Source organism: Rattus norvegicus, chromosome 19, assembly GCF_036323735.1.
Source record: "Rattus norvegicus strain BN/NHsdMcwi chromosome 19, GRCr8, whole genome shotgun sequence".
NCBI classification, from domain to species: domain Eukaryota; kingdom Metazoa; phylum Chordata; class Mammalia; order Rodentia; family Muridae; genus Rattus; species Rattus norvegicus.
In genome coordinates, this window is record NC_086037.1 from 27,896,574 (window position 1) to 27,968,662 (window position 72,089).

The following is a 72,089-nucleotide window of genomic DNA, read 5'->3' on the forward strand; positions in this document are numbered from 1 at the left end:
CATGCTTGGAAGCCAGTGTCACTGCAAGGAGTTTGGTCTATGTGTAAGAGGCATCCTAAGTGGATCACAGTTCCCCCACTACTATATAGAGACCAAGAGATGTAAGCAGCCAGGTGTTCCCCATGCCTGTCCACACAGGCTTACAAGTACCAGAGAGATGCCTTCTCCAGGATTATTATCAGGTAAGCAGGCTACAACCTGGTTTCAGGACCCTCACCCCTCTGGTTTCAGAAGTCAGATCATCAATTCAGCATCCACAATGACTTGATTGATCAGGGATACTCAGATATCCTACACTGTTACTCTAGTCCAATAACTTTGCATTAAAAAGTCATGTAGGGGGGAGGACATGGTCAACAGACTTATTAATTCCCCCTACTGAAATGACAAATGCCCCAGAAGTGCCAATAGGTTACAGGCTCTTTCTCTACCTGCTCCATATAGTTTGGCTACTGTAGAAAAATATCTGCCACACAGAACCTCTATTATATGAAGGTAAGATTGGCCCCGTCACCCGGAGGTATTCAGAGGAGTTCTAAGAATATAAGGTCATGCCAGGAGCACAGTTCTCTCCCTCTTACGACTGTCAGATATTCACTGAATTTAAAGAAGCAATGAAAGTGAAGTACATTGATGCCCTGTTTAATTCAGAAAAGTTATACCCTCCATGCCTCCTGATGGTGTTATTATATCAATTTAACATACCAAATGCACTGTAAAAGTAAAGACTAGAAGTTCCCCCAATAATAGCATAGGCATTGCCATATCCTCCATGTGGTTATGGAGAAACTAATGATGTGAAAACCTTGACTTTCAGGAATTGTGATAATCATGGAATTCAATATCTGTGGAGATGTTCCAGTGGTTGTGGCCCATTACTAAGAAGGCCAGCAGAAGACCCCCACACACACCCCTGACAGGAAGCTCAACATACACTGCCCAGAACTTACTCCACATTCCCCATGTCCTGTGTCCATCATTACCTTTAGGTTTCGTTTGCTTCACTCTAGACTCTTCTCTATCAACATCAACTCTCCCAAAGTGCCTACAAAGACGGGCAAACATGTCTGTGGATATATCCTTTGGACACTAAGAGAAAAAGTAGGGAATTGGTTGTCACAACAATACTGGTGACATCACAGGGATTCCAAGAAGTCTCTAGGAGACAATAGAATGTCCACGAAGGGACGGCTGATGTCATGGATAACAGACTTTGCCTTCTTGCTAATGTTCTCCCTGTACTGAGCAAAAGCTGATGTGCCCTTTTCAGGGGACTTCCCTGTGGCATAGCCACTGAGCACCACATGATTCCAAAGCCAAATTTGGCTCTAGGCTTGATTGGAAAAACCTAAGTCATTGCTATGTATCTAAATGAGTGCTTCCTCCCCAATCCCTGCACAGAAATGTTTCATCCTACCTCAAATTCTCCTCAGTCAGCAATATTACCCATTAATGATTACTGAGAAATCACACCAGTTCCTATAAGTAGTCAAAGAGGTCTCCTGTCTCATCATGTGCAGGTGCATGAAATCAAACCCAGAAATAGCCTGTAGGGTAGGTTGTAATGTGGGTGTGTGTTATAGGTACAACCTGAAGCCTTGTGCTTAACATTTGACAGTTGCCACCAGATTCTTTAGGAGAAAGAATTGCATTCATTATGGTCCTGGCAACAATGTGGTGATCTGTTAGGAGAGGAAACTGAAATATTGGATCCACCAGTGAATGCACCCTCAGGCTGAGTGTGGGGCTCTCCTCTTTGCACTTAAGTTACCAAAGTAGGATTGCTTACAGGCCTCTCTAAGCTATAACGTGTGATTTCATCTGAAAAATAAAATAGTCAGCAGATGTGTGGGGGGGGGATGCAGCCAAAGGAGTAGGACAAGCCTAGAGACATAACTCAGTGGACAGAGTAAGAAACAAGCATCTTCACTCCTGTTTCATGGATCACCCCACAAAACACAAAAGCATCTATCGTACTAAAAAAAAAAACCAGTTATTTTATTGAATGCATACACTAATACTGTTTACAGTATTAGTAGCAAAGCTCAGATTTTGGGGGCAGATCCATGACTTGAACTATCTTCCGGAAAACATATAAAGCAATAAATAAATAAATAAATAAATAAGAAAAAAACAGAAAAATAAAAAAACACAAAAAGCACAAGCCTCTCATGTGAAGTTACAGAAGAGTGATCCAGTGGTCGCTTCTGACCAGGCCATTTTAGCTATGACAGTGCATAGTGACCCTTAATTTGATGGGTCTTATATAAAGCTTTGTGCAATATTGTCATTTTAACAAACCTCATCCAGAGCATACATAACGACACAGGATATGATTGCCATGTCCTTGCTGTGTATCAAGTTATTTTTCTGTGTCCTTGATTGTCAGGCATATTACAGCAACAATCTGAGATGGCTGGTAGACTTGGAAGAAAGTGGATATGAAAGATCCCCGTTTGATATCAGTACAGCCATTTCTTAAGAATGAGAATCCTTTAAGCTGGCCCTCACTTAGCCCCGTGACATTAGACAATAGACCAGAAAGTACAGAAAGCACATTCCCACCCACTCTCTAGGAAGCTGCCCGACCATAAGAACAGAGGGTATAGAACATATTTACTGCAGGGCAATTACAAGACAGGAAACATCTCTGGGAAGCTGACTGACCACTATAGAAGTAAGATGTCCTTGGTACTGAATGCAGCTGTGCTATAGGCTGACATCGCTATAACCTTGTCCTGGGAACTCCAGAAGTGAAACACCTGCCAAGACAGATATCCTTGATCCTTGTCCTGGGAACCCCAGGATAAGAAAACATATATCAAGTCAGACGTCCTTCCTACAGAAATAGCTACATTGATGTGGTTAAGGCCTTATCCCAGGAATTCCAGTATGAGAAACATCTGCCTAGTTATCCTTGGCACCGAAATAGCTGAGCTAATGAAACTGTGTGATCGTAAATGACTGTTTAAGCTGTACATTTCTGTTGTTCGAGGCTCCTCACATCCCTCCTGCGTGTGGACCGTGTCGAGCCCCAGTGCATTGGTATCCCAAAGTAAACCTCTTGTTTTTACATCAAGACTGAGTCCTGTGTGTTCATGGGGTGGTGATTGTCCTCAGGACTGGAGCGAGAGTCTCCTCTGTCTGAGGGTCTTTCAGATAAAGCTATAGTTGTGGGTTACACACCTCAATTCTCATTGGCTAATGCTGTCCTCACAGTCCTTGGAGGCCCCTTTGTAAGACGACCTGTTGGAAAGTGGAAGCAGCTTTATTTGAGCTCAAAGTGAACCTGAAGAGCAACGTAGAGAACAAGATGGGGTAATTGAGAACCTGTCTAAAACCAGCACAGAAACCCACCCTTCATTCAAAGCATCATCTACCAATTCTTGAATTTTTACCATTCTCTGCCAACCAGTCTTTCATTCAGGAAAGGTAGAAAAGAACTGGAAATGATCTTTGTATTCTAAGGACCTTGATCTGTCTTTCCTTAGGTCCACGTTAAGAACAAATGAAATGGGTATCACCATCTGAATAACTTAGTATCACCTACTCAGCATTTCTAGCCTAATACTGTGCCTATGGCAATCTCAAGCTTCCCTGAGTGTTGCTGCCCCAGCAAGAAGAATGAAGAACTGAGGTCAAACCCCAGTGACCCTTTCAAGGGGTTAGAAGAAAGCCATCAGAGATACTGCACTTCTTTGTCCTTAGATTAAATCAAGATGATACAACGTGAATCTATTGGGCTATTCAATCATACATCTTCCTCACAACCCCACCTATCTGAGTTCATTGCTTGGCAGAATTCATGCCCCACCATCCTAGATATTTCTTGATTCATTGCTGCCAAGGGCCAGGTTTCCTGAGTTTTGTTTTTTATAGAATTGGGTGTAGACAATCATAGTTGCCCTCTGTAAGAAATGACAAATATCTATAATAACTGACCACACTGGACTTGTGTATACAAGTACAGTAGTGGAAAATTCAGCATAACTGAGGAGTGGGAAATCACCACTGTGTCCTGGCCTTTCTCTGCCCATATCACAGCTCACAGGCAGCTGGGGCAAACCTTGAGTTCCTCTGTAGAAACAGAGTGATGTTGAATGGACACTGAGCAGGCAGAGCAACACAGCTGAGGCAACTCAATTCCAGCAACAAATGCATTATGTGTTTCCCATCTTAACAGCTCCCTTTGAGGACTTGTCCCCACACCTAGCTTAAACACAGCAATTTTCATACATGTCCGCCTGCTATTTCATATTGTTGCTGTAATACGCCTCCACATCATAGATTCCAAAAAAGAAAGAAAATAAACCTGACACTGAGAAGGGTGATGCGTGTCAACATCTAGTGTGTTGGGGGCCCAGGTACGGTCACAAATAACCAGGACACAGGGGATGCAGAGCAAAGGCAGATGCAACTGCATGCAGCTGCAAGCTTATTAACCCTTATATAGGCATGAATATGCATTACCTCACTTTCCCTTTTGGCAAGATATAATAAGATCGTTATTCCCATGATACCAGGAACGACTGAGGCAAGACTAGGCAAAGAAGTGAGACTAAGCAAAGGCTTCTCCTTAAAATATCTGTATAGCAAATCACCCCTCTTCCTAGTATCACAATATACTTGTCATAACCCAGAGAGCATGAGAGCCGCTTCCACAAAAAACGGACACAGTACAGCATAGAGTAAGGTAAAGTGAGAAAAACATTTCCTTCTCAAGGGCAGCATTGCAGCCCCTGCTTGCATCTCTCAGCCGTCTTTCCTTGATCCTGTCTGGGAAGTGTCTCTCAGTGACTCCTCAATTTCACTCTTTGTCCTTTTGTTTTAAAAGTAACACTTTCTATAACATAGCTAAATGTCCTTGAAGGGGTTTAATCATGCAAAAAGAAAGCAATATAATATATAATGTATGCAACCTTTAATGAGTGTATCTATTTTCTTAGGGGTATTTTTCAGATACCTTCCCAGATCTGGATTTAAATTTGGTAATTGTTATCTGGAATATATATTGGTTATATATTCCAGTTTTCTGGCGTAAAGTCCTCGGGAGTAAGAACTAATGATTTTGGAATTTGCTCGGTGTCTATTGTTATGGCCCTCATTTCATTTCTGATTTTTAAGTCATGTATTGTCTCTCTTGTGCATTGTTAGTTTGAGGAAGGGGTTGTCTCTCTTGTGGATCTTCTCAAAAAAAAAAGAGGAAGAAAAGAAAAAGACAGCTCTTGCTTTCCTTGACTTTGTATTTTTCTCTTTGTTTCTAAAGGCTTGATTTCAACCCTGAGTTTATTGCCCTTCATCAGATCCTACCAGACTGTCTATGGGATGAGGCTTTGTCTCACTTGGTAACAGCAGCATGGAATAAATGAAGCTTCTGCTGATCTCTGTTGTGGTGTTGCACATCACAATCTCACCGAAAACCATGCATAGCCTGGTTTTAGGCTCTATTAAAGCAGCCAACTAATTCAGTGTTCCCTGCAAGGTGCCATGGAACAGTAGTAACATAATTCTGCATGCACATCGACAGGTTTCTCCACGGTCTTCTGGGTCATCTGATAATAATTTATAGTGAGTTCATGGATGAACACACACACAAACATACACACACACTTTAATGACATGGTGCATATTCTTTGCACACCAAAAATAAAGTGAGCGTTACTGAAAATGCACCAATAATGGAATCGATGGAGGGAGCTGTGGGGAAGCTGGGGCTTAGAGTTACTTAAAAGACCAGATGCAGATTCGCAGATTCTCCTTCTATTGGAGGAGAAACTTGATAGACAATGTGGTTCTTTATTTTCTTTCTCTAGAGCACACAGGACTAGGGTGGCAGCTAGGGCTTTGAGCATGTTTGGCAAGTACTGTAGCACTGAATTAAATCCTAGGGCTGGAACCCTATTAATCATCTACAACAATTACAGGGCAGGCTGGATGACGACACTCAGCTGACAATGTGGACATCTCAAGACAGTCACTGGACAATGGCTGACACACTTGTCTGAAGACTGGAAATGTTTCTCGATCTTGGAGAGGAAAGAAGGACCCTCCAACTACACTGTCCTCTAAGAAAGTTTATTCAGGTGAGGGATGACAGGGACTGTTTTGTCTCACGTCACACATGTCAGTAGAAAATATCCTAGGTATTGGATGCCGCTGTTAGCATTTACAGAACAAAGCCCATAGTGTTGGGAAGATTAATAAATTATGAGTAGGATTAGAAAACCCCAAGCCTCTTCCAGGTTCTAGGAGAGCAAAAAAAATAAAAAAAAATACCAGGAAATACAGCATTAATGAGACAGTTTGATTAAATCTAGTTACTAGTTTCTATTGGGATACCTATTGTCAGTGTCTGCGCCGACAGTGCCGACAGTGTGTGAATATCGGGTGTAGGTTTGTGCGGTTGAAAGAAAACAGGTACACGGGTCACCCCTTTTTAGCGAGTGCCACCAAGGCTTTACTGAGATCTCCTTATATACCAGAGGCAAAGCCCTGGAAAAACAACAAGGCAGGTGAAAATCCCCAACCAGGAAAATAGGACAAGTCTGTGTGGTGAAAGTTCCAGCCCAATCAGGGGCATAAACAGCTTCTTAAAAACAAGAAGCAGGAAAGCTCAGTGGGGAGGAAGGGTGCCATGGAAAATACCCAAATCAGGGGCTAAGAGCAGCTGTCAAAGGTGTAAACAATTTCGTGCTATAACAGGCTGAAAGGCTCAGCAAGGGGGGAGGGAAACACCAAGGTAGGGCCCAACAGGAGCCTTCACTGGTGGCTCTAATGTTTCACTTTCCTCTGCCAACTGGCCTCCACACTGTTTCTAGCACCATAATGATTTCAAGTCTTCCTCCTAAGGAATTTTGTGGCAACCTTTGAATGCTAAGCACAAGGCTTCATGAGTGTTCCCCTAACACACACCCACATTGCAACCTTCCATGCAGGCTATTTCGTGATGTGATTTCAAGCACCTGTACATAATAAGGCAGGAGAACATTTTGACTGCATATTCAAACTGGTATTATTTCTCAGGAATTTTTAATGGCTAATATTGGTGAAGGAGGATAATTTGAGTTAGGATGAGACATTTTTGGGCAGGATTTGGAAGGAAACATTCATTTAGATGCATAGGAATTATTAAGGTTTTTATAATCAAGCCTTGAGGAAAATTTGGCTTTGGAAGCAGGAGGTGCTCAGTGGCACTGCCCCGGGAAAGTCTCCTGGAAAGGACACCTCAGCTTATGCTCAGTACAGGGAGAACATTAGCAGGGAGTTAAAGTCTGCTCCCCGTGACATCAGCTGTCCCTTCTTGGACATTCTATTGTCTCCTAGAGAGTCCTCTGCTATGTCACCAATGTTGTAGTGACAACCAGTGCCCTAGTTTGTCTCAGTCCGAGTCTGGCAGATACATCCTAAGACATGTTTTCCAGTCTTAGAAGTGTTTTGGGAGGGGGGATGTCGATTGTGGAGAGACTAGGGTGAAGGAGTCTGACCTTTCGTCTCAAAGAAATGATGGACCAAGATAGTGGTTCTGGGGAATGTGGAGTAAGTTCTGGGCAGTGTCTTTTGAGCTTTCTGTGGAGGTGGGGTGGGGGGAGGGATGGTGGGGGTCCTGCAAGCTTAAGCTGACCTTTCTAGCAATTGGCCACAACAACTGGAGCATCTGCAAAGGAATTGAATTTCCATGAATATCACAATTCCTGAAGGTCAATGATTTCAGAACATTAATTTTCCCATCCCCAAAGAAAGGATATGGTAAGGCCAATGCTACTATTCTGTGAACTTCTGGCCTTTACTTTTAAAGTTGATTTGTGGCTTGTTTTTTGTTTGTTTATTTATTTATTTAGTGGGTAATATTATTTATTGCCAAATTCAAACATCTGGGTTACATCCTGGGACCCACATGACAGAAGGAGAGAAATGGCTCCTGAAAGTTGTTTGGTCATGTGGTGCAACAGACACACACACACACACACACACACACACACACACACACTCATACTCATACTCACAGTCATACACACACAAACTTTAAAGCAAAAGTAATTTTTCTTAGAGTCTGATATAATTGGTTCTAATAAAAAGAGAGCCTTGGGTGTAGTTACTATATAATTAAATAGTACTCATGCTCTCAGGCAAAGAGTTTAAAGTTTATAGGTACCTAATAAACTAGCATTGGGACATATAAAGAACATTTAAATGTTCAGCAGAAATACAAAGAATAGCTCATTTAATTTGTTAAAAGTGAAAGCATACATAATTCTGAAGGTTTTTATACTAGTTTTATTATACATGTAACTATGAAACGGAAAGCATACATATTTGATCAATTAAATGAGGAAGAGTGATTTAATGAACAGAAAAATGGATGGTACTTCAAAACTTCCATGATTACATATTATCTATTTAATTCCCTCCACAATAGCAAGAAACGGACATTATTATTTATGCGACATTACAGATACTTAAACCGAGAAAATAATTGTTTGGCCTGATTTTCTGAGCTTCCTTAAAGATATAGTTAATTGACAGAGCTGTGCTTTAAAATTAGGGTCCATATTGTTCTGTTTTAAATGTGTGCCTTTTCTTTCTATTTTTTTCTCCATCTTTACTAAATGGGTATTTCTTATTTACATTTCAATTGTTATTACCTTTCTGGGTTTCCAGGCAAACATCCCCCTAACCACCCCTCTCCTTTTATATGGGTGTTCCCCTCCCCATCCTCCTCCCATTGCCACCCTCCCCCCCAACAATCCCTTTCACTGGGGGTTCACTCTTGGCAGGACCAAGGGCTTCCCTTTTATTTCTAGTGGGTGCTGCTCTCCCTGCTCCGTGGGAAGTGGATGGGGGGAACGCCGGGGCCTGAGGTGAGTTGGAACTGGGGTAGAAAGGCATAGGGCCTCCTAGGTGAGAATGCCAAACCACCACTGCTGCTGCAGCCACCATGGAGAAGCCCTTGTTCCTGCTGCAGGGAGGAGAGTCTGGTGCCCACAAGATGGCTGAAGGGAAGCTGAGAGTGGACAGCTTCATCACCCGCCTGCTGGAGGTATGAGGATATCGTCCGGGAAAAATTGTGCAGATGACTGAAGCAGAAGTCCGAGGGCTGTGTATCACGTCTCGTGAAATCTTTCTTAGCCAGCCAACAGCTGTGAACACAGGTTTCTTTTGGAGAGCAGGCCTGTGCAGGCCCAGAACCTAGGTGGGACAGTTCAAGCTACCCTTTTCCCATGGCCAATCTCAGATCATATTCAGAAAGTATTTCTTGGGCTACAGAGATGGCTTAGTGGTTAAGAGCACTGACAGCTCTCCCAGAGGTCCTGAGTTCAAATCCCAGCAACCACATGGTGGCTCACAACCATCTGTAATGAGATATGATGCCCTCTTCTGGTGTGTCTGAAGACAGTCATGGTGTACTTGTATATAATAAATAAATAAATAAATCTTTAAAAAAAAAGAGTATTTCTTCCAGGTGATGGATTTCCAATTTATGGAATTGAACTAACTTACTGATGGTGGAAGTGACACAGAGAGTTAAAGTACAGAAGGAATAATCCAGAATGTCCACCAACAGTTGCTGTCACACCAGGGCTTTTAAAAGCTCAGCTGCTAGAGAAGCAATGTAGTCTTTGGTTATTCTCAAGCTTAGGTCTTCTAGTCAGTACAAGCTGACCATGACACAAAAAGAGTCATCTATATCAAAATAGAGAATAGTAACTAGATTCACAACACACTATCACATTGCTACTGTATTTGAGGTTCTCAGTTAATATCTAAGAACCTGGAAGAGGCCTGGGTCTTGCTACACATACTTATAATTTATGTCCCCATTGTCAGCTGAGATTCTTCATGCAGCCTGGGATCAAGGAGGTCATCCCACAAAGCACAAAACACCCATCTCAGATAAACATGTATGGTTTATTGAATCCAAAACATCCATGAATTTCAGGACACAATTAAATGTTGAAACCTAAGGATAATAGATAGAGAAGAGAATTAAGATTTCTAGTTCATAGATCCAGTAAACACCTTCAACAAATCATAGCAGCAAACTTCCATAAGGTAAAGAAAGAAAAGGCCATAAAGGTACAACAAGCCTACAGAACATCAAACTAATTGTACCAGAAAAATTCCTCCATTCACATAATAATTAAAAAGCTAAATGCACAGATCAAGAAAGAACATTAAAAGGGGTAAGGTATAAATATCTAGTAACAAATAAATTCAGACGTATCTGAATTGCACCAGACTTCTCAACAGAGATTCTAAAAGTCAGAAAATCTTGGGCAGATGTAATGCACACACAGGCTCCTATATCCAGCATAATCCTCAATCACCATAAAAGGAGGAACCAGGATATTTCATGACAAAACCAAATTTAAACAATTCTTTTCTCTAAGAAAGCACAACAGAGGCTAATAGGAGGAAAACTCCAAGACAATGAACTAAACTATACCCAAGAAAAACCAAGAAATTAATCTTCTCTCAATAATTTAAAAAAAGAGAAGCACACAATGATAATTTCACCTATAACCAGAAAAAGAAGAGAATGCAGCAATCATTGTCTTTAATATCTGGACAGATCTTCTTTCCCTAATCCCCAATCTCCCAGGGGCCAAACTGCCAGCCAAAGTGTATGCAAGGATGCTCTATGGTTCAAGGTGAGGCCTGTTGCCCACCAAAGGGAGATCCTAGAGGTGTGAGGTGGGAATGGATATGTTTGGGTGGGGGAGCACTGTCACATAGGCAAAGCTGAGCAGAAAAGGGATGTAAGGTTTGATGAGGGGAGTGTGGAAAGCAGGACAACAGTTGAAATGTAAATAAATAAAATAACCGATTAATAAAAAATAGCCAAAAATAAAATAACAAGTAAAAAGGTAAATGAAAATTAAACCAAACCAAACAAACAAACAAACAAAACCCCTGTAGTGTATTGGCCTAATGCTGCTTGTATTTTAATGCTAATTGTAGAACTCAAGACTGGTTAACCCCAAATAACTGACCCTGCTCCCAGTTAACTGTGATTATAAAGAAGCCAACAGCCAACAGCTGCACAGCAGAGAGATGGGGGAGGGGAGCTTTGAGGGCTTTGCTAGAGAGGATCATGAGGAGGGAAGAAGGAAGAAGAAGCTGCCATAGAATAAAGGAAGAACATGTGTGATGGAGAGGAGAGAGGAAGAGGACAGCAGCCATGGGTTAAGGGAGAGGAGCGCCTGGTCCTGAGGGCTGTCCAAGGGGAACAAAGAGCAGCCAAGATGCTACACAGCCTGCAAGAGTTAGCGTTATTGTTTGGAAAGTAGATCTGTTACCATGGAGGGCAGGCAGCTGCTCAGCTACTGTGCTGACTAATGCACACTAAAAATAAATTTAACACAATATGAGTAACCAGTAAGACAGCTCTGTAGAGGATCCTAAAAGGAATACTTTAGTTTGAAGGGAAGGACAAAATACCAGAGAACACAGGGGATAAATTAATAAAACTAGGAAAGTTAATCAAAGAAGACTGTGAAAACCACAAAAATTAACAAAATGACAAAATTTAATACATAGGTTTAAATAATAATTACATATCACTAAACTCAATATCTAGGGTGGTGGGGCATGAATTCTGCCATGGTCTGAACTCAGAAAGGTGGGGTTGGGAGAAACATGTCTGGTTAAATAGTCCACCCACATTGTGTCAATGTGATTTAATCTAAGGACAAAGAAGTGGAGCATCTCTCACGGCTTTCTTCTAACCCCTTGAAAGGATCACTGGGGTGTGGCCTCAGTACTTCATACTTCTTGCTGGGTCAGCGAAACTCAGGGAAGCTTGAGATTGTCATAGCACAGTGTTAGGCTAGATATACTGAGTAGATGATACTAAGTTGTTCAGATGGTGATATCCATTTGCATGTGTTCTTAATGTGGACCTAAGGAAAGAGAGATCAAGGTCCTTAGAATAGAAGGAACATTCCCAGTCCTTTTCTACCATTCCAGACTGAAAGGCTGGTGGGGAGAAAGTGGTAAATAATAGAGAATTAATAGATGATGCTTTGAATGAAGGGTTGGTTTTTGTGCTGGTTTAGACAGGGTCTCACGTATCCATGTTGCCCTCTCCCTGGCTGGCCCGGTTCACTTTGAAGTCAGTGCTTCCATTTCCAATAGACAGTCTTACAAGAGGGGCCTCCGAGGTCTCTAGGACAGCATTAGCCTTTGACAGTTGAGGTGTGTAACCCACAACTACAGTTTTAGCCACTTTGTTCCATGTCTACCAGCTATTTCAGATTGTTGCTGTCTATGGCTGACAATCACGGACACAGAAAAATAACCTGATAGAGAGCAAGGACATGGTGATCACATCCTTGCCTCTGCTGTATGTTCTGGATGAGGCTTGTTAAAATTCCAATATTGCAAAAAGCTTTATATAGGGCCCATCACATTAAGGGTCACTATGCACTGTTTCATCTAAAATGGTCTAATCAGAACTGACCGCCAGACAACACTTCCTGCGAAGTTCCTATGAGAAGCTTAAGTTTTTTGTGTTTTTTCTTCTTCCTTCCTTCCTTCCTTCCTTTTTTCCTTCCTTTCTTTCTTTCTTCCTTTCTTTCCTTCCTTCTTTCTTTCTTTCTTTCTTTGCTTTATAGGTTTAGAGGAATGTATTTTGGGCCACGGATCTGCCCCTAGTATCTTAGCTATGGATGTGATCAATCAGTGTTAGTGTATGCATTCAATAAAATGTCCATTTTTGACTAAGGTAGATGCTTCTGTGTTTTGTGGGGTGACCCATTGTCAATGTGTAGTGAGTTGGGGCCCTGGGTATGGTCGCATACCCCCAGGACACAGGTGGTGCAGAGCAAAGGCATAAGAAACTGCACACAGTTGCAAGCTTTATTAATCCTTATTAAGCTAAGAATATGCATTACTACAATTTTCATTGTGTCAAGATACCATAAGATTATTATTCCCAGGATACCAGGAACAATGAGGGAAGATTAAACAAAGAAAGACGAATAAACAAAAGCTTCTTCTAAAAATATTCATATAACAAATCACCTCTCATATTATAATCAAAATATACTCACCATTACCAAGAGAGCGTTAGAACCACTTCCACAGAAACGGGACACAGCAGAACATAATTTAAGGCCAAGTGAGAAAAACATTTTCTTCTCCAGGGCGGCATTCCAGCCCCTACTTGAATCTGTCACCAGGCCTTTCTTGACCCTGCCTGGGAGCTGCATCTCTATGTCTTAACAATTCCTTCTTTTTTCTTTTGTTTTAAAATAACACTTTACATAACATAGCTAAAGGTCCTTGTAGGGGTTTAGTCATGTAAAAATAAAGCAACATAATACATAATGTACATAAGATTATGGCAAAACTAGCTCCTCCCATGCTATGGAAAATCCTTTGAAGCCAAGCCTTGGGATCTAATCCTGTCAATTGATCAGCCAATAATTTCGCTATTTCCATAGGGGTAGTATCATCTGGCTGTTTACCAAAAGACATACGAACATCATATTTCAAGGCATTAATTACTTTTGAAGCACTTTCATTACCCTCTAAATAGGCTTGAATTAACTTCCAATCATGTTCTGTGTCATTATCCATATATTTACTAACAGAAAAGTAGTAGGATTTCATCATGATAAGCAATATAAGCCCGATAACTGGCATTGGCCGCAGCAGAAGAAACCATGAGTAAAACACACATTGCTAAGAATAAGTGCTGAGCAGTAAAGGACTTTCCTGAAGGAGACAAAATTATTCCTTTCAGTGCTTAATCGCTTCACCTGACCCCACATAGGTAATAGGGTTGTCACTGCACGGATCCTTATCCATTGTTGTTTGTGGACACTAAGAGAAACCAGGGCCTCAGTAATGGAGGACACCTCCTCATCTCCTGAGAACATCCATCAGGAGAAAACGTAGCTGGTTTAACTGGATTCCTTTGAGGGTAGGGAGCAGTTCTTATTATTCTGTGCTTGGATCCATCTCCCAGGTAACCAGAATAGTCTCCCATCCTGTAATGAGACAAAACCCTCTCCCCTATATACAATGGTGTCCCTTCCTGCCATTCAGCATCCCGGGCAATTTTTATCCATACTGTCTGTTCCATGCCTTCTGGGGGGAAGTTCAACAAAGTGTCTATCGGCTCTTGATATAACTTCACCTTGTGGTAAATTAAGAAAATTAATAACGTATAATGCTTGTGCCAATATAGCTCTGGGACTGGTCTGCAAACTCCATTCAGGTTGCATAAGGCCATCTCTTTTCCCCCTTTTTAATTTTATAATTTGTCATTTCAGGGTATGGTGAATTCTTTCAACAAAAGCTTGTCCTTGTGTATTGTGTTCTGTACCAGTAATATGTACAATATGATATCGTTGACAAAATTGTTTATATTGATAAGAAATATATGTTGGTCCATTATCAATTTTAATTTTAGAAGGCAGTCCCATAACAGCAAAAGTTTCCAATAGATGCTGTATAACATGAGCAGTGCGTACTCCTGGCAATGGTGTAGCCCACACAAATTTTGAAAAATTATCTATGCTTACATCTATATGTGAAAGGCGACCAAACTCAGAAATATGGGTTATATCGATCTGACACGATGTATTAAGTTGCATCCTTCTGGGATTAATTTGAGATGGAATACATTTTATACGTGAAGACTGACACATAGGACAATTAGCAATAACTTGTTTGGCTTGAGAGTATGGAAGCTTATATTTAATATGTAAATATCCTGTATTGGCATGATTATGACTGTGTTCTTCTGGGGTAGCAAATGCCACTAATTGATCTACCATATGATTGCCAAGTGTTAAAGATTCTGGAAATTTTGAATGTGATCTAGTATGTGTAATGAATATTCTAGAGTTTCAGAATAACAATAGTCCTTTAATATGTGAGAATAACATTTAATATAGGCTTAGATGTAGAAACAACAGCAGTCGCAATATTCTGTACTACTCCTACAACATAAGTGGACTCAGCTATAATATTTTTACATCATGAGTAAAATCCTGGAATACATTAATTACCGCTAATAATTCATTTTGTTGTACTGACCCAAAAGAAGATTCTTGTCCCCAAAATTAATCTTTGGTCCAATAAGCCATCTTGGTGTTAGAGCCGTCTGTAAACACAGTAAAGGCTGATGGTAATGGATCAACAGAAATTAGTGTATTTATCACATTTTTTTTTGTTTTTTAAAGCAATCCCACAATTTACTATGGGGAGGATGAAATTCAATATTTGCAGTGTAAGAAATCATGGCTAATTGAAAAACCTCAGACATCTGCATTAAATATTCCCCTTTATCTTTGCTTAATGGGAAAACAATAGCAGCACAATCATATCCCCACAGAGTAACAGGTCTTTGTATGCCTTGCTGAATAATTAAAGAAATTTGTTCCTCATTATTTGTTAATGTTTGGTTAAAGTTTTATTTAATATAAACTCATTCTAAAGGCAACTCATCCTGAGCGAAAGCGCCTGTAGGATATTCAAGAGTATTTAAACATATAATTTAATAACTCTATCTGGATCAATACGTGCCAAATATGCATCTTTCCATTTTCAGAAAAGATACCCTTGCATGCCTTCATATAAGCATTAATATCCCCAGCCTCCTTTATAGGTAATAATGCTCTCCTGTACTCTTCATTAGCATTTTAAAAAGCAAGCATTTGCAGCAGTTGTCCTCCAGCTTCCTCTCCTACCATTGTTCTTTCCAATGTTAATTTTAATATACATAAAAACTTAATATATGGTTCATAGAAAGCTACTACCTTTTTCAACCAACCAGTATCATCCTTTATAATAAGTCGGTTGGGCCACACCTTGAATCGATGCTGGCCTAATTATAGGAAAAGAAAAAGCAGGTGAATTCGTCATCATCATCGTGTGAATCTAATGGTCAGCATGCCATCCTCGGGAAAGGACTTAGAAAAACCTGCTTCAGGCAGTGGTGCAGAGGGCAAAACTTTTACTTTCGTTTTGTCTTAATGAAGCTCTAGCTTCTTGTTCTGTATTCGTTATTACCCTGTCTGCATTCATGGCCTAGAACACAGTAAAAATTACAGCCCAAAGAGACCAGAAATTGGAATCTTTTTGCCCTGCCTGACAGCCTTTTTCACCTTAACTTTCACTTTGACCCAGATATCAGAATCCCTGGAACCCTCGTCAGGGAACCATGGAGTTTACTCTTGCTGTCTCTAAACACTTTTCTAAACCAGACTGATAGACATGAATTCCCTGCACTCTTAAAGATGCTTAAGCATAGCGAGATGAAGAGAAGATTTATCTTGTCCCATTTCCTTGTAATAAAATGTACTTACCTTATCAGACTGTCCAGACTTACCTTCAGGGACCCTGTTCCAGTGCCATAGGTCGACGTCTAGGGTGTTGGGAGCCCTGTGTCCGGTCGCATTCCTTTCTGTGTTTCCCGATGCTCAGTGGCCATGCCACTCCAGCATGCTTTGAAATGAAGCAGTCCGCAAACACCACCACCACCACCACCACCACCACCACCACCACCACCACCACCACCAGCACCACCACCAATTTGGATTTGTAAATAAAGTTTTATTGACATCGCCATACTCAGCATTTACATCCTGATCAGTGCTGCTTCTGGCTGCGGCTTCAGGGCTTAGGAGCCACAGAGCCCTTTAGGCTCCCAGAGCTGAGAGCATTGACCTTTTGCCTTGTTTGTGAAAGAGGTGACTGACCCCTGTGCTCGAGGTGGCCTTTCCGTGCCCCTTAACCCATAGCATAGGTCTCTGTGCCATCTTCTCCGTTTGCTGTGGTGTGCACTTCCTGGTACATTTCCGTTAGCTCTTGACATTTCCAGAGCATTGGGTCTTGCAAATTGAATTTTCATGGCACCAGGAATAGACCTGATAGCAGGGTGTGGGACACTCCCTATGGGGACCCTGCCCAGGGGCATAAGCTTACTTTTCCACTCAACTCCCTGAACAGTGAGCCTTTGTGGGACAAGGTACTTCACGACATGACTTGACCTCTCTGCAGTGCACCCAATCCCTGCTTGGCTCAGATGTCCCCCAGAGAGGTTGTGTGAGTGTCCCCAGTAGAGGCAGCACTCTGTGTGGTGGCATTGACATGGCATCCAGGAAAGTCAAAACCAGAGGGACATGTTGGGCAGTTGGAAGCAGATGTCTGCGTCCATGGAGAGAAGGATGGACTAGACACTCCTACAGGGGGTGAGCTGAGAAGCACTTCCTTGGCTTTTTCACAACCATACATCCTGCATGCCATGCTGTGTACCCATGCTGAGCTGAAGCCCCAGGCTTTGAGTCTCCCACAGCTGCTGTGTCCTGGGTCCAGGGTAGGATTAAGCAGACTTCAGCAGGAGAAAGGTGAAAACCCTGGTTGCAGGGTCGGGATGGCACAGTCATAACGCACCTGCGCATGAGGCCCCTGACTTAGAGCCGTATAGCACCTGTGACAAGCCAGCTCTGGTGACACTCATCTGCAATGCCAGGCCATGGGGGGTAGAGGCAGTAGGATCAGTTGTTTAATTATCCTTGGCTACACGGCAAGTTTGAGGCCAGCCTGGGCAACATTGTCTATGAAAATAAGACAAAACAAGGTCTTGACTCTGAGCATCACTGCCTGTACCTGGCATGGTTGCCCCACCCCAGGTAAGAAACCCTTCTGTCCAGAGGCCATAACTGCAGGAGACCCCTGGCCAAGGGTCTATACAGCGCCTTGTTTGACTGGTCTGTGCTGAGGACCAACCACACTCTCCTCAACAGGAAGGACATGGGAGAGGCTGTTTCTGTGAGGTCCCGGGACCTGAGATGGCCAAGAATAAACCCTGTCCTTGGGAAAGCCATGGAGAGTAGGAACCCACGGGATCTCTGCAAACACCAGGGCTGGCAGGGGATTCTGATCCTCTACAGCAGCTGCTCTCAATCTGTGAGTTCTACATCAGAGCTCCTGCACACCAGACATTTACACTACAGTTCCTCACAGTAACAAAGTTACACTCATGAAGTAGCTCTCCAATAAGTTTATGTTGGGATGACAACGACATGAGGAACTGAAATAAAGAGTCACAATTTTAGGAACGGCAAGAACCGCTATTCTATAGGAACCCAGGCATCTGCACTCGGTGTCTGGAAGTGTGATAGGCTAGGCTTCACCCTCAGCGATGCCAGCATGTGGGCACCAAGCCTAGGTTCCACCCCAATGCTTACTGGATATGTGCAGGCCTGGTTCCATCAAGAAGTAACAAAGGAAGCCTTGGCAAAAAACACTGGGTACCAAACAGGTCAGGAAAACACACCCCTCTGCTGCAACTCCTCTCAGGACGGCTAGTCTTCCGAGGAAGCCCGGGCAATAACCAAACCTTGTCTCCCAGTGCTTGCCCATTGGTGTCTTGGCCATATTCAGATTTGAGGACTTTGAACAGAATAGCTTCCAGTAGATTTGCATCAATGAATCCAACAAGTAGTTGCAGTCCTACTTCACCCAGCGCATCTTCAAGCTGAGGCAGGTGAGAGTGGACACCTATTCCCCAGCCCAGCCCAGCCATCACCCTGAATGTCAGCTGTGTCCCTCAGTATCAGCAGGATGGGGCCTGGGCACCATAGGTTCCCCAGGACCTAAAGCTATGTCCTTGAACTCAGTGCCATGCTCAGCCCTTCCAGCCTCTTTCAACCCTTCTGGAAGCTCAACTGCTCCTGCAGCAAGGCAGCAGTGTGCACATTCTGTCACGTCATTTGTGTGTGTCTACAGGAGGTCAGAGCCTGTCCCCTCTGTTCCTTTCTTTTGCTGTATTTGCCTTTCTGAGGAGGCAGCACCCACAGGTATGGGAGGCAGCCACATGCATATTCTGCAGCCATGTCTGATTCCTCTGAGGCTCAGTCCCACTTACACACCTACCCTCCAACCTCCCCACTCCATGTCACCCCTAGGGCTCTGTAAACCTTCCTGCTTTCTGTCTTTATATAATTGGTGACACTGCAGCCCTCAGTGGTGTCATACAGTGTTAGTTTGTCTTTGCACTGCCTGGAGGTCTGACTTAGGAGAATGGCTACCATTCTCATTCCTGTTCAAGGGTCAGAATCTGAATCCTATGTAAGGCTGAATAATATTCCAGCACATGGCTGGGCCATGTTGAATTTACACAGTCACCTATGGATCTTATATTTTGGCTTGTAAACACACACATATAAGACTCAAGTGACACCCAAGTGGAGAATTGCTGGAGTCCTCCATGGCTTTCTGAACCGTCTGAGAGACCATCCTGTCCACAGTGTATAGGGCACCATCTACTCATAGCTCACACAGCATGAGAAGATTAGGGAGGGTTAACCTGGCTTCTCTGTCTCCTACTTTCTGCCACACTAGCCCTAGCATCTTTCTGTATTGCAGTGAATGTTTAGAACCCAGGAGGATTCCAGCTTCATTGCTCAAATATAGCAAGTTCCTCCTTGCCTGCTTTGAGACTGAGTCTCATGCAGCCCAGGCTGGCTTTAATCTCACCATTAGTTAAGATGGCCATGAACTCCTGGTTCTCATGCCTCAGACGTCTCTGAGTGCTGGGTGACAGGTATGCACCACTCTTAAGTCCTGCCACTGGGACAAGAGTGAGCAGAGCCAGCCACACACTTTGCTGGTGTCAGTGATGACTGACTTATGTTTCCTGTCCTCCTTGCCCATGGCCCTTCTCCTTGGTGCATGCCATCCTTCCTCCCTGTGACTCATGGGGGACACCAAGCCGGAGGATGTCAGGAAGAAGTTTACTTACTTCACTGGGTTGGAGGCTGTTAGGTTCCTGTGTCAGTAGGTGAGATTCAAGCTAGAAGGTTTGTGGCATGAGAAACGGGAACAGAACTGGAATGGCAGGAACAATCGTCGCCTGGCTCTGAGAAGACCAGGTGGGCAGAAACTCATCGTTGGGCAGGTAGTGAGCTCAAGACCAGGCTGGGCATTGCTTAGCACATGTGAACAGGTGTGCTTACATGGACATGTGTTTCCCCCACATGGTCACCACTTATCAAGGCACGGTGAATACTCCAAGGAGCTTTTTATGTTTTAACATTGTGTGTGTTTGTGTGTCCATACATACATATACACACATACATTTGTACATATACACGAATACACGTACATGAAAACACATGCATATACATGACTATACACATTCATGCTCACACACACATATATACACACCTACATGCATACACACATACACACACACACATACACACACATACACACATACACACATACACATATACATACACACATACACACATACACACATACATGCATACACACATACACATATACATACACACATACACACACATACAATACATATACACACATACAAATACACCTATACACACATATAGACAGACATATACACACATATACATATACACGTATACACATACATGCATACACACATTCATATCCACAGGTACATACAGACATATACATATATACTCACATACATGTAAGCACAGGAGTGGAAGCCAGAGGACAGCTTGGCCCTTGTTTCTCTCCTTTTTACTACGTGGGTCCTGGGGATTGAGTCAAGCTCATCAGACTTGACAGCAAGCCCCTTTAACTGTAGAGCCTTCTCATTGGCTGTCAGTTGCCTCTTTCCACAAATTCTATCCATGGTGGGATGTTTAGAGTTGTTATTCTCATGATTCCTTCAGCAATAGTGCAGACATCATTTACACTGCATTAGGAGTTATAATTCATGTAGATGTCAGGAGAGCTGGAGGCGTGGATCAAGAAGAGAGCCCACTTTCAATGTCATTATGTGGTATTGCCTTAGGCCCTTTTATACACTCCCCTGGCTTTGTCTGAGTATATATTTTAGGTCTCTCTATGACTGTGCAAAGAAGTAAGAGCTAGGGCTGGGCCACAAAATAGGAAAGTACTTGTTCATCCAAAAACAAAAACAAAAAACAAACAAACAAACAAACAAAAATAGCTCTAGAGTGAAATATTGGTGCTAGTGCTGAACTACACAGCCAGAAGGTATTTTTCTAAGTAAATAACACAATATTGGGGATGACAATATGATCAAATATCCTACAACATAAGTTTGCAATGCTACCTACATTTTATAAATCAAGTCTGACCACCGTTTTGGTTGTTTCCAATCATGTCTGAGTGCATCATCACGGGAATCCCAAGGAAAATCAGAAATGGGTTCTTGAAGCTGTTGCACAGGGCCAGTATAGACCTAAATACCACAGAGAAAACCTTGATTCTTATCTTAAGGGATCATTCACCATCCCTCTTGTCACATAACTTATGGCAAGACGTCACCTTTCCTAAACTTAGCCTTTTTCCCAAGTGCTGCAGAAGGGAAGATCTGGTGTCAAGGGGTCTGGATTCAAACCACAGGACACTGAATTCATTTAAATAGGTGTAGTTTATTAATGCACACACCAATACAGTTCAACCAGAGCAACAGCTCACAACTGTGTACTGGACATTGCTAGGCCCCGCTCATTGCAAAATCCACATGGGCTCATGCACAAGTGTTGGAAATGCTTCGGTCTATGGGCCCTGACTCAGGCCATTTTACACATAATTGTTCCTATTTTCCTTGAATCTATTGGGTCCTATGTGAAGAATACACTTGGGGAACTTGTTAAGATTAACAAACCTCATAACATACAGAACATAACAGGGTATGTGACCAGCACCACACAGTTCAACGTCAGAGGTTTTTGTTCTTTGTTAGTGTTTTTCTTGGCATCCATGATGTGGAGGCGTATTACAGAACTATAGGAAAGACCTGGCTGCTGTGTAACAAATTCGCTGCTATTAAGGTATGTAGAGGGGCAAGACCTCAGCAGTAGCCCTTAAGATGGGAAGGAGATGATGTGTTTGATAACTGAAAGGAGCTGCCTCAGCTGTGTTTCTCTGCCTGCTCAGTGCCCATTCAACATCACTCTGTCCCTGAAGAGGAACTCAAGGTCTGCCCCCTGCTGCCTGTGAGCCAGGACTAGGCACAGAAAGGCAAGGACACAGCACTGGTTTCCAATCCCTCAGTAATGCTGGATTTCCAATAATGTACTTGTATACACAAATACAGTGTGGTAAGTTGCAATAGATACTAATCATTTATCACATAGGGCAGCAGTTGATTGACTACAACTAATTCTATTAAAAAAAAGAAACCTGGCTCTTGTAGAAATATACAAAGAAATATCTAGGATGGTGGGGGATGAATTCTGCCATGGACTGAACTCGTGGAAGTGGGGTTGGGAGAAAGATGCTGGTTAAATAGCCCACCAGGTTCACATTGTGTCAACTTGATTTAATCTAAGGACAAAGAAGTGGAGTATCTCTGATGGCTTTCTTCTAGTCCCTTTAAAGCATCACTGGGGTTTGAACTCAGAACTTCACACTTCTTGCTGGGGCAACTACACTCAAGGAAGCTTGAGACTGTCATAGGCACAGTATTATGCTATATATACAGAGTAGATAATACTAAGATGTTCAGATGGTGATGTCCATTTGTATGCACTCTTAATGTGGACCTAAAAAAAGAGAGATCAAGGTCCTTAAAATAGAAAGATCAGTTCCAGTTGTTTTCTACCATTCCAAACAGAACGACTGGTATGGATAGAATGGTAAATAATCGAGAATTCGTAGATGATGCTTTGAATGAAGTGTGGATTTCTGTGCTGGTTTAAAACGGGGTCTCAAGTATCACATGTTGCCCTCTACCTGGCTGGCCAGGATCACTTTGAGCTCAGATAAACCTCCTTTCACTTTGTAATAAATAGGCTTACAAGAGTGGCCTCGAAGGACTGTGCAGACAGCATTAGCCTTTCACAGTTGAGGTGTGTAACCCACAACTATAGTTTTAGCCATGTTTTTCCATGTCTACCAGCTATTTCAGATTGTTGCTGTTATATGCCTGACAATCAAGGATGCAGAAAAATAACCTGAAACAGAGTAAGGACATGGTGATCACATCTTTGCCTCTTCCGTACGTTCTGGATGAGGTTTGTTAAAATTCCAATATTGCAAAAAGCTTTATATAGGGCCCATCACATTAAGGGTCACTATGCACTGTTCTATCTAAAATGGCCTAATCAGAACTGACTCCCATATAACACTTCCTGCGATCCTCATATGAGAAGCTTGAGCTTTTAGTTTTGCCTTTTTCTTTTCTCATTCTTTCTTATTTTTTTGCTATATAAGTTGACACAAAGATAGTTAAGGCCATGAATTTGCCCCCAAAATTTGAACTACGGATGTGATCAATCAGTGTTAGTGGGTACATTCTATAAAGTATTCATTTTTTACTATGATAGATGCTTTTGTGTTTGGTGGGGTGACCATTTCCCAGTGTACAGGTGCTGGGACCTTGCTCTATCCACTTAATGATGTTTATAGCCTCATTTTAGACGTTTCTGTGCCACCCTCTATATCTCTTGTGTATTTTATTTTTCTGATAAAAGCTCATGGTATATCTTACTCAGGCCTGTGAGCAGTGCTCCTTTGGCGACATTGGTGCAGAGAGCAGAACCCCACAAGCAGCATGAGGTTCCCTTCACTGGTGTCTCCAATATTGCATTTTCCTCTGCCAACTGGTCTCCACACTTTTCCTAGCACCATAAAGACTTCAACTCTTTCTCCTAAGGAATTTTCTGGCAATTGTCGATTGCTAAGCACATGACTTCATGAGTGTTCCCCTAATACACACGCATGTTGTAACCTACCATGTAGACTATTTCTTGATGTGATATAAAGCACCTGTACATAATGAGACAGGAGAACTTTTGACTGCATATTCAAGCTGGTGTGAAATATCAGGAAGTTTTAATGGCTAACATTGGTGAATGTGGACAATTTGAGTTATGATGAGACATTTTTTGTGAAAGATTTGAAAGGAAACATTCATTTAGATGCATAGGAATTACTAAGGTTTTTATAATCAAGCCTTGAGGAAAATTTGGCTTTGGAAGCAGGAGATGCTCAGTGGCTCTGCCCCAGGAAAGTCTCCTGGAAAGGGCACCTCAGCTTATGCTCAGTACAGGGAGAACATTAGCAGGGAGGCAAAGTCTGCTCCCCATGACATCTGCTGTCCCTTCTTGGACATTCTATTGTCTCCTAGAGAGTTCTGGCATCCTCTGTGATGTCACCAGTGTTGTAGTGACAAACAGTGCCCTAGTTTCTCAAAGTCTGAGTCTGGCGGTTACAAGCTAAGACATGTTTTCCCGTCTTCGCAAGCGTTTTGGGAGGGGAACATCGATTCTGGAGAGACTAGAGTGAAGGAGTCTAGCCTTTCGTCTCAAAGTAATGATGGACAAAGACAGCACTTCTGGGGAATGTGGAGTAAGTTCTGGGCAGTGTATTTTGAGTTTCCTGCCAGGGTGGCTGCAGGCTTAAGCTGACCTTTCTAGCAATTGGCCACAGCAACTGGAGCATCTGAAAAGGAATTGAATTTCCACGAATATCACAATTCCTTAAAGTCCAAGGATTTCAGAACTTTAGTTTCCCCATCCCCACTGGGAGGATATGGTAAGGCCAATGCTATTATACTGTGAACTTCTGGTCTTTACTTTTCAGTTCATTTGTTCTGTTACATTGATATAATAACACCATCAGTAGTCATGGAGGGTCCACCTGTTCTGAGTTTAGACAGGGCAGCAATGTATTTCACTATCATTGCTTCTTTAAATACAGTGGGTATCTGACAGTAGTAACAGGGAGAGATTGTGCTCCAGGCAATAACCTTATGTTCTTAGACCTTCTCTGCTTTCTTCTAACTGGCAGGGTCATCGTTTGCTTTATATATTAGAGGTTGTATGTTACAAAAATTTTTCTACATACCAAAACTATTTGGAACGTGTAGACCAAGATTCAGCCTGTAACCTATTCGCACTTCTGGGGCATTTGGTATTTCACATAGGGACACTGATAAGTCTGTTGAACATATCCTCCCTGGAAATGCGTTTTACATCCAAAGTTGTTGGCCTAGAGTATCAGGGTAGGACATCTGAGTGTCTCCAATCACTCAAGTCTTGTGGATGGTGAATTTATCATCTGAGTTCTGAAGCCACAGGGGTGAGGGTCCTGAAACCAAGCTGTACCCTGTTCAGCTGATAATAATCCTGGAGAAGCCATCTCCAGGGTACATGTAAGCACATGATGTCCGGCATAGGGAACACCTGGCTGCTTACGTCTCTTGGTCTCTATAGAGTAGTGGGAGAACTGAGATCCCCTGAGGAGGTCTCTTAAGCATAGACCAATCGCCTAGCAGTGACACTGGTTTCCTGGCTTGTTCTCCACTTTAGGCCTCACTGAGGTCTATGAACACTCTATGCATTCTCCCCATGCAGGTTCACTTGTGTTCTTCTACCTAGAGACTCTGGGAGAGAAACATCATCCCCTGGCACTGACCTAAGCAAGAATCAGGCCAAGAAGGAAAAGAAGAGGCTGATTAAAGAGCTGCAGCTCATTACTGAGGAGAGAAATGACCTGAGAGATCGCCTGAGGTTTCTGACAGAGAGATCCAAAAACAACAGGTATAATTCACTCCAAATGCTCTTGTTTCATTCCTGGGTCTGCAAGGTCACCTTCATCTTATCCTATTAAGGTTTTGGGTTCTAGAAAGCTGTGCCTCCCTAACCACCCTGTGCTAAACCTCCCCTCCCATATAGTGGAGATTCAGAACCTTACCCTTCCTGAGGAGTGAGATTGAAAATGGACTCATGTGCTTCCATTTATTTAAAATCAGAACTTGTGGTCTGAATGAAGAATTCAGGGATAAAGTCAGGGAGAGTGAGTTCCCAGTGTGCATTTGCAAAGCCCTTGACAGCTGGTGGCTTTGCAAGATTGTAATTGCAGTGAGTTTATGGTGAGTCTCTGTACTTGCTAGGCAGGGGACTGAGTGCTGGAAGATCCAGGCAGCAGCCTGGGGTAATTTAGGACCCAACCTGAGTTCATATATTCCTAAATGCCGATGTTCATTGTATTCTATCATTTGGGGCCAGGCCACACTTCAGGCCAAATCCATATTATGAAGACCTGGAGAGAATGGTGGAGGTGGTCATGTCAATTCTGCACAACTTAGAGATGGAGAACAGTGAGGTCCATGACAACAACCATAAGCTGAAGAAGGAGATTACCTTCTCTAGGTAAGTCCTGGTCAGAAAGCCTATCACTTGTGGAATGGCCATTTCTGACTTTCTTTGTTCTGGATTGGACGGTCTTCAGCTCTGGTACTATCTCTTGTGCTGTTTACACATCAGTGTTCCAGGGTCATTATGACTCAGTTTTCAGTTCCATAAAAGACTGTTACTCATCCCAGGATTGTCTAGGCATCTTCAGAAGGCTCTAGAGAGAACAGTACTGATTGAAGTCAGCAGAAGGTTATTAGGCTGACCTGGACCTATGGTGTCACACCAGGTTTTACAAAACTCAGTGCGTGGACCACATGGTTAGCATGACCTTCTCTTGGTTCTACTGACCTCTTTTGAGGGTGTTTGCCCACTACAAATTGATGTTGGCCCCATGCTTTGGGCTTTCATGGATAGTTGTAGATCCATGTTCTTTCTCAGAGGTGTGGACACTAATTGGTGTCAGGCCAAGCAAACAATTTATTCTTCCCCGAATTAACTCTTTATGGTTTGTGCAGCAGCCTTATATGTATCAAGATGCATTTTATTAAGTCTTCATGGGTATTTGGGACCTGGTAGAGTTAGTGGGACTTGGGAGTAGGAATGGGAAAACGGGCCAGCATGATCTTACTATGCAGACTGTATTTCCAGAAACCTGCTCAGCCAGCTCCTGATGGAGAACACATGTAGGAAGAAGTTGGTCCCACTGAAGCAGGAGAGCAAGGAGGTACATCTTGATTGTGCACTGAACCAGAAATATTTGGTTGACTTCAACAAGAAAGATAAAGACCATCAACGGCCAGAACCACCATTATCAGGTAGGGATGAGCAGCTGTGTTAGCTTAACAATATCTGATAAAATTTGCCAATTTGATACATCTTTGCTTCTCTTACCACCTTTCTAATTTACACTCACAACCAGCCAACCACCTCATGTAATGGAATTGTTCATTGCTCTGCCTATGCACAAGTATTCTTGGAAGTTAACCACTTTACAGAAACTGAATTATTGTGCAAGCATATTTTGCTGCTCTTTTTGAAGCTGCAGTCTAGAAATGGTGACAGATGAATAACATATCATATTATTGCATATCCATGTGATACATTGGATCCTATGTAGAGTTTTGAACAAGTTCTTGGTTCTTTGACAAGTGACACTCTGTGGTCATGCGACTTCTTGTGTAGGAAGCACCTTTCTGGGATAAGAACCAAGTGCAAATGTCAAATTAGTACTTGTCATTGTCATAACCTTGGTGACATATGGACATCTCCTTTCTTCCTGCAACCCAATGAGGTTCCTTCCATTGCCCTGTTCTTGGTTTGCACTGGTATAAGTCTGGGTCCCATATTGTCAGCCCACATTACTGTGAGGTTCTCTGGAGATTTTGCCCTGCCCACAGAGTTAGCAAAAATGATATCACTTAAAATGTCCATGTCGACTGTCCAATAGAACTGAGGTGGTAGAAGGCAGCATTCTGACAGCTGGCTTGCATTTCCCCACCAAATCAGTGTCTGAAAAACTGCCTTCCTTTCCCAGGTCTCAGAAAGTGCAAGAGAGCTGGAATTGGACACACACCAGTAAGAGAGCTTCCTGAAGAATAAGTTGCTTTCTCAGGAGTCCCTGATGACCAACATCCTGAATGGTAACAACATTTTTTGGATGAGTATTCTTCCTCAGAGTTAATTTGTCATTTCTTAGAGACCCTAAATTTATATACCACTAAGCCATCCTGACGGATTGAGGTCTTACTTTCTTCTCAGAAAACAGCACTTGAGAGACAACTTGGGGGACCGCCTTTCATTATGTGTGCTAGAGGAGAAACAGCAATACGTCTGTGCTTCTAAATGTTCGTTAAGAATATGCTTTTAGAAATATTTTGTTATGATTTTAATTGAAGTTTTCTTTTTATTGTTTCATATTTATATGTTCTTGTTACTATTTTTACTTTCAAATATTTTTAAATATTTTTATTCATTTTAATCCTGTTTTGTTGTAAAAATGTATTCGTTATGAATAAAAATTGAATTCTATCTCTTGACTCTTAAGACCATCATTCTTACTCAAGGGTTCTGTCCCCTCCTGTGGACCTAGAACTGACAGCTACAGATGGATCTCTGCATGTTCCATGGAGCCTGGGCTAATAAGTGAATTCAAAGTCACCAAGGGGTACCCAGTGTCACATTGTCTTTTGTGTGGAGAATGTGGCTGTTCCTCGGACACACACTTTATGATGTAAGCACTGACACACTTTACCCAATTGTTAGGGTCCATGTGGTTCTTCTGAGAGAGCAGCAGATGCTCTACCCTGTGAGTCGTCACCACAGCTCCTGCAGGTGGCTTTTGTTATTCCACAGGAGGTGCTGTATTAGGTGGACAGGATCACCTCCAATTAAATAGAGAGATCTCAGGAGATGTGTGTTCACAGGGAACTTACTGAGCCGTGCGTGCTCAATGTGTTAGGTTGTCAGGCATCCCTACAGGGCTCTGCTGTTCCCACTGCTCATTGTGGGTCAGGATCATCCTCCAGCATCACTTAGTTTCCATATTAGAGCAGATCTTTTACCTGTTGTCAATGATGACCATATATACTATTCACCTGATAAAATACAGAATAGAAACTAGCTTCCTGTAGGCCAGATTGGCATAATCAGTTTTTTGATTTTTAGCAAGAAAATTATTTTAATCTAAGCAGTTTAGGGAGGAACCTCAAGAGCATCCATAGTGAATGCAGCCTATAGCTGTGAACACAGGTTTCTTTTGGAGAGCAAGCCTGTGCAGGCCCAGAACCTAGGTGGGACAGGGCAAGCTACCCTTTTTCCATGGCCAATCTGGGATTGTATTGAGAATGTATTTTTCCAGGTGACTCATTTCCAATTTGTGGAATTGATCTAACTTGCTGAGAGTGGAGGTGACTCAGAGAGTTAAAGTACAGAAGAACCAATCCAGTGTGTCCACAAAAGCTTGCTGTCACCCCAGGGCTTTTAAAAGCTCAGCAGCTAGAGAAGCAATGTAGTATTTGGTTACTCTCATGCTTAGGTCTAGTCATTCATTATAAGCTGACCATGACACAAAAAGTGTCATCTGTGTCAAAACTAGTTGTAACTAGATTCACCCCACACTATCACATCAACACCTTATTTGAGGTTCTCAATTACTATCTAAGAACCTGGAAGAGGCCTGGGTCTTGATACACAAACTCATAATTTATGTCTTCATGACACTGTGTGCTTTGTTCTGGTGATGCTACCACTGGCATACAATACCTTGGATACTTTGTGCTGACATCTGTGAACTGAGACAATAGTTCATGTCATCCTAACCTGAATAAACTGTCCTTAGAGTACAGTGTTGTAGGAGGGGCCTTCTTTTCCTATGAGATAGCAAAACATTTCCAGCCTTCAGTCAAGTCTGTCAGCCATTGTCTAGTGCCTGTCTTGAGATGTCCACCTTTTCAGCTGAGAGTCTTCATCCAGGCTGCTCTGTAATTTTGTAGAAGATTAATAGGTTCCAGCCCTAGGATTTAATTCAGTGTGACTGTACTTGCCGAACATGCTCAAAGCCCTGTGATCCACCCTAACCCTCTGTGCTTTAGAGAAAGTAAATAAAGAACCACATTGCACTTGAAGTTTCTCCTCCAACAGAAGGAGAGCCTGCATAGGGCCTTTAAGTAACTCTAAACCCCAGCTTCCCCACAACTCCCTCCATCAATTCCATGATTGGTGTGTTTTCACTACTACTCACTTTCTTCTGTGTGCAAAGAATGTGCACCATGTCAGTAAAGTGTGTGTGTGTATGTGTGTGTTTATGTGTGTGTGTGTGTGTGTGTGTGTGTGTGCGTGTGTAGTCCCTAGTGAAAACTGTCGAGATACATGCAGACTCATGCTCCTACTGTCCCATGGTACCTTGCAGGGAACCCTGAAATGGTGGCTACTTTAATACAGTCTAAACCGGGTGTGCATGGTTTCTGTAAGATCACCACTACAGAGAGCAGGAAAAGCTTCAGTAGTCACATGGATGTGATCAATCAGTGTTAGTCATGCCCTTCCAGCATGGTAGACTGCAGGTTGTCTGTCCCCATCACTTTGCTCTCTTGTGCCCAAACAATGCTAAGGTCAGGGCCATTGAGCCGTGAGGCAGAGGCTCACCACCCTCAGTGCTGCCTAAGACCCCTAAGACTGTCTCTTTCGGGTGTGTGCGTGCTGGACACTCATGGATCCTGAGATCTCCGCAGCTGAGGTGAAACAGTACCGGAGCCATTGCAATGTGGGCACACATTTGGTTGTGGAGCTGGGCCACTCTTTGACTTTTGGTGAGTGGAGAGACAACTGTTGGCTGAGCCTTTGGTGAACTGGATGGCCCCTGGCCACGTCAGCAGTCAGCAGTATCAAAGCTGAGCAACCAGTGTTTTATGTTCCATTTTGTCATCGCTGGTCAGTGTTCTGATGCCACAGCACATGGCTGGTCTCAATCTCCCCATGTGGCCACAATCCCTAATTGATATTGCCTCCACTTCCCAAGTGCCACTGGGATTTCTGTAGAACCCCTAAGGCAGCAGCAAGCAGGAGCTCCTGGCTATTCCCTCCCTGCTCTCTGGATCTGCAAGTCGTTCTGTGTACATATGGCTATTCCCTCATAAACCCTTGATGCCATGATACCTTAATAAACACTTGAATCATGCCCTGATGGCCAGTTTTCAACTGCTACCTGACACAATCTATGATCACCTGGGAAGTGAGGGACTGTGTGGATCAGACTGGCCTTTGAGCATGACTATGCGTGGCTGTGTTCACTGCTCTGGGAGATGCCAGACAGCCTCTTTTCTGATCCTAGAGTCCCTATACCCAGCCACTTGTCCCCTCTACAGCCAGACCCTACTTCTGCTCCTAGGCACTGTCTTGGACTTCCTTCCCTCAGGTGGCTTCTCTCCTTTGGCTGCTACAGAAACCTGTTATGAGGACAGGAACAGGGAGTTAAGAGTTCAAAGCCATCTTCCCATTGATGTTCTTTCTCAGAGGTCAGTGGGACACTTAAAGATTTTTGTGTATACATTTTATTAAGCAAGGGACAATCATGCATCAGACACAGGAAACTAACAGCACATCTACCGGACCTCCTTCAACACCTGGGCATCTCTTCTGGCCTGTGCTTCTGTGTGCTGAAACCTGGGGACCAACTTCCTGTGGGGTTTCCCAGGATGACTGTGCACATTACTACACTGACGTAAATCCTCAAAACTCACAAACAGCAACGGGACCGCCAAGGAACGGGTCTCCATCAACAGATACCACAGACCAGCAAGCAGAAGCATGGGAGGGTGGTGCTGTGGTTCACACACTTCTCTTTCCTCACTAGGGCAGGTGACCCGCTGGAGAAAACAAGGAGGCAGCAGGATGGAAGAGGAAAACTAAAACCCAGTCCTTGCATTAAACACCCAAGCACATTCAGACTAGAAGAGAGAAGTTTGCCAAGAATGAGGGCCACTTTGGGCATCCATCATCAATAGCCCTGGCTGTCTAGGCCAGCATCAGATCCAGCAGTCTCCAGGCAGGTGTCAGCCAGGCCCTCAAGGGCACTGAGAGCATTAACCATGAAGAATAGAACAAGATCTCTGCCTCTTGCCTGCCTGACAGCCAAGCATGTGTATTCCCTGGCTATGCTCACGCTGGGACCCCTGCTACATATTAAGATATAGAGACCTGATAGTTGATTAGGACCCTGTTCGAAAAGGAAGACACCGGATATTTCCCTCTGGCATCCATATGTGCATGCATGGTTGTACAAGCTGGTAGAATCTCTCTCTCTCTTTCTCTCTCTCTCTCTCTCTCTCTCTCTCTCTCTCACACACACACACACACACACACACACACACACACACACACACATTCAAAGTTTTGAAGCACAGCAGAAGAATCTCTGGGACTCTAAGCCTGACCAGCCTCATCTGTGAGCCACAGCTTCTGTGTGAGAGCTTGTTTGTGTGAGAGGCGTAGGGTGACTGAGGAAGGTTGCTGGTGTCCATCCCTGGCCTGCATGTGCATGCATACAGAGACATGGACACATGCACATGCTGAGTACCCCTCATCCAATCCTGAAGTCTGAAAACACTGAATTTCAAATCCAGGCATTCTCCTAACCTACACCTTCCCTCAGGAATTGGAGATGAGGCCTTGCAAGAATCCTCAACCAGTGAGACTGGCCCAGACCTTCTGAGATCCATTCTGCCCCAGGAGAACACAGCAGGTGTTATCAGGACAACTCAGAAACTCAAAACTCCAGCCTGATGCAGGGACCACCTGCTGGGTTAGGAGAAGACTCAGCATCAGGTTCCTGAACGAAAACATCACCTCTGAACACACGGGGTCGCTGTGGCATCTTCAGCAGCAGCTTAAATGGACTAGGCATGACTATGGGAATCTGCCTGCAGGGTGATGTGGGAATCCCTTCATTAAGGCTTGGTCACCAAGTGATGCCCCAGAAACCCTTGGACCCTGCTACTCTTCTTGGGGTACAGTCCAGGCAGAGGCTGAAAATAAAACATTCTGATTATAAACTGAGTTTAACAGATAATCTGGAACCTGAAGGCCACAGGAACAAACGCCTGCACTGCAGGGGTGAGGTGTCACTGTAGGGATGACCACACACTACAGGGGTGAGGTGTCACTGCAGGGATGACTACACACTGCAGGGGTGGATGACCACACATTGCAGGGGTGAGGCATCACTGCAGGGATGACCACACACTGCAGGGGTGAGGTGTCACTACAGGGATGACCACACACTGCAGGGGTGAGGCATCACTGCAGGGATGACAACACACTGAAGGGGTGAGGCGTCACTGCAGGGATGACCACACACTGCAGGGGTGGATGACCACACATTGCAGGGGTGAGGTATCACTGCAGGGGTGACCACACACTGCAGGGGTGAGGTGTTACTGCGGGGATGACCACACACTGCAGGGGTGAGGTGTCACTGCAGGGATGACCACACATTGCAGGGGTGAGGCATCACTGCAGGGATGACAACACACTGCAGGGGTGGATGACCACACATTGCAGGGGTGAGGTATCACTGCAGGGGTGACCACACACTGCAGGGGTGAGGCATCACTGCAGGGATGACCACACACTGCAGGGGTGGATGACCACACATTTCAGGGGTGAGGTATCACTGCAGGGGTGACCACACACTGCAGGGGTGAGGTGTCACTGCGGGGATGACCACACACTGCAGGGGTGAGGTGTCACTGCAGGGATGACCACACACTGCAGGGGTGAGGTGTCACTGCAGGGATGACCACACACTGCAGGGGTGAGGCAATACTGTGGGGATGACCACACACTGCAGGGGTGAGGCATCACTGCACGGATGACCACACACTGCAGGGGTGAGGCATCACTGCAGGGATGACAACACACTGCATGGGTGGATGACCACACATTGCAGGGGTGAGGTATCACTGCAGGGGTGACCACACACTGCAGGGGTGAGGCGTCACTGCAGGGATGACCACACACTGCAGGGGTGGATGACCACACATTGCAGGGGTGAGGTATCACTGCAGGGGTGACCACACACTGCAGGGGTGAGGTGTCACTGCGGGGATGACCACACACTGCAGGGGTGAGGTGTCACTGCAGGGATGACCACACACTGCAGGGGTGAGGTGTCACTGCAGGGATGACCACACACTGCAGGGGTGAGGCAATACTGTGGGGATGACCACACACTGCAGGGGTGAGGCATCACTGCACGGATGACCACACACTGCAGGGGTGAGGTATCACTGCAGGGATGACCACACACTGCAGGGGTGAGGTGTCAGTGCAGGGATGACCACACACTGCAGGGGTGAGTTGTCACTGCAGGGATGACCACACACTGCAGGGGTGAGGTGTCACTGCAGGGATGACCACACACTGCAGGGGTGAGGTGTCCCTGCACGGATGACCAGGAAGCTGACTGAGCTCCTCAGGGCACTCCCTGTCCTGAATGTGCTTCCTTCTAGGTGAGCACTGCAGCTTTCAGGGTGCTGGAGGCCTGTGTGGGCAGCAGTAGAAACTGCTAGCCTTGTTATTCACAGCTGAAACTATCACACAGGATATTCCAGAAGTGACCACCACCAAAGTGGGGCCTTTCACAGCATTCTGGGTAGGATGGCACAAAGCCCCATGACAATTTCGCCTGTGATCCATACCAAATGTCTGCTGTCAGTGCCTGTCTCTTAGGAGCCACCTGGATGATCCAGGGGATGGTCCTGAAGAAAAGGCTTGGCAAAATTGAGGTCTTCAAAGCCAGAGGAGCAGTGAGGAGGTGCAGGGGCCGTAGACCATGGAGACTGATATATGCTGATGCTAGATACCCAGACTCATCCCTGTGTCCAAGTCTGGATGTAACAGTGGCACCTGGTAAAGGCCCCAACAGTGTCCTTCAGGATTCCACTGTCTCCCTACTTGCCCTCCACCTCACCCACTCCCAGTGGCTCTTGGAGTCAAGGACTTCATCACCTTTTTAGTTTTCTTGTCATATTGCAGGTACTGTGACTCGACCACTCTTCCTCCTGCAGGAGACACATCATTTGTCACAGAACAGGACTGCTGCACCAGGAAGACCCAGAGCATAACCAGGACGCTACAATGAAAACATGACTGGCCCTTCATGCTGAATGACAGGAAAAGCACCCAGCCTTCTCTTTGTTGCAGACTGGATTCCTCAACCTTCCTGCTATGAACAGGGCACTAGTACCCTTCACAGGATACTTAGTGTTTATAAGACATTTATAGAATTCATCTTGTATATAGGCCATTGGGCTAGGAGCCAGCATCAAGGCATCAAGTAGGAGGAAATACAGAAACATTCTAGGAAGGGAAAGCCAGGGGCCAGTGGGATGGCTCAGTGATTGAGGACCAGAGTTCAGATCCCAGCACATGGATGTTCACAGTCATCTGCAGAATCAGATCTAGGGGGTCCTATGGCCTCTCCAGCTCCCAAGCAGCTACATGTGTGTGTCTTAGACACTTCTCACTCACCGTGAAACAACCTAAGCCACAAAACATCCCACACCTTCTTGGATGGGCCCATCCCTGGGGGAGTCATGTGTGTTCTGGGCTTCAACTCTAGGAAGGATTGGCACTGTTTTATACGATGTCTTATTCCTTATATCAGCAGAGAAAGGAAAAAAAAAGATCCAGTCCTGGAACCCTACAGGATACTGCCATGATGCCACTGCTGTGCTGGCATAGGTTTAGAGATCTCTCCATGATTCATCCGAGTCACCTAGAGCTCAGGGAATGATGGAAAAGTACACGTGAGTCTACCCAGAGCTTGCAACCATGAGAAAGCTCGGAAAACACAGGCCACTTGTGGTATTCTGATCCTAGGTCAATTCAAGCCTCTTGAGCCTGGAGCTAAGACAAACAGGCACACTGGCCTGAGTGCACAGGCCAGATCTCAGAGCCTGTTTGCCAACCACGGAACACTCTAGATCCCTCCTCTCAGCTGGACCTTGTTCCTCTACACCTCATGCGCCCAAGCTTCTCAAGAAATGAAGCTACCAGGTTAATAGGACAACAAACTGAAGGCAGCAAGAGCCTTCAGCCGCCCAGTGTCAGTGACATCTTTCTTTCTCTCTTTCTCTCTTTCTTTTCTTTCTTTCTTTCTTTCTTTCTTTCTTTCTTTCTTTCTTTCTTTCTTTCTTTCTCTCTCTCTCTCTCTCTCTCTCTCTCTCTCTCTCCCTCTCTCTCTCTCTCTCCCTTCCTTCCTTCCTTCCTTCCTTCCTTCCTTCCTTCCTTCCTTTCTTTCTTCCTTTCTTTCTTTCTCTTTCTCTGTTTTAATCTTGGAGACAGGGTTTCTTTTGTGTAGCTGATCTGGAACTGGCTCTGTAGAGGAAGCTGGCCTAGAATTCACAGAGATCTGTCTGCCTCTGCCACCAAAGTGTTAGGATCAAAGGTATGTGCCACCACCACTGCTTATCCTTCTGTTTTAAAGGAAGAATGTAGCCCTACATGGCAGCACGAGTTTAGTCCCAGGATGGACATTCTTTATCACCAGCTCTCAGGGTGGAACTGGATATGTGACCCTGTGCTATAGCACTGTCCAGAGTGGGCAATGCAGCTTCTGAAGAGGAATGCAGGCCTGGCCTCCAGACCTCCACCTTCAAGGCCTCTCTTGAGAGCCTGATGCCCTGGCAAAAGAGACTCCATCTCTCCAGAGGACCTGTGCAGTCAAATGACACCTCAGTGATGAAAACTATCAGTCCCCAAAGGCATGCCACTGAGCAGAGATAGCCTCAGTCATGCACCTCCGCCCATCCCCAGTTCCTCATGTCAATAACTCAACCTTTCATGAACTAGATGGCAATACTTGAGGCAGGAGGATCAGTAGTTTACTGGCCAGTCTGGGCTCTATGAGACGCTCTCCCTGAAATCAGAGCCAGCAGGAAATTCAGTTTGAAAGCTCTTTGTAGCCGAGCTCAACGACCTGGTTCAGAGCCTGGGACCCCGCACGGTAGGATAAAGTGACTCCCATGGCTTTTTCCTCTACCTTCAACACTCATGCTTTGGCATGCACACCCCTACAATGAGATCAATACACATGGAATAAAAAATTAAACAGAAACATTAATGAAGACAATGCAGACATTTTTTAAAAAGGATCCTGGGAACCCTCACTTTGCACTTTCCTTTCCTTTGCCTTGGGAACATCACCTGCACCAGAGGCTGAGACTTCCTGCAAGAGAGAGAGGAGAGATGCACTGTTCATTCCGCTGGAGCTGTGCAAAGACCAGAGCCACCTGTCTTTCCTGATAGTGGGAGCTGGGCCTAAGTGTGGGCTGCTCCTACTAGAGGCACCACAAGAAGAGGACCACCTTCCTCGAACCTTCCTGGAAGTCAGAGCACTGGCTATGGACTTCCCTCAATCTTCAGAGGACTCTTTCAGCGATGGCTCAGAGCCTCTTAGGACAGAGAGAGACCAGAGCTTCCCCCCAAAGCAAGATCCCTGTCTTATCTGACAGGTATGAGGGCTTAGGGATGGGACAGAGGATGTGACAAGGTTACATGTAGCACAGGGCTAGGTTAGTAAGGCAATCAAAGAGGAAAGAATCCTGGAACATTCCTCATCTGTTCTTTTTGCTCTATTCGTAGGGATGAGGTGGCAGTGTGGGGTAGAGGACTAGGACACAGCACAGCCTTCTCTGCACATGGTTAGCTTTCTAGGCTGCCTGGTCACTGTGACCAGCATCTTTTCAACTGTGCCACTCTACTACCAAGGCTGACCCAACTGGTGACCACGTAGCAATAGGACTTTACTGACTTAGCGACATCTGGAATCACACAATGATCCTGTGTCACTGAAGAGGGTTTTTTTTTTTCTTTTTAGAAAAGGATTTAAAAAAACTATTTATTTAATCCATATGAGTACACTGTCCCTGTTTTCAGACAGTAGAAGGTAGTAGATGAGATTAGAAATGATTTTGAGACACAGCATGGTTTTTGGGAATTGAACTCAGATCCTCTGGGATAGCCGTCAGTGGTCTTAACCACTGAGCCATCCCTCCAGCCCCCAGTATATTGTATTTTCAATGTTGTTTGTTTTATTTCTTTACTCACGTATGTCTGTATGGCGTTTCTGTGAGTACAGGTACTCATGTGCTTGTGTAAAGGTCAGGGACAACCTGAGCACAGGTCCTCACCTTCTACCTCTTGTCCATGGCTATGTATGCTAGGCTAGCCCTTCCCCCTAATCCTAGAGACTGTCCACTTTAGGCTCCTATCTCCCTGTGGGAAGTGCTGGATGACAGACACTACTGTATCCAGGTTTATGTGGCTTCTAGGGACCTAAACTGTTGTTGGGCTTGTTCAGATGAAAATAAACACCATTTCACAGCCCTGGCTGGGCCAGGCAGCGCACGGGTCTTTGCTGCTCTTGCAGAAGACTTGAGTTCAGTCTCCAGCACCAGGGTCAGGTGGCTCACAACCACCTGAGACTCCAGGTCCAGGGACTTCCAAGCTCTTCTGGATAAAGCTACATGGCAAAAGCAGGGCTGGGAGCTGGAGGCTTCTGGTGTTGGCTTCTCCCTGCAGCAGGGGGCAAAACGTGGGCATGTGAGGTAACATGGAACCCTGTAGTTCTACAAAGTGCAGAAGCTCCTGATGTCCCTCATGGTGCCCCAGAGCCTGCTCACCACATATGGAGGCTTCAGGAACATGGCCTTGTCCTGACCTGTGTGCACTCTGCATCCTCACTCTCTACCCCCTGCTTTTCGGCGTTGGAAGTCTCAGGTGTAGGAGGCGCCTACCATAGGCCTCTTCTCTCAGCATTTCAGCATTTTACATTTTATGTAGTCTGTGGTGTTCCTGTGCCATGATGTGCACATGGAGAGCAGAGGACACAATGTGGACTCAGTTCTCTGCTTTCACCAGATGATCAAACTGAGGCCATGAGGCTTGGTGGCAGAGCCTTTACCTGCTGAGCTGTGATACCCACTTGACCTTCACCAGGCATCCTTTGCTCTACACAGTTACATCAGCCTGTGACCCTCATCCTCCAGACTCTTGTGAAGCAAACACCCATGGGTGTGCAGCTCTCATAGTTAGCCAGGGCTAAAGGGGAATGCGGCAAGCCCTTCATGGACTCTAGAGCGCCTGAGGCCTAGGAAAATGTCTATACTGGGACTAAACTCGTGCTGCCATGTAGGGCTACATTTTTCCTTTAAAACAGAAGGATGTGTGGTGGTGGTGGTGTACGCCTTTGATCCTAACACTTGGGAGGCAGAGGCAGACAGAGCTCTGTGAATTATAGGCCAGCTTCCTACACAGAGCTAGTTCCAGGTCAGCTACACAAAAAACAACACTGTCTCCAAGAGTAAAACAAAGAAAGAAATTAAGAAATTAAGAAATTAAGAAAGAAAGAAAGAAAGAAAGAAGGAAAGAAAGGAAGGAAGGACTTATATTTTGTATACAATGAGATACCTGCCTGTCTATGCCTGAACCATCATGTTAACTATAACTCTTGTCATATCTGTATTAATTCAAATACTGAAGGCTAAATGGGTAAATCTTAATGACAATACAATGGGGGGGTGCTGAAGAGATGGTTGATTTAGTGGCCAAGAGCAGAAGACCGAGGTTCAGTTCCCAGTGCCCACATGGTGGCTCCTATTAGGCTGTAATTGCAGTTCTAGGGAATCAGTCTGGACTTCACGGGCACCACACATACCACATGGTGCACAAATATTTATTAGGTGAAACACTCGGGCACATAAATAACTAAATAAAATATATGGTTAACAGACACTGTGATTCAGGAAGTTCTTAGTGACTTTGGTTATCATTTCTCTCTCTTGGAGACCTGTCTTCCTCATGGCTCAGCCTCCCTGGCTTCTAGGACATTCCCTAGCTCTGTGGAGCATGAAGTACTCAACACCATAAGCCAAGCATTGCAAAGCCATCTGCACCTTCACTGCTACACCTTCTCCATGGCTGTGTGTAAAGGTAGAGACTTGGAATCTCACAGATGCAAGGCCAAACCTGTTGGGCTATGTGAGCCCAGCCACCCAATAGTCAGATCTACTCCTGTCCTTGGCTATGGCATGAGGCTCTTAAGACAAATTAATCTGAAGGATCTCAACAGCTATGCTGTTAGACCTCTCATTGCTCTGCCCGACCTACAAGCTCCTTTACTGGCTCAAATTCACACCTGAACTCCTCTCCTGCCTCAGCCACCATCAGCTCTTCTATTTCTCTCCACCTGTGTTCTGAATAATCCACACTAAGGTGGACATTAACCTCTTGTGGACCTCCAGACATATGCTTATGATTACCCTTCATTAGCTGTTTTGTATTGGAAGGCGGGCCCTTCTGGTCTCATGCACAACACTGTTCACACATTTTGGATCTTACAACATCCTCTTGATTGAGAATCCTGACTAATGACTGACTGAGCCTTCCATCCCTGAAGCCACCCTCTGTCTACCAGTCCAAGATGAGAATTCCCTCCCTAACCCCATGGTGTCCAGTTTCATCTCAGAAGCTACACTCTGAAGTGCCCAATACCTTTTGAATCTCTGCCTCTAATTCTCTGATAAATCGTTCTTCTTTTCTTTAAAAAAATACATTTTGTTGTTTATTTTTTGAGACAGGGTTTCTCTGTTTGGCCCTGGCTATTCTGACATGCTCTCTGTAGATCAGACTTGTCAGGAAACCAGATATCTGCCTGCCTCGGCCTCTTAAGCACTGGGATTACTGGATTGTGCCACCATGTTTAATTAAAAATTATCTAGTGGCAGTGCATGTTGGCACATGCCTTTAATTCCATGGATTGGGAGGCAGAGGCAATGTGTGGTCCAGGAAAGCCAGGGCTATAAATTAACACCTTGTCTCAAAGAAAACAAGCCAAAAATGAAACAAAAATGTTGCAATATGGTCTTAGGTATGTAGCTGAGTCTGTTCTTGAACTCTGAATCCTCCCACTTTCACTCAGGTGCTAATCAGCAGGCTTCTGTCTTGACTTTCACTGAGCACTCAGGGCTGCCAGGACTGTTACCTCTTCCAGTGTAACTTCTGACTCTCTCATCAGCATCATCACAAAACTCCTGCTAAGAATTAAGGAAACCTGAATTCTAAGGAACAGTCGGAGCTCCAGTATTTCCAAAGCTCACTCTAATACAGATGGATCCTATGCTACAGAAAATGGTCACAGCTGGAGGTCTTAATTCCAGGACTTGGGACAGAGGGGGTGGAGGATCTTGAATTCAAGGTTATTTTTATGTTACATTGTTGCTCAAAGCGAGTTGGGCTGCTACAAGATGCCCTGTCTCAAAATTATACCAAACACACCTAAAATGAAACAGAGGAGTTTGAGTGGGCACAGATGGGAAAGCTTGGCACTTTATGGCTAAGCCACCTGCTGCCAGCACCAAAGTCCATGCACAGCCCCAATTCTGAGCTGTGTCTGGGACCCCACTTAGGAGCACGCACCAAAGTAGCTCAGATCCAGGGCTTTTGGTCTAAGAGGAATTCAGGCAGTCACACTTTGGATGCCAGTTCTCCAGCTCAATTGCCTGTCAGCCCAGGATCTGGTCTTAGTCATGGATTGGCATCCCTAAATTCCTCCCAGCTGTGCTCTGAACTCACCCTGTACCCCGTTCTGATGAATCTGCCGTTCTCCACGGGAGTAGCCTCAAGAAGTCCCTCACATCTGAAGCACCACTCTGAGTGCACTAAACACTGCTGGGGAGGGGCGTGGCCAGCAGAGCACCCACCCCTTTTAGCTGTAGAATATTTAGCTCTAGAGTGAGCACTGCTGTGCATTGTGGAACTTAAGCAGTATCCCAGCCTTGGCCTGGGAAGAGCCGTTGACACCCACACTTTCTGGTGTGACATTGTCTCCTGAGGATAGAGTCAGGTCAGGAGCAGCAACTGATGTTCATGAGACAAACTTTCTTCAGCACCTGCCCATGCTGGCCCTAGGATCTGGGCTTTCTTGGTGACATGAGTGCTAAGCCCCTCCGGGTAGATGGGTGTTCAGGGGTCAGGTGGTGATTGTCACCTAGGTATCCAGAAGGATAAGTCATACTGTACTAATTCCCATATTAGATCCCTTCTCACAGGTCACAGAGGTCATGCTGGGTCCTAAATGTGGAGCCAGGTCCCTGTGCACTTTTGAGGAGACTGGTCAGGGTGCAGGCTACATGACATTTTGTTTGAATTATTTTGGGGAGATTCTTTTTCAACTGTTGGGGCCAAACCTAGGGCTGCCATGTGCTGGGAAAAGGCTTTGCCACAGCTATAGATCATCCCTAATTATAAACTCCTAAATTCTCCCAATCCTGGAAATTTCTAGGTTCCTCACATGATGCAACCTTTGGGGGATTCCTCACATAGAATCATGGGATGGACTGCATCCCAAAGAGAGACAGTGGGAAATGTTCCCCAGTGTCTCCCTGTGGCTGTGACGATGGGAGTGCTGACCAGTGGATGGCAGGGCCCATGTGAAACCCTTTTGGTTTCCACTTGAGTGGAATCTTCACCATGCCTTTTTTTTTCTTGAAACACAGGTTGCCCTGGAACTTACAGTCTTCCATCACCCTGACTCAGTTTCCCATGACTGGGCTCACAGGCTTAAATTACTATGCCCATCTTTCTTTTTTTGTATTTATAAATCTTCTAAAAGCCAGAAGGATCTAGAATTTAAAATTTTGCGGTCCAAGGCATTTCCAACATGGGATTCTTGACCTAGGAGTGTCCAGACCAGTGTTTATTGTGTGGCTACATCATTCCCATAACAGCTTATGTTTGACAAAGAGTTCCAAGGTGTGATGACACTGGGCATCAGGCGGTGTCCCAAATAGCAGCACTGACTCGGGTTGTAATTTAGGCTGGAGAAACTTACTAGGACCCTGGTAATCCCAGCACCCTGGGGCCTCACATGTCCTTAGTCTGATCTAGCGATGAATCAACTGCTCTTGAGGGTGGATTGGAATTCTAGTCACTGTGAGGCAGGAGCATTAGGACCCTACGGCCACTCTAGGCTCCATAGGAAGACCCTGTTTCAATAGTAAAAGGGGTCACCTGTGAGTTCTTACTGTCTTCCCTGAGGCCTTCCTGCTGGAGTTAGAATAGCTGTCTCACCAAGTTGAAGTAGAGGGCAGAATGTTGGTGCCTTCTATAATGAGGACTAGTGACAGATAGTCTATGGAAATTCTAGAAAGATCTACAGGTATTTATGTCTTGTGCATGGGAATTGCTGGCTTCCCTGTGTCCTTTGCCTTTAATTTGCAGTCCATGGGGCACCTGGGAATGTCCCAAAACCAGGCTGCACACAGGGCTTTTCCCATGATTCTCACTTGCACCCAGTGCCTGCCTGATTGTCATAAGTCTGACAGAGCCACTGTATGCTCTCCTGACACCTGCAGAGAGCACTATATGGGACCCTACCATCCCCACAGTGCCCATCAGTGTCTACAATGTCCCTATATGGCACTGAGATGGTCTAAGCTCCTTCCCGCCTATATGCTGCATCAGAATCTGACCATTCCTAATTTCCTCCTCTCACACCCACACTAGAAGCCCTGTACCCACATTAGCCCCAGCTGGCCTGTTGCCTAGTGACATCTCATGGACTCTGCTCCAATCCCCTGCCCTGCCCTGCCCTGCCCTGCCCCGCCCTGCCCTGCCCCAATGCCCTGCCCCAATGCCCTGCCCTGCCCTGCCCCAATGCCCTGCTGTGCCCTGCCCAAAACTCCTGCCCTGCCCCAATGCCCTGCCCTGCCCCAATGCCCTGCCCTGCCCTCACTCAGCTGACATTGTGGACATCTCAAGACAGTCACTGGACAATGGCTGACACACTTGTCTGAAGACTGGAAATGTTTCTCGATCTTGGAGAGGAAAGAAGGACCCTCCAACTACACTGTCCTCTAAGGAAGTTTATTCAGGTGAGGGATGACAGGGACTGTTTTGTCTCACGTCACACATGTCAGTAGAAAATATCCTAGGTATTGGATGCCGCTGTTAGCATTAACAGAACAAAGCCCATAGTGTTGGGAAGGATAATAAATTATGAGTAGGATTAGAAAACCCCAAGCCTCTTCCAGGTCCTAAGAGGGCAAAAAATACCACCAAACACAGCATTAATGTGATAGTTTGGTTAAATCTAGTTACTAGATTCTAGTGTGATACCTATGACCCTTTTTGTGTCATGCTCAGCTTATAATGACTAGAGGACCTAAGCTTGAGAGTCACCAATGCCTCTCCCTTGCTTCTCCAGCTGCTGAGCATTGAAAAGCCCTAATGAGGCAGCATCTGTGTGCAGACATACTGGATTATTCTTTTGCACTTTATCTCTCCGAGTCACCTCCACTCTCAGTAAGTCAGTTTAATTCCATAAATTGGAAATGAGTCACGTGGAAAATATACTTTCTCAATACAATCACAGATTTCCACGTAAAAGGTGAAACATGAACTGTCCCACCTAAGTTCTGGGCTTGCACAGACCTGCTCTGCAAAAGAAACATGTGGTCACAGCTGCAGTCTGCATTCACTATGGGTGGTCTTGAGGTCCTCCCTAAACTGCATAGATTAAGATAATTATCTTGCTTTCTATCAAAAGAATTCATTATGCCAAGTTGGCCTGTAGAAGGAGGCTAGTCTCTTCTGTATTTTATCAGATGTGCATAATCTATATGATCATAGATAGTAAGTGAAAGATCTGTTTGGAATTGAAACTGAGTGATGCTGGAGGATGATTCTGAATGCACAATGAGCAGTGGAGGCACCAGAGCCCGGTGTGGATGCCTAGCAGGCTACCACATTGAGCAGGCACCCCTCAACCACCTGTACATACACATCTCCTGAGATCTCTCTCCTTAATTGAAGGTGATCGTGTCCATCTAGTACAGCACATGCCCTGGAAGGACAAAAGCTACCTACAGGAGCTGTGGTGATGACTCACAGGTTAGAGCATCTGCTGCTCTCTCAGAAGAACCACATGGTCCCTAACAATCATCTACAATGGGGAATGCTATTCCCTCTTTTGGATCATGAGGGAAATGCACTCAGGAGTGGCCCAGACATACATTTGAAAAAAAAAGATCCATTGAGTTAAATGATAAAAATAAATATAATCAGCAACAATAAAAAACACAGCATATGAATGATCAAGTGAAACAGCACCTATAAAAACCTATTTCCCAAAATGACGTTGATGGTCATTATCTTTGTGGTTTAATACTAATGCTGTATTGTAAGAAAAACTGAGGCACATGGTTCTCCATTAGGATTATTCTATATTCCTTTGTGTAAGTTGTCATTTTTTTCTGCAGCTCTACAGGCATGAGTGTGTGTTACTCAATATCTGGTGCACACAGTCAATAAGGAATGTGTGTTGTAGACTGATATAGACTAGGATGAGCAGAAGACATGACAGCATGGATACAGTATATCAGTGATTACATCATAAAGTGTGTGTCCATAAAAAAAGTCACATTATCCACACAAAAGACACTATCACCCTGTGTACCCCTTGGTGGCTTTGAATTCACTGGACCATGCAAAGATCCATATCTAGCTGTCAGTTCTAAGTCTACAGGAGGGGAAGGACCCTTGAATAAGATGGTCTTAAGAGTCAAGAGTTACAAATCAATTTTTATTCATAAGGAATACAATTTACAAAAAACAGGCATAAAATGTACAACTAAAATGGTATAAAAAATGAAAAACAGTAACAAGAATATATAACTATGAAAAAACAAAAAGAAAACTTCAATGAAAATCATAACCAAAAACATTTCTTAACAGCATTTTCTTAATGAACATTTAGAAACACAGTTGTAGTGCTGTTTCTCCTCTAGGACGTGAGATGTCACGGCAGTCCCCTCAGTTGTCTCTCAAATGGTGTTGTCGGTATGAGAAAGGAGAAAGACCTCAATGAGATAGGCTGGCATACGGATACATAAATTTAGGGTCTCTATACATTGAGGAAATTATCTGAGAAGAAGAATATTCCCCCAAAAAGTCTTTGACTGTGAGGATTGTCGTCACAGGGAACTCCTGAGAGAGAAACTCATTCCTCAGGGGGCTGTCTTCCTGGGATCCGTCCTATGCCATGTCTCCTGCAGTTCCTGAGACCTGGGAGGAGAAGGCAGCTATTAAGACACTGATTTGGTGGGGACATGCATACCAGCTGTCAAGTTGCTGCCTTCTGTCCCCTCAGCTGCATTGGACAGACAGCACTGATCTTTTCACTGAAATCATTGCTGATATCTCTGCAGGCTGGGAACATCACCAGCAACCCTCACAGTACTGTGGGAGAACAAGCTGCTCCTCAGACTCTACCAGTGCAAACCAGAAATGGGGAAATGGGGAGAGACCTAATTGGGGTGCAGGAAGAAAGGAGAAGGCCACATGATACCCAGACCAGGACTCATTTGCCATTTGCACTTGGTTCTTATCCCTACAAGGTGCTTCCAACCATAACATGACCCCTGTATGACCTTTGTCACACGACCAAGAACTCGTTCAAAACTCTTCATAGCATCCAATCTGTGATAGGGAGATGCAGTCATATGATATGTTATTCCTCTGTCACCATTACTGGACTGCAGTTTCAAAAAGGGCAGAGAAGTATAATTGCCAATAACTCAGTTTCTGAAGAGTGGTTAACATCCCAGAATACTTGTGCATAGACAGAGCAATGAATAACTCTATCACATGAGGTGGGTGACTGACTGGGTGTGGGGAGATTAGAAAGGTGATAGGGGAAGCAAAGATGTATCCAATAGGCAAATGGTATCAGACATTGTTAATCTGACTCAGCTGCTCGTTCCTACCACATTTTGCTGGGTCTGGAGGTTGCTGGCCTTCTCCTATTCATCTTCATCCTTCGAGTTCAACTCAAACAAATATCGCTGTACCTCCTTGCTCTCCTGCTTCAATGTGACCAACTTCTTCTTCATACATGCCTGGTCCATCAGGAGCCGGCTGTGCAGGTTGCTGGAAACACACTCTGCATAGTAAGATCCTGAAGCCTCTTCCTCCCATTCCAACTGCCAAATCCCACAAACTCCACCAGGACCCAGATACCCATAAAGACTTCATAGAATACATCTCCATACATGTAAGGCTGCTGCACAAATAGCAAACGGCCAATCCAGGGAAGAATAAATTGTTTCTCTGACCCAAGCACCAATAAGAGTCCATGTCTGTCCAAAAGAACAAGGGATCTACAACTACCCATGAGAGCCCAATGCATCGGGACAGCATCAATTAGTAGGCAGTAAACAACCACAAGAGGACAGTAGAACCAAGGGAGGTCATGCTAACCATGTGGTCCACACATTGAGCTTTGTTAAACCTGGTATGAGCCCAGAGCCGCAGGTTGGCCTAATAACACTCTGATGCCTGAATCAGTGTAGTTCTATCCAGAGCCTTCTAAAGATGCATAGACACTGTGGTGATAACTGACAGTCTCTTATGGAACTGAAACTGAGTCCAAAAGACCCACGGCACAGTGATATTTAAACAGCAGAAGAGATGGACCCAGAGCTGCAGACCCTCCGGTCCAGAACAAAGAGAGGCAGACATGGCCATTCCACAAGTGATGGGCCCTTCTGACCAGTACTTACCGATAGAAGTTAATCTCCTTCTTGAGCTCCAGAAATTTCTCACGATGTTCAATGTTCTTTGTGTCTAAGTTGTGCAGTAATGACATGACCTCTTTCTCCTTTATCTTCAAGTTTTCATAAAATGGATTTGGCCTGAAGTAGGGGCTGGCCCCAGGAAGATAGAACCCAAAGAACATCGAGGTTTAGGACTATATGAACTCAGGCTGTGTCCTGTACTACCAAAGCCCTGGAAGGACACTTTCTGAATTCTACATATTTGGATCTTCTTCAGCTTCAGAAACTTGGAATTGTGTGCCCAGGACAACAGAAGCTAAGCACCCAGATAAAGGGTTCCCTGGCTCACTTTTTTCAATCAGGAGGGCTGGATCTGCATTCAAACCTATTATGCTCTCAATAGCCTAGGCCACAGAGCTTACCCAACCACACACACACACACACACACACACACACACACACACACACACACAAACACACACACACACACACACACACACACACATCCAGAAACCTCTGATTTCATTTTTCCTGTTTTGACAAGTGGAATGCTACAAGCCGAATAACTAATATTCTAGAGAAAGACAGTACACATAATTCTGGAGATGAGACCAGATATTGCCACAAACTTATAATCTGCCCAATGCATACAAATGTATAGACAAATGTGACCACACAGGCAAAGAACTGTACTCTTGAAAGTGGGGCTTCCAAAATAAAGCACTTACACCTCCATGAAACTATTATACAGGTATATCCTGATGTCAAAAAACAGACCCCTAAATTCCAAGTGTGCAGGGACATAGAAACATATAAAAGTTGTGCATATGCATGCAGACCTGTGCACACACAGACACACAAACTGGGACACACCCACAAGAAAAGAAAAGTAAACAGACTCAGAGAATGAGAAAGAGAGACAAATATGGAAAGAGCACAATGAGAATCAGTAGAAATGTATGCACCATTACTGTCTCAGTGTTTAAGGCACACAGACAAGAAGGAACAGGCCTGAGCCTCAGGCCTTCTAGTTAAGCATTGATATGAACAATGTGGGACCTGTCACCTACGGCTACTACCAGGAGATGATAGCATTCAGTCACCTTCCTAGCAAATACAAACACTCTCCACAAACTCACAGCACCTAGAACCTTGCAAAGCTACCACCTGTCAAGGGCTTTCCAATTGTACACTGGGAACTCATGCTCCAGTGACTTTATCCCTGAATTCTTCACTCAGATCACAAGTTCAGATTTTCAACAGGCAGAATCAGAGAGTCCATGTCCAAACTCACTCCTCAGTAAGGGTCAGGTTCTGAATCTCCTCTCTATGGGAGATGAGGTTTAGAACAAGGTCGTTTGTTTGGAGCAATGCACACCTCTTGCTCATGGATCCACCTGTCACATAAAGGAGGCGATCTGTCAGCTCATTTCTCTCCTTGGTAGTTAGCTCCAGTTCTCTATTCAGCCTCTCCTCTTCCTCGTTGGCCTGCACCTTGTTTAGGACATTTTCAGGGGATGACGTCTGTCTGCAGGCCTCTGTAGGTAGAAGAACACAAGGGAACCCGCATGGGGCGAATGCATAGAGCATACACAGACCACAGTGAGGTCCAAACAGGAGAACATGCTTGGAAGCCAGTGTCACTGCAAGGAGTTTGGTCTGTGTAAGAGGCCTCCTAAGTGGATCACAGTTCCCCCACTACTATATAGAGACCAAGAGATGTAAGCAGCCAGGTGTTCCCTATGCCCGCCCACACAGGCTTACAAGTACCAGAGAGATGCCTTCTCCAGGATTATTATCAGGTACGCAGGCTACAACCTGGTTTCAGGACCCTCACCCCTCTGGTTTCAGAAGTCAGATCATCAATTCAGCATCCACAATGACTTGATTGATCAGGGATACTCAGATATCCTACACTGTTACTCTATCCAATAACTTTGCATTAAAAAGACATGTAGGGGGAGGACATGGTCAACAGACTTATTAATTACCCCTACTGAAATGACAAATGCCCCAGAAGTGCCAGTAGGTTACAGGCTCTTTCTCTACCTGCCCCATATAGTTTGGCTACTGTAGAAAAATATCTTCCACACAGAACCTCTAATGTATGAAGGTAAGATTGGCCCCGTCAGCCAGAGGTAGTCAGAGGAGTACTAAGAATATAAGGTCATGGCCAGGAGCACAATTCTCTCCCTCTTACTACTGTCAGATAGTCACTGAATTTAAAGAAGCAATGAAAGTGAAGTACATTGATGCCCTGTTTAATTCAGAAAAGTTATACCCTCCATGACTACTTATGGTGTTATTATATCAATTTAACATACCGAATGCACTGTAAAAGTAAAGACTAGAATTTCACCCAATAATAGCATAGGCATTGCCATATCCTCCATGTGGTTATGGAGAAACTAATGATGTGAAAACCTTGACTTTTAGGAATTGTGATAATCATGGAATTCAATATCTGTGGAGATGTTCCAGTGGTTGTGGCCCATTACTAAAAAGGCCAGCGGAAGACCCCCACACACACCCCTGACAGGAAGCTCAACATACACTGCCCAGAACTTACTCCACATTCCCCATGTCCTGTGTCCATCATTACCTTTAGGTTTCGTTTGCTTCACTCTAGACTCTTCTCTATCAACATCAACTCTCCCAAAGCGCCTACAAAGACGGGCAAACATGTCTGTGGATATATCCTTTGGACACTAAGAGAAAAAGTAGGGAATTGGTTGTCACAACGATACTGGTGACATCACAGGGATTCCAAGGTCTCTCTAGGAGACAATAGAATGTCCAGGAAGGGACGGCTGATGTCATGGATAACAGACTTTGCCTCCCTGCTAATGTTCTCCCTGTACTGAGCAAAAGCTGATGTGCCCTTTTCAGGAGACTTCCCTGTGGCATAGCCACTGAGCACCACATGCTTCCAAAGCCAAATTTGGCTCTAGGCTTGATTGGAAAAACCTAAGTCATTGCTATGTATCTAAATGTGTGCTTCCTCCCCAATCCCTGCACAGAAATGTTTCATCCTACCTCAAATTCTCCTCAGTCAGCAATATTACCCATTAAAGATTACTGAGAAATCACACCAGTTCCTATAAGGAGCCAAAGAGGTCTCATGTCTCATCATGTGCAGGTGCATGAAATCACACCCAGAAATAGCCTGTAGGATAGGTTGCAATGTGGGTGTGTGTTGTAGGTACAACCTGAAGCTTTGTGCTTAACATTTGACAGTTGCCACCAGATTCCTTAGGAGAAAGAATTGCATTCATTATGGTCCTGGCAACAAAGTGGTGATCTGTTAGCAGAGGAAACTGAAATATTGGTCCACCAGTGCATGAACCCCCAGGCTGAGTGTAGGGCTCTCCTCTTTGCACTTAAGTTACCAAAGTAGGATTGCTTACAAGCCTCACTAAGCTATAACGTGTGATTTCATCTGAAAAATAAAATAGTCAGCAGATGTGGGGGGGGATGCAGCCAAAGGAGTAGGACAAGCCTAGAGACATAACTCAGTGGACAGAGTAAGAAACAAGCATCTTCGCTCCTGTTTCATGGATCACCTCACTAAACGCAAAAGCATCTATCGTACTAAAAAAAAAACCAGTTATTTTATTGAATGCATACACTAATACTGTTTACAGTATTAGTGGCAAAGCTCAGATTTTGGGGGCAGATCCATGACTTGAACTATCTTCCTGACAACATATAAAGCAATAAATAAATAAATAAATAAATAAATAAATAAATAAATAAATAAGAAAAAAACACAAAAATAAAAAACACAAAAAGCACAAGCCTCTCATGTGAAGTTACAGAAGAGTGGTCCAGTGGTCACTTCTGACCAAGCCATTTTAGCTATGACAGTGCATAGTGACCCTTAATTTGATGGGTCCTATATAAAGCTTTGTGCAATATTGTCATTTTAACAAACCTCATCCAGAACATACATAACGACACAGGATATGATTGCCATGTCCTTGCTGTGTATCAAGTTATTTTTCTGTGTCCTTGATTGTCAGGCATATTGCACCAACAATCTGAGATGGCTGGTAGACTTGGAAGAAAGTGGATATGAAAGATCCCCGTTTGATATCAGTACTGCCATTTCTTAAGCATGAGAATCTTTTAAGCTGGCCCTCGCTTAGCCCCTAGACGTTAGACAATAGACCAGAAAGTACAGAAAGCACATTCCCACCCACTCTCTAGGAAGCTGCCCGACCATAAGAACAGAGGGTATAGAACATATTTACTGCAGGGCAATTACAAGACAGGAAATATCTCTGGGAAGCTGACTGACCACTATAGAAGTGAGATACCCTTGGTACTGAATGCAGCTGTCCTATAGGCTGACATCGCTATAGCCTTGTCCTGAGAACTCCAGAAGAGAAACACCTGCCAAGACAGATATCCTTGGTCCTTGTCCTGGGAACCCCAGGATAAGAAAACATATATCAAGTCAGACGTCCTTCCTACTGAAATAGCTATGTTGATGTGGTTACGGCCTTATCCCAGGACGAGAAACATCTGCCTAGTTATCCTTGGCACCAAAATAGCTGAGCTAATGAAACTGTGTGATCGTAAATGACTGTTTAAGCTGTACATTTCTGTTGTTCGAGGCTCTTCACATCCCTCCTGCGTGTGGACCATGTCGAGCCCCAGTGCATTTGTATCCCAAAGTAAACCTCTTGTTTTTACATCAAGACTGAGTCCTCTGTGTTCTTGGGGTGGTGATTGTCCTCAGGACTGGAGCGAGAGTCTCCTCTGTCTGAGGGTCTTTCAGATAAAGCTATAGTTGTGGGTTACACACCTCAATTCTCATTGGCTAATGCTGTCCTCACAGTCCTTGGAGGCTCCTTTGTAAGACTACCTGTTGGAAAGTAGAAGCAGCTTTATTTGAGCTCAAAGTGAACCTGACGAGCAACGTAGAGAACAAGATGGGGTAATTGAGAACCTGTCTAAAACCAGCACAAAAACCCACCCTTCATTCAAAGCATCATCTACCAATTCTTGAATTTTTACCATTCTCTGCCAACCAGTCTTTCATTCAGGAAAGGTAGAAAAGAACTGGAAATTATCTTTGTATTCTAAGGACCTTGATCTGTCTTTCCTTAGGTTCATGTTAAGAACAAATGAAATGGGTATCACCATCTGAACAACTTAGTATCACCTACTCAGCATTTCTAGCCTAATACTGTGCCAATGGCAATCTCAAGCTTCCCTGAGTGTTGCTGCCCCAGCAAGAAGAATGAAGAACTGAGGTCAAACCCCAGCAAACCTTTCAAGGGGTTAGAAGAAAGCCATCAGAGCTACTGCACTTCTTTGTCCTTAGATTAAATCAAGATGATACAACGTGAATCTATTGGGCTATTCAACCATACATCTTCCTCACAACCCCACCTATCTGAGTTCATTGCTTGGCAGAATTCATGCCCCACAATCCTAGATATTTCTTGATTCATTGCTGCCCAGGGCCAGGTTTCCTGAGTTTTGTTTTTTATAGAATTGGGTGTAGTCAATCATAGTTGCCCTCTGTAACAAATGACAAATATCTATAATAACTGACCACACTGTACTTGTGTATACAAGTACAGTAGTGGAAAATTCAGCATAACTGAGGAGTGGGAAATCACCACTGTGTCCTGGCCTTTCTCTGCCCATATCACAGCTCACAGGCAGCTGGGGCAAACCTTGAGTTCCTCTGTAGAAACAGAGTGATGTTGAATGGACACTGAGCAGGCAGAGCAACACAGCTGAGGCAACTCAATTCCAGCAACAAATGCATCATTTGTTTCCCATCTTAACAGCTCCCTTTGAGGACGTGTCCCCACACCTAGCTTAAACACAGCAATTTTCATACATGCCAGCCTGCTATTTCATATTGTTGCTGTAATATGCCTCCACATCATAGATTTCAAAAAAGAAAGAAAATAAACCTGACACTGAGAAGGGTGATGCTTGTCAACATCTAGTGTGTTGGGGGCCCAGGTATGGTCACAAATAACCAGGACACAGGGGATGCAAAGCAAAGGCAGATGCAACTGCATGCAGCTGCAAGCTTATTAACCCTTATAGAGGCATGAATATGCATTACCTCACTTTCCCTTTTGGCAAGTTATAATAAGATCGTTATTCCCATGATACCAGGAACGACTGAGGCAAGACTAGGCAAAGAAGTGAGACTAAGCAAAGGCTTCTCCTTAAAATATCTGTATAGCAAATCACCCCTCTTCCTAGTATCACAATATACTTGTCATAACCCAGAGAGCATGAGAGCCGCTTCCACAAAATAGGACATAGTACAACATAGTGTAAGGTAAAGTGAGAAAAACATTTCCTTCTCAAGGGCAGCGTTCCAGCCCCTGCTTGCATCTCTCAGCCGTCTTTCCTTGATCCTGTCTGGGAAGTGTCTCTCAGTGACTCCTCAATTTCTCTCTTTGTCCTTTTGTTTTGAAAGTAACACATTCTATAACACAGCTAAATGTCCTTGAAGGGGTTTAATCATGCAAAAAGAAAGCAATATAATATATAATGTATGCAACCTTTAATGAGTGTATCTTTTCTTAGGGGTATTATTCAGATACCTTCCCAGATCTGGATTTAACTTTGGTAATTGTTATCTGTCCAGAAAATCAACAATATCAAATAAATATTTCAGTTTTCTGGTATAAAGTCCTCGGGAGTAAGAACTAATGATTTTGGAATTTGCTCGGTGTCTATTGTTATGTCCCTCATTTCATTTCTGATTTTTAATTCATGTATTGTCTCTCTTCTGCATTGTTAGTTTGAGGAAGGGGTTGTCTCTCTTGTGGATCTTCTCAAAAAAAAAAAAAGAGGAAGAAAACAAAAAGACAGCTCTTTCTTTCCTTGACTTTGTATTTTTCTCTTTGTTTCTAACGGCTTGATTTCAACCCTGAGTTTATTGCCCTTCATCAGATCCTACCAGACTCTCTATGGGATGAGGCTTTGTCTCACCTTGGTAACAGCAGCATGGAATAAATGAAGCTTCTGCTGATCTCTGTTGTGGTGTTGCACATCACAAACTCACCGAAAACCATGCATAGCCTGGTTTTAGGCTCTATTAAAGCAGCCCACTAATTCAGTGTTCCCTGCAAGGTGCCATGGAACGGTAGTAACATAATTCTGCATGCACATCGACAGGTTTCTCCACGGTCTTCTGGGTCATTTGATAATAATTTATAGTGAGTTCATGGATGAACACACACACACACACACACACACACACACACACACACACACTTTACGGACATGGTGCATATTCTTTGCACACCAAAAATAAAGTGAGCGTTACTGAAAATGCACCAATAATGGAATCGAAGGAGGGAGCTGTGGGGAAGCTGGGGCTTAGAGTTACTTAAAAGACCGGATGCAGATTCTCCTTCTATTGGAGGAGAAACTTGATAGACAATGTGGTTCTTTATTTTCTTTCTCTAGAGCACACAGGACTAGGGTGGCAGCTAGGGCTTTAGCATGTTTGGCAAGTACTGTAGCACTGAATTAAATCCTAGGGCTGGAACCCTATTAATCATCTACAACAATTACAGGGCAGGCTGGATGACGACACTCAGCTGACAATGTGGACATCTCAAGACAGTCACTGGACAATGGCTGACACACTTGTCTGAAGACTGGAAATGTTTCTCGATCTTGGAGAGGAAAGAAGGACCCTCCACCTACACTGTCCTCTAAGGAAGTTTATTCAGGTGAGGGATGACAGGGACTGTTTTGTCTCACGTCACACATGTCAGTAGAAAATATCCTAGGTATTGGATGGCGCTGTTAGCATTAACAGAACAAAGCCCATAGTGTTGGGAAGGATAATAAATTATGAGTAGGATTAGAAAACCCCAAGCCTCTTCCAGGTTCTAGGAGAGCAAAAAAAAAAAAAAAAAAAAAAAAAAAAACCACGAAATATGGCATTAATGTGATAGTTTGGTTAAATCTAGTTACTAGTTTCTATTGTGATACCTATTGTCAGTGCCTGCGCCGACAGTGTGTGAATATTGGGTGTAGGTTTGTGGGGTTGAAAGAAAACACGTACACGGGTCACCCCTTTTTAGCCAGTGCCACCAAGGCTTTACTGAGATCTCCTTATATACCAGAGGCAAAAGCCGTGGAAAAACAACAAGGCAGGTGAAAATCCCCAACCAGAAAAATAGGATAAGTCTGTGTGGTGAAAATTCCAGCCCAATCAGGGGCATAAACAGCTTCTTAAAAACAAGAAGCAGGAAAGCTCAGTGGGGAGGAAGGGTGCCATGGAAAATCCCAGCCCCAAATCAGGGGCTAAGAGCAGCTGTCAAAGGTGTAAACAATTTCTTGCTATAGCAGGCTGAAAGGCTCAGCGAGGGGGCAGGGAAACACCAAGGTAGGGCCCAACAGGAGCCTTCACTGGTGGCTCTAATGTTTCACTTTCCTCTGCCAACTGGCCTCCACACTGTTTCTAGCACCATAATGATTTCAAGTCTTCCTCCTAAGGAATTTTGTGGCAACCGTTGAATGCTAAGCACAAGGCTTCATGAGTGTTCCCCTAACACACACCCATGTTGCAACCTTCCATGCAGGCTATTTCTTGATGTGATTTCAAGCACCTGTACATAATAAGACAGGAGAACATTTTGACTGCATATTCAAACTGGTATTATTTCTCAGGAATTTTTAATGGCTAATATTGGTGAAGGAGAATAATTTGAGTTAGGATGAGACATTTTTGGGCAGGATTTGGAAGGAAACATTCATTTAGATGCATAGGAATTACTAAGGTTTTTATAATCAAGCCTTGAGGAAAATTTGGCTTTGGAAGCAGGAGATGCTCAGTGGCTCTGCCCCAGGAAAGGCTCCTGGAAAGGACACCTCAGCTTATGCTCAGTACAGGGAGAACATTAGCAGGGAGGAAAAGTCTGTTCCCCATGACATCAGCTGTCCCTTCTTGGACATTCTATTGTCTCCTAGAGAGTTCTTGGCGTCCTCTGCTATGTCACCAATGTTGTAGTGACAACCAGTGCCCTAGTTTCTCTCAGTCCGAGTCTGGCAGATACATCCTAAGACATGTTTTCCAGTCTTAGAAGTGTTTTGGGAGGGGAGATGTCGATTGTGGAGAGACTAGGGTGAAGGAGTCTGGCCTTTCATCTCAAAGAAATGATGGACAAAGAAAGTAGTTCTGGGGAATGTGGAGTAAGTTCTGGGCAGTGTCTTTTGAGCTTTCTGTGGAGTCGGGGGGAGGGATGGTGGGGGTCCTGCAAGCTTAAGCTGACCTTTCTAGCAATTGGCCACAACAACTGAAGCATTTGCAAAGGAATTGAATTTCCATGAATATCACAATTCCTGAAAGTCATGGATTTCAGAACATTAATTTTCCCATCCCCTGTAGAACTAGAGTTTCATAAAGGTTACTCATTGTCAGAGCCCGAATGTGCAGAACTAGAGTTTCATAAAGGTTGCTCTTTGTCAGAGTCCAGATGTGCAGGGTGGGACGTGCCTGAGGGAGAGCCAGAGATAGGACTTGCCAAACCAGCTATCAGCCCCAAGGACACTGACCATCCGTAGCTACCCCCTCCCCTTCCTTCACCCCCCTGAGTGAGATGAGTCACCCTACCTGCCTGCGGAGCTGCTGGAGAGCACGTACTCCTTGCTGATGTAATTTCGTGCCGAAAGTAACTGTGCACCATTTGAATTGACCAATCATGTGCAAACTCGTGAATGCCCCTTACCTCCCCTATATAAACCCCCGAGTCTGGAGGCTCGGGGTCGATTCCTCTGTCTCCTGTGTGAGATACGTGTCGACCCGGGATCCTGCTAAGACCTGAGATCTCGTTAATAAAGCTACCTCTTGCTGTTACATCAAGAATGGCTCCTCGTGATTCCTGGGGGCACCCCACCCTGCGATCGGAGCGAGAGACGCAGCTCCCCGTTTTGGGGTACGCTCTTTCATTTGGGGGCTCGTCCGGGATCGGAGCGTGACCCCCTGGAACCCCGAATGCCACTTGGAGGTACGTTGGTGTGAGTGTTGAAAGCGGCCGCTGTGTATGTGTATGTATGTGTGTGTGTGTACGTTGTGCTTCTCGTACTGTGTATTGTGCCATGGTCTAAGGTTTAAGTTGGGTGTGCTCGGGTGGAAGGACTTCCCACCCCGAATTTGAGTGCACCCCGTTTTCGAGTACATCTGGGCAGATGGGTTTCCTGCCCCGTATTTGAGTGCACTCGGGCAGAAGGGTTTCCCGCCCCGGACAGAGAGTACACTTGGGCAGATGGGTTTCCTGCCCCGTATTTGAGTGTACTTGAGCGGAAGGGTTTCCCGCTCCAGACAGGCGCCTGTGAGTAGAAGGGTTTCCTACTCCGAATATTTTTTCTTTCTTTTTTTTTTTCCTTTTTAGAAAGCGCACCGGGGGACGCCCCAATCGCGCAGGCTCTGGGACGCGTGAGAGACGTTCCACGAGCCGAATTTTGTCGGGAGGACCCGGCAACGGACAGTCAAAAAGATCTGACTGTGACTTTGGAGGTCGCGTTCGGCTGCCTATTTAAGTATAGGCACGGACAAGTGTGCTTAGATGTGTTAGTGTCTGTTGTCTGTATTCTGTTTCTGTGTTTGGTATCCCGGAAGCAGCTAAGGTTAAGCTGCAGTTTGGGCCAGGTACTGAAGGTACCAGGTATCTGTGGAAATTGGTTATAGGATGCTTTGTCTTGGTCTTGTTTTTCTGGATTGTTTTCTGTGATATTGTCCAGTGTCTTTTTGACTTTTGTTTCGTGTTTGAATTTGGACTGACGACCGTGTTTAAAATCTTGGACCGACGACTGTGTTTGAAATCATGAAACTGTTTGCTTTGTTCGTCGAAGAGTTTTACTTGGTCCCCTTAATGCTTAGTGAGTAAGAAACTTAATCTTATGGACCCCGCTCTAGTGGCGGTGTGTTGGTTGATAGCCAAAGTTAATTTTTAAAACAGTGTTTTATCTGTGCTTGTGCTCGCAGCCAGCGGTGATGAGTTGGGGAAGATTTAAATTTTGCTTGGGAGCAAAGAATCTTAAAGGCGGAGTTTCAGCAGGTATGACACTTAGTGCGTAGCTGCCTAAAAGATCAGAAATGCTGTTAACAGGCTATAAAGGGGGGACAGGCTGTGTTAGAAATGCTACAGGAAGAATGATCTAAAAAGGCTGAGAGCTAGGTGGGGCTATAAGGAATTTCTGACATTTGCTCACAGTAGGAGAGCGCTCATTTAGAGAAGTTCTTTAAGGAAGCCTGCCTTATCTGCTGTCTTTATTCCAAGGGAGGAGTCAGTCTCCAGCACTAAATTACTTGGAGGTAGCCAAGGTCAGGATTAATGTTTTCTTTTCCATGGACCTTTAACCCAGTGAGACGGTTTGGCAAAGGGCTACTACTGAGGTCCTGATAGCCCCAGGTGAACTGGTTATGATTCTTTTGTCAGCCACCTGGCATCTAGCAACCAGGTTCTAACCATTTCTCCATCCTTTTGTTATTAGTTGTTACTAAAAGCCTAGTGTCATTTGGAGGCAAGTTCTCTTGAGAGACAAAGCTACGGAGCTCACACTGAAGAGAGATGCTCCTTGAGGGAAAACCTAACTCTAGAGAGATAGTCGATAACAGATTGGCTGCCTCTCTGCTCACCTTTCCGTTTCATAGACAAAGCTTGTGCTTATTTGTACAATGGCCTTTTCGTTCCAAGAAAGGCCTCCTGGTTTAACTGTGTGACTAAATGCTGTTTGCCCTCTTCAGTAGACTCTATTCTCAAGATTCTCTTGTTTTCTCACCATCCCATTTGATATGCTTGTTAGTAACTGTTACAGGTCTTCTTTACCACCGAGAAAAGACGGAATCCTACTAGAGGCCAGAAAAAAAATGTTCCAGACACGGATAGAAGGCCCTCACTTCTGCCTGCTCTCTTCAGACGCCTGAAGGTAGGGAGTGCCAGGTCTGCCGCCAGGCTCCAAAGGTGGGTCTCTGAGGGGCTGGAAAATGCCCCACCAATCTGGCTAAGATAAGGAAAGGATATGAAGAGAAAGTTACAGAAACTTGAAGGGTTAAGCTAAGTCACTGAGAGAGTTATTATAAATTGCAGAGAAAATAAGTTGATGCGTGGTTCAGGGTCTGTGCAGAAAAGTGGACAGCACCTAATAGCTGTAGAAGAAGATGCAGAGAGACTGAAGGAAAAAAGAAAGAAAGAAAGAAAGAGGTAAAGAGTGCAGGAAGCTAGGGAAGAAAAGAGACAAAAAGAAGAGGAAATTAGAGAGCTAAAGAGATAAAAGGCGAGAGAGGAACATATACTGGCCACAGTAGTTAGGGAACCTAGGAAGATAGTACCTGGCAACAGAAAAGAATTCCTGGCTAAAGATCAGTGTGCCTAATACAAAGAAAAAAGGACACTGGGTCAGGGACTGCCCAAGAAAGAACAAGAGGGGCCACTGGAGAGCTTCTTGGTCCTAGAGTGCTGGCTATGTACAGAGATAGAAGGGAAGTGTGGATACAGGGACCCAATGCTCTGTGCTCCTATGCCCCCCAGTGGGCCAATATCCAAAGACCTTGAGTGCAAGGGGCTACTGGCAACGAACAATACTTATGGACTGCCCGAAGAACAGTGGACCTTGGCGTGGGCCGGGTAACCCACCCACTAATTCATGGTCATCCCTGACCGCCCCTATCCCTTGCTCATGAGAAAATTGCTCTCCAAAATGGCTTTCGTGGGCTAAAATGGCTGGGTGAGGCCATGTGTATGCATATCTGCAGACTGTGTATGTGGAGCTTAAGACCTGTCTCAGTGCACCAGTACCTGATGCTGGGAGATGTGTGGCTTAGTCCTGATCTGCCTGGAACACATCACTCCTTTCAGCCGGGCACTAACAATTATCACCCAATCCAGGACTTAAACTGTGATAGAGTGGCTGATGTTCTGCCTTTGAATAGAGTGTCCCAAAAGATGGGACCACTGGTCAGCTGCCATGGACTAGATTCTCCACCGGTTGGGGACAATCTGGTCACCTTGCTGCCCAATCCGGACCTGGAGCCACCACAGCACGAGTGTCAAGTACTGGCAGAAGCCCATGGGTGGAGGAAAGACCTCTGCGACTGGCTGATTGACCCCTGCTGAAGGCCGAGGCTACCTTGTCTACAGACGGGAACAGTTGTCTTCATGAAGGTCAGAGATAAGTGGGTGCTGCCATGGTGGACAACACGATGTCATCTGGGATGGCTGAACCTCAACCCCCCAGTACATCAGCACTGCAGATGCCTTTACCATCTCTTGGATGCCCTGGTGAAGCCAACAACTGTGAGTACTATTCATTGCTCAGGATATCAGGAGGGAAGAGATTCAGTGACATGGGGAAATAACGAAGCAGATAAAGTGGCTCGAAAAATGGTTATGCAGGAGCCCATCCTGGTTGCAGGCCTGCAAGAGACAGCCACTGGGAACTGGGATCGGACTAAGGGATGGCCTCACTTAGAAAAGGCCCAAATTGCTTAAAAGATAAAGGACAATGGCACGCTTAAGGGGAAAGCTATACTCCCCCAGAGAACAAAGAAAAGACTCACTTTGCCAAATACAGAAATGGACTCATTTAGGAGATAAGAAGTTTGTCCAAATAGTTAAGGTATATGTAACAGACTTTAAGATTTTAGCCAGAGAGACAGTAGAAAGTATAAGGTATGTCAATAAGTGAATGCTTAGCAAGCAAACAGGGCAAAGAGACCTAGAGAGTTTAGTGAAAAGTCGAAGTGAACTTCACTGAGATAAAACCAGAAAAATATAATCACAAGTATCTCCTAGTGCTTGTAGATACTTTTTCAGGAATAGATAGAAGCTTTCCTCACCAAATGAGAGACGGCCTCTGCAATCATCAAGAAGATACTGGAAGAAATCTTCCCCGGATTTGGAATGCCCAAGGTAATCTGGCCAGACAAAGGCCCTACTTTCGTTGCCAAGGTAAGCCAGGGTGTGGCCAAGTATTTAGAGGTCAATTGGAAATTACATTGTATTTACAGACCTCAAAGTTCAGGACAGGTAGAGTAAATAAATAAAATTTTAAAAGAGACCCTGACCAAATTAAATTAACCATGGAGACTGGCACAGACTGGGTGACACTCCTTCCCTCTTGCTCTCTTCAGAGCAAGAAATACCCCTTCCAGATTCAGCCTTACCCCCTTTGAGATCTTATATGGGGCCTCAGCCCCCCTGACTGTATTAGATGATGTTACTGAACCAACATGTCATAGTGCCATAGTAATAATGGTTTGTGTGCCAGGCTAAAAGACCTACAGGTGATACAGAAAGAAATCTGCTCACAGCTGACAGCAGTCTATGCCCCGGAGACCCCTGAGACATCCCATCAGTTCCAGGTCGGAGATTGCAGCTACACTGAGCCCAGACACTCGAGCCTTGCTGGAAAGGACCGTACCTGGTGCTGCTGACCACCCTGACAGCTGTCAATTCTCAGCCCTCACCAGCCGCGTACTAGCTGTTGGGGCTGAGAGCTGGGACCTAGAGGGAAATTCAGTCATGTTTGTCCTGGGTTCTATCAAGATAGGTGTGGGATAGGCTTGATTTCCATTACAAATGATGTAACATTGCATATGTTAGTACTCTTAACACCTCTTGGGACTGTGCCTCAGGGATCACAGTCCGTATAAGCTTAGAAGTTCTAAAAGCTAGTCATGACCTTGGTGGATAGGCTTGGATAGTGTCCAGGTTAGAATCCTCATGTTAAGACTACAATACCAAGCTGTTATGCTAGATGAAGCTGAGTTCTCCATGAAGTTCTAGGATTAGAACTATTAACAAAAAAAAAAGAAGTGGGGAATGTAGAAATAGAGTTTCATAAAGGTTACTCATTGTCAGAGCCCGAATGTGCAGAACTAGAGTTTCATAAAGGTTGCTCTTTGTCAGAGTCCAGATGTGCAGGGTGGGACGTGCCTGAGGGAGAGCCAGAGATAGGACTTGCCAAACCAGCTATCAGCCCCAAGGACACTGACCATCCGTAGCTACCCCCTCCCCTTCCTTCACCCCCCTGAGTGAGATGAGTCACCCTACCTGCCTGCGGAGCTGCTGGAGAGCACGTACTCCTTGCTGATGTAATTTCGTGCCGAAAGTAACTGTGCACCATTTGAATTGACCAATCATGTGCAAACTCGTGAATGCCCCTTACCTCCCCTATATAAACCCCCGAGTCTGGAGGCTCGGGGTCGATTCCTCTGTCTCCTGTGTGAGATACGTGTCGACCCGGGATCCCGCTAAGACCTGAGATCTCGTTAATAAAGCTACCTCTTGCTGTTACATCAAGAATGGCTCCTCGTGATTCCTGGGGGCACCCCACCCTGCGATCGGAGCGAGAGACGCGGCTCCCCGTTTTGGGGTACGCTCTTTCACCCCAAAGAAAGGATATGGTAAGGCCAATGCTACTATTCTGTGAACTTCTGGCCTTTACTTTTACAGTTGATTGGTGGCTTGTTTTTTGTTTGTTTATTTATTTATTTAGTGGGTAATATTATTTATTGCCAAAGTCAAACATCTGGGTTACATCCTGGGACCCACATGACAGAAGGAGAGAAATGGCTCCTGAAAGTTGTTTGGTCATGTGCTGCACACACACACACACACACACACACACTCACAGACACACACAGACACTCACACTCATACACACACAAACTTTTATGCAATAGTAATTTTTCTTAGAGTCTGTTATAATTGGTTCTAATACAAAGACAGCCTGAGTGTAGTTACTATATAATTAAATAGTACTCATGCTCTTAGGCAAAGAGTTTAAAGTTTATAGGTACCTAATAAACTCGCATTGGGACATATAAAGAACATTTAAATGTTCAGCAGAAATACAAAGAACAACTAATTTAATTTGTTAAAGTGAAAGCTTATACAATTCTGAAGGTTTTTATGCTGGTTTTATTATACATGTAATTATGAAAATAAAACATACATACTTGATCAATGAAATGAGGAAGATTGATTTAATGAACAGAAAAATGGATGGTACTTCAAAATTTCCATGATTACATATTATCTATTTAATTCCCTCCACAATAGCAAGAAACAGACATTATTATTTATGCGACATTACAGATACATAAACCGAGAAAATATTATTTGGCCTGATTTTCTGAGCTTCCTTAAAGATATAGTTAATTGACAGAGCTGTGGTTTAAAATTAGGGTCCATATTCTTCTGTTTTAAATGTGTGACACTTTTCTCTTTTTTCTCCATCTTTATTAAATGGGTATTTCTTATTTGCATTTCAATTGTTATTACCTTTCTGGGTTTACAGGCAAACATCCCCCTAACCCCCCCTCCCCTTCTCTATGGGTGTTCCCCTCCTCATCCTCCTCCCATTACCGCCCTCCCCCCCAACCATCCCTTTCACTGGGGGTTCACTCTTGCCAGGACCAAGGGCTTCCCTTTTATTTCTAGTGGGTGCTTCTCTCCCTGCTCCGTGGGAAGTGGATGGGGGTAAGACACAGGCTCCTATATCCAGCATAATCCTCAATCACCATAAAAGGAGGAACCAGGATATTTCATGACAAAACCAAATTTAAAGAATTCTTTTCTGTAAGAAAGCACAACAGAGGCTAATAGGAGGAAAACTCCAAGACAATGAACTAAACTATACCCAAGAAAAACCAAGAAATTAATCTTCTCTCAATAATTTAAAAAAAGAGAAGCACACAAACATAATTTCACCTATAACCAGAAAAAGAAGAGAATGCAGCAATCATTGGCTTTAATATCTGAACAGATCTTCTTTTCCTAATCCTCAAGCTCCCAGGGGCCAAACTGCCAGCCAAAGTGTATGCAAGGATGGCTCTATGGTTCAAGGTGAGGCCTGTAGCCCCACCAAAGGCAGATCCTAGAGGTGTGAGGTGGGAATGGATATGTGTGGGTGGGGGAGCACTGTCACATAGGCAAAGCTGAGCAGAAATGGGATGTCAATTTGATGAGGGGATTCTGGAAAGCAGGACAACAGTTGAAATGTAAATAAATAAAATAACCGATTAATAAAAAATAGCCAAAAATAAAAGAACAAGTAAAAAGGTAAATGAAAATTAAACCAAACCAACCAAACAAACAAACAAAAATCCCTGTGGTGGATTGGCCTAATGCTGCTTGTATTTTAATGCTAATTTGGAGAACTCAAGACTGGTTAACCCCAAATAACTGACCCTGCTCCCAGTTAACTGTGATTATAATGAAGCCAACAGCCAACAGCTGCACAGCAGAGAGATGGGGGAGGGGAGTTTCTGAGGGCTTTGCTAGAGAGGATCATGAGGAGGGAAGAAGGAAGAAGAAGCTGCCATAGAATAAAGGAAGAACGTGTGTGATGGAGAGGAGAGAGGAAGAGGACAGCAGCCATGGTTAAGGGAGAGGAGAGCCTGGTCCTGAGGGCTGTCCAAGTGGAACGAAGAGCAGCCAAGATGCTACACAGACTGTAAGAGTTAGCGTTATTGTTTGGAAAGTAGATCTGGTACCATGGAGGGCAGGCGGCTGCACAGCTACTGTGCTAACTAATACACACTAAAAATAAATTTAACAAAATATGTATAACCAGTAAGACTGCTCTGTAGAGGATCCTAAAAGGAATACTTTAGTTTGAAGGGAAGGACAAAATACCAGAGAACACAGGGGATAAATTAATAAAACTTGGAAAGTTAATCAAAGAAGACTGTGAAAACCACAAAAATTAACAAAATGACAAAATTTAACACATAGGTTTTAATAATAATTGCATATCACTAAACTCAATATCTAGGGTGGTGGGGCATGAATTCTGCCATGATCTGAACTCAGAAAGGTGGGGTTGGGAGAAACATGTCTGGTTAAATAGTCCATCCACATTGTGTCAATGTGATTTAATCTAAGGACAAAGAAGTGGAGCATCTCTCACAGCTTTCTTCTAACCCCTTGAAAGGATCACTGGGGTGTGTCCTCAGTACTTCATACTTCTTGCTGGGTCAGCGAAACTCAGGGAAGCTTGAGATTGTCATAGCACAGTGTTAGGCTAGATATACTGAGTAGATGATACTAAGTTGTTCAGATGGTGATACCCATTTGCATGTGTTCTTAATGTGGACCTAAGGAAAGAGAGATCAAGGTCCTTAGAATAGAAGGAACATTCCCAGTCCTTTTCTACCATTCCAGACTGAAAGGCTGGTAGGGAGAAAGTGGTAAATAATAAAGAATTAATAGATGATGCTTTGAATGAAGGGTTGGTTTTTGTGCTGGTTTTAGACAGGGTCTCACGTATCCATGTTGCCCTCTCCCTGGCTGGCCCGGTTCACTTTGAAGTCAGTGCTTCCATTTCCAATAGACAGTCTTACAAGAGGGGCCTCCGAGGTCTCTGAGGACAGCATTAGCCATTGACAGTTGAGGTGTGCAACCCACAACTATAGTTTTAGCCACTTTGTTCCATGTCTACCAGCTATTTCAGATTGTTGCTGTTCTATGCCTGACAATCAAGGACACAGAAAAATAACCTGATAGAGAGCAAGGACATGGTGATCACATCCTTGCCTCTTCTGTATGTTCTGGATGAGGTTTGTTAAAATTCCAATATTGCAAAAAGCTTTATATAGGGCCCATCACATTAAGGGTCACTATGCACTGTTTCATCTAAAATGGCCTAATCAGAACTGACCACCAGACAACACTTCCTGCGAAGTTCCTATGAGAAGCTTAAGTTTTTTGTGTTTTTTCTTCTCCCTTCCTTTCTTTCTTTCTTTCCTTCTTTCTTTCTTTCTTTCTTTCTTCCTTCCTTCCTTCCTTCCTTCCTTCCTTTCTTTCTTTCTTTCTTTCTTTCCTTCACTTTATAGGTTTAGAGGAATGTATTTTGGGCCACGGATCTGCCCCTAGTATCTTAGCTATGGATGTGATCAATCAGTGTTAGTGTATGCATTCAATAAAATGTCCATTTTTGACTAAGGTAGATGCTTCTGTGTTTTGTGGGGTGACCCATTGTCAATGTCTAGTGAGTTGGGGCCCTGGGTATGGTCGCATACCCCAGGACACAGGGAGTGCAGAGCAAAGGCAGAAGAAACTGCACGCAGTTGCAAGCTTTATTAATCCTTATTAAGCTAAGAATATGCATTACTACAATTTTCATTGTGTCAAGATACCATAAGATCATTATTCCCAGGATACCAGGAACAATGAGGGAAGATTAAACAAAGAAAGACGAATAAACAAAAGCTTCTTCTAAAAATATTCATATAACAAATCACCTCTCTTATTATAATCAAAATATACTCACCATTACCAAGAGAGATTTAGAACCACTTCCACAGAAACGGGACACAGCAGAACATAATTTAAGGCCAAGTGAGAAAAACATTTTATTCTCCAGGGCAGCATTCCAGCCCCTACTTGAATCTGTCACCAGGCCTTTCTTGACCCTGCCTGGGAGCTGCATCTCTATGTCTTAACAATTCCTTCTTTTTTCTTTGTTTTAAAGTAACACTTTACATAACATAGCTAACGTTCCTTGTAGTGGTTTAGTCAGGTAAAAATAAAGCAACATAATACATAATGTACATAAGATTATGGCAAAACTAGCTCCTCCCATGCTATGGAAAATCCTTTGAAGCCAAGCCTTGGGATCTAATCCTGTCAATTGATCAGCCAATAATTTAGCTATTTCCATAGGGGTAGTATCTTCTAGCTGTTTACCGAAAGACATTCGAACATCATATTTCAAGGTATTAATTACTTTTGAAGCACTTTCATTACCTTCTAAATAGGCTTGAATTAACTTCCAGTCATGTTCTGTGTCATTATCCATATATTTACTAACAGAAAAGTAGTAGGATTTCATCATGATAAGCAATATAAGCCCGAACTGGCATTGGCCGCAGCAGAAGAAACCATGAGTAAAACACACATTGCTAAGAATAAGTGCTCAGTAGTAAAGGACTTTCCTGAAGGAGACAAAATTATTCCTTTCTGTGCTTACTCACTTCACCTGACCCCACATAGGTAATAGGGTTGTCACTGCACGGATCCTTATCCATTGTTGTTTGTGGACACTAAGAGAAGCCAGGGCCTCAGTAATGGAGGACACCTCCTCATCTCCTGAGAACATCCATCAGGAGAAAATGTAGCTGGTTTAACTGGATTCCTTTGAGGGTAGGGAGCAGTTCTTATTATTCTGTGCTTGGATCCATCTCCCGGGTAACCAGAATAGTCTACCATCCTGTAATGAGACAAAACCCTCTCCCCTATATACAATGATGTCCCTTCCTGCCATTCAGCATCCCAGGCAATTTTTATCCATACTGTCTGTTCCATGCCTTCTGGGGGGAAGTTCAACAAAGTGTCTACCTGCTCTTGATATAACTTCACCTTGTGGTAAATTAAGAAAATTAATAACGTATAATGCTTGTGCCAATAGAGCTCTGGGACTGGTCTGCAAACTCCATTCAGGTTGCATAAGGCCATCTCTTTCCCCCCTTTTTAATTTTATAATTTGTCATTTCAGGGTATGGTGAATTTTTTCAACAAAAGCTTGTCCTTGTGTATTGTGTTCTATACCAGTAATATGTACAATATGATATCGTTGACAAAATTGTTTATATTGATAAGAAATATATGTTGGTCCATTATCAATTTTAATTTTAGAAGGCAGTCCCATAACAGCAAAAGTTTCCAATAGATGCTGTATAACATGAGCAGTGCGTACTCCTGGCAATGGTGTAGCCCACACAAATTTTGAAAAATTATCTATGCTTACATCTATATGTGAAAGGCGACCAAACTCAGAAATATGGGTTATATCGATCTGACACGATGTATTAAGTTGCATCCTTCTGGGATTAATTTGAGATGGAACACATTTTATACGTGAAGACTGACACATAGGACAATTAGCAATAATTCGTTTGGCTTGAGAATAGGGAAGCTTATATTTAATATGTAAATATCCTGTATTGGCATGATTATGACTGTGTTCTTCTGGGGTAGCAAATGCCACTAATTGATCTACCATATGATTGCCAAGTGTTAAAGATTCTGGAAATTTTGAATGTGATCTAGTATGTGTAATGAATATTCTAGAGTTTCATAATAACAATAGGCCTTTAATATGTGAGAATAACATTTAATATAGGCTTAGATGTAGAAACAACAGCAGTCGCAATATTCTGTACTACTCCTACAACATAAGCGGACTCAGCTATAATATTTTTACATCATGAGTAAAATCCTGGAATACATTAATTACCGCTAATAATTCATTTTGTTGTACTGACCCAAAAGAAGATTCTTGTCCCCAAAATTAATCTTTGGTCCAATAAGCCATCTTGGTCTTAGAGCCATCTGTAAACACAGTAAAGGCTGATGGTAATGGATCAACAGAAATTAGTGCATTTATCAATTTTTTTTTTGTTTTTTAAAGCAATCCCACAATGTACTATGGGGAGGATGAAATTCAATATTTCCAGTGTAAGAAATCATGGCTAATTGAAAAACCTCAGACATCTGCATTAAATATTCCACTTTATCTTTGCTTAATGGGAGAACAAGAGCAGCACAATCATATCCCCACAGAGTAACAGGTCTTTGTATGCCTTGCTGAATATAAAGAAATTTGTTCCTCATAATTTGTTAATGTTTGGTTAAAGTTTTATTTAATATAAACCCACTCTAAAGGCAACTCATCCTGAGCGAAAGTGCCTGTAGGATATTCAAGAGTATTTAAACATATAATTTAATAACTCTATCTGGATCAATACGTGCCAAATATGCATCTTTCCATTTTCAGAAAAGATACCCTTGCATGCCTTCATATAAGCATTAATATCCCCCGTCTCCTTTATAGGTAATAATGCTCTCCTGTACTCCTCATTAGCATTTTCAAAAGCAAGCATTTGCAGCAGTTGTCCTCCAGCTTCCTCTCCTACCACTGTTCTTTCCAATGTTAATTTTAATATACATAAAAACTTAATATATGGTTCATAGAAAGCTACTACCTTTTTCAACCAACCAGTATCATCCTTTATAATAAGTCGGTTGGGCCACACCTTGAATCGATGCTGGCCTAATTATACGAAAAGAAAAAGCAGGTGAATTCGTCATCATCATCCTGTGAATCTAATGGTCAGCATGCCATCCTTGGGAAACGACTTAGAAAAACCTGCTTCAGGCAGTGGTGCAGAGGGCAAAACTTTTACTTTCGTTTTGTCTTAAGGAAGCTCTAGCTTCTTGTTCTGTATTCGTTATTACCCTGTCTGCATTCATGGCCTTGAACACAGTAAAAATTACAGCCCAAAGAGACCAGAAATTGGAATCTTTTTGCCCTGCCTGACAGCCTTTTTCACCTTAACTTTCACTTTGACCCAGATATCAGAATCCCTGGAACCCTCGTCAGGGAACCATGGAGTTTACTCTTGCTGTCTCTAAACACTTTTCTAAACCAGACTACGAGACATGAATTCCCTGCACTCTTAAAGATGCTTAAGCATAGCGAGATGAAGAGAAGATTTATCTTGTCCCATTTCCTTGTAATAAAATGTACTTACCTTATCTGACTGTCCAGACTTACCTTCAGGGACCCTGTTCCAGTGCCATAGGTCGACATCTAGGGTGTTGGGAGCCCTGCGTCCGGTCGCATTCCTTTCTGTGTTTCCAGATGCTCAGTGGACATGCCACTCCAGCATGCTTTGAAATGAACCAGTCCGCAACCACCACCACCACCACCACCACCACCACCACCACCACCACCACCACCACCACCACCAGCACCACCACCAATTTGGTTTTGTAAATAAAGTTTTATTGACATCGCCATCCTCAGCATTTACATCCTGTTCAGTGCTGCTTCTGGCTGCAGCTGCAGGGCTTAGGAGCCACAGAGCCCTTTAGGCTCCCAGAGCTGAGAGCATTGACCATTTGCCTTGTTTGTGAAAGAGGTGACTGACCCCTGTGCTCGAGGTGGCCTTTCCGTGCCCCTTAACCCATAGCATAGGTCTCTGTGCCATCCTCTCCCTTTGCTGTGGTATGCACTTCTTGGTACATTTCTGTTAGCTCTTGACATTTCCAGAGCATTGGGTCTTGCAAATTGAATTTGCATGGCACCAGGAATAGACCTGATAGCAGGGTGTGGGACAATCCCTGTGGGGACCCTGCCCAGGGGCATAAGCTTACTTTTCCAGTCAACTCCCTGAACAGTGAGCCTTTGTGGGACAAGGTACTTCACGACATGACTTGACCTCTCTGCAGTGCACCCAATCCCTGCTTGGCTCAGATGTCCCCCAGAGAGGTTGTGTGAGTGTCCCCAGTAGAGGCAGCACTCTGTGTGGTGGCATTGACATGGCATCCAGGAAAGTCAAAACCAGAGGGACATGTCGGGCAGTTGGAAGCAGATGTCTGCGTCCATGGAGAGAAGGATGGACTAGACACTCCTACAGGGGGTGAGCTGAGAAGCACTTCCTTGGCTATTTCACAGCCGTGTAGGCTGCATGCCATGCTGTGTACCCATGCTGTGCTGAAGCCCCAGGCTTTGAGTCTCCCACAGCTGCTGTGTCCTAGGTCCAGGGTAGGTTAAGCAGACTTCAGCAGGAGAAAGGTGAAAACCCTGGTTGCAGGGTGGGGATGGCACAGTCATACCACACCTGCACATGAGGCCCCTGACTTAGAGCCGTATAGCACCTGTGACAAGCCAGCTCTGGTGACACTCATCTGCAATGCCAGGCCATGGGGGGTAGAGGCAGTAGGATCAGTTGTTTAATTATCCTTGGCTACACGGCAAGTTCGAGGCCAGCCTGGGCAACTTTGTCTATGAAAATAAGACAAAACTAGGTCTTGACTATGATCATCACTGCCTGTACCTGGCATGGTTGCCCCACCCCAGGTAAGAAACCCCTCTGCCAGAGGCCATATCTGCAGGAGACCCCTTGCGAAGTGTCTATACAGCGCCCTGTTTGACTGGTCTGTGCTGAGGACCAACCACACTCTCAAAAGGAAGGACATGGGAGAGGCTGTTTCTGTGAGGTCCCGGGCCCTGAGACGGCCAAGAATAAACCCTGTACTTGGGAAAAGCCATGGAGACTAGGAACCCAGGGGATCTCTGCAAACACCAGGGCTGGCAGAGGACTCTGATCCTCTACAGCAGCTGCTCTCAATCTGTGGGTTCTACATCAACGCTCCTGCACACCAGACATTTACATTACAGTTCCTCACAGTAACAAAGTTACACTCATGAAGTAGCTCTCCAATAAGTTTATGTTGGGATGACAACGACATGAGGAACTGAAATAAAGAGTCGCAGTGTTAGGAAGGGTAAGAACCGCCATTCTATAGGAACCCAGGCATCTGCACTCGGTGTCTGGAAGTGTGGTAGGCTAGGCTTCACCCTCAGCGATGCCAGCATGTGGGCACCAAGCCCAGGTTCCACCCCAATGGTTACTGGATATGTGCAGGCCTGGTTCCATCAAGAAGTAATAAAGGAACCCTTGGCAAAAAAACAGTGGGTACCAAACAGGTCAGCAAAAGACATCCCCTCTTCTGCAACTCCTCTCAGGGCGGCTAGTCTTCCCAGGAGGCCCCGGCTATATCAAAACCTTGTCTCCCAGTGCTTGCCCATTGGTGTCTTGGCCATATTCAGATTTGAGGACTTTGAACAGAATAGCTTCCAGCAGATTTGCATCAATGAATCCAACAAGCAGTTGCAGTCCTACTTCACCCAGCACACCTTCAAGCTGGAGCAGATGAGAGTGGACACCTATTCGCCAGCCCAGCCCAGCCATCACCCTGAATGTGAGCTGTGTCCCTCAGTATCAGCGGGATGGGGCCTGGGCACCATAGGTTCCCCAGGACCTAAAGCTATGTCCTTG

The 72,089-nt window shown here is 44.2% G+C and overlaps 1 protein-coding gene across 2 annotated transcripts; it reads right to left on the bottom strand.

Annotated features, from left to right (window-relative positions):
- Positions 1-9,887: 9,887 nt before the first annotated feature.
- Positions 9,888-49,987, bottom strand: LOC134483582 (disks large homolog 5-like). 2 transcript variants are annotated; one of them, XM_063278823.1, is made up of 3 exons: positions 49,839-49,987; positions 48,615-48,774; positions 9,888-9,958 (listed from the first exon to the last, which is right to left on the bottom strand). In XM_063278823.1, the coding sequence occupies exons 1-3, from the start codon at positions 49,918-49,920 to the stop codon at positions 9,934-9,936; spliced, it is 267 nt and encodes an 88-aa protein (XP_063134893.1). In that variant the 5' UTR covers positions 49,921-49,987; the 3' UTR covers positions 9,888-9,933. The 2 variants fall into 2 exon arrangements, with proteins under 2 accessions (XP_063134893.1, XP_063134892.1); XM_063278822.1 differs by lacking the exon at positions 9,888-9,958 and adding an exon at positions 46,991-47,386.
- Between the last annotated feature and the right edge of the window lie 22,102 nt (positions 49,988-72,089).

Bases quoted from the DNA above. Each gene is read 5' to 3' on its own strand.
- LOC134483582 (XM_063278822.1), bottom strand. From the start codon at position 49,920: ATGTTTGCCCGTCTTTGTAGGCGCTTTGGGAGAGTTGATGTTGATAGA. The intron at 48,775-49,838 runs GTAATGATGGAC...TTCTACCTACAG, and splicing joins GAAGCAAACGAAACCTAAAG to AGGCCTGCAGACAGACGTCA. The intron at 47,387-48,614 runs GTGTGCATTGCT...TCCTGGGGCCAG, and splicing joins GGTGGATCCATGAGCAAGAG to CCCCTACTTCAGGCCAAATC.